Genomic DNA, 72,089 nt, shown 5'->3' with positions numbered 1-72,089 from the left:
ACTTTTGTATGACGATATCGAGCATTAGGATTGTGATACACTATGACCTGACCTAGCTTGATAGACATTTATTGACCAACATATGTTCTCTAGGTTGAGATCTACGGTTATTTGGTAATCCGAGTTTCGATCACATTTTGGTGAACGACTTTATATGCTGCTAAGGTGAGTTTCATATGATCCCTTTTACCCTTTACATTTTTGGGCTGAGAATACATGCAATTTATTTTAAACGCAATAAGACACAAGTACATACTAAATTCTACACTGAGTTAAACCGAAAATCCCTTAGCTTTGGTAACTAGTAGCTGCCAGTACATAGGATATGGACTGGTGGGCGCGAATAGTAGTATATGGATCCATAGGGCTTGACATCCCCGTTCGAGCTAGAGCACTAGCCTTTTAACGGACGTATGCTATTTGAGAAGCGTACACGTTGGTTTGCGTGTATTTTTAAGATGATTATACAAAGGGTACAAATTATATATACGTTAAGTTTATTTACCAGGGTGCTCAATTTCGTAGAATATTTTGATAAATGTTTCTGGATGAAACAACTGAAATCTTGTGATCCACCTTTATATACAGATTATACGAAATATTAAAACTATGAACTCACCAACCTTTGTGTTGACACTTGTTAGCATGTTTATTCTCAGGTTTTCTAGAAGTCTTCCGCTGTTTGCTTAGATGTTAGACAAGCTATGTGCATGGAGTCTTACATGACATATTTTTCAAGGAAAAGTTGCATTCACCAAATCATCACCATGTATCTTATTTTGACTTCATTGTCAACGGAAGTACTGTTGTAAACTATTATTTATGGTGATTGTCTATATGTAGAAATCATCAGATGTCAAAAACCTTTGATTTAAATATTCATTTATGGTGTGCCTTTTCAAAAGAATGCAATGTTTACAAAACGTATCATATAGAGGTCAAATGCCTCGCAATGAAATCAATGAATGACGTGTTCGTCCATATGGATTTGGAGCGATCGTCATATAATGTCTGCATAACTTGTTCCGGCATTATTTGTTCCCTTAGCCATTGATCCGTAGATTTTGCACTTTGTCGCACCATGGCCCTTTCTATTACACTTAGTACACACTGCTGTACAAAGCCCAGTTGGATGGTATCCTTCACATCTCTGGCAGAATTTCTGCCTCTTGTTGTTATTGTTGGGATTGTTGTTGAAACGGTTGTTGTAGTTGTTGCTGGGGTGGTTGTTGTTGTTGCATTTGTTGTTGCGAAAATTGGTGCGATTGTAGTTATGATTGTTGGGTTGATTATTGAAATTGTGACCCTTGTCACTGGTTTCTTCCCATTTCCTCTTGACTTGTTTCGTATTGGCTTCTTCGGCCGCCTGTTCTTTAATCCTTTCCTCAATTTGATTTATAAGTTTATGAGCCATTCGACTTGCCTTTTGTATGGAGGCGGGCTTGTGTGAACTTATATCCTCTTGGATCCTTTCTGGTAACCCTTTTACAAATGCGTCGATTTTCTCTTCTTCATCTTCGAATGCTCCCGGACACAATAGGCACAACTCTGTGAATCGTCGTTCGTACGTGGTAATATCAAACCCTTGTGTTCGTAACCCTCTAAGCTCTACCTTGAGCTTATTGACCTCGTTTCTGGGATGGTACTACTCATTCATTAAGTGTTTGAATGCTGACCACGGTAGTGCGTAAGCAGCATCTTGTCCCACTTGTTCGAGATAGGTATTCCACCATGTTAACACAGTACCTGTGAAGGTATGCGTGGCGTAATTTACCTTATCTTCCTCAGCACATTTGCTTATAGCAAACACAGATTCGACCTTTTCGGTCCATCGTTTCAGTCCGACTGGTCCTTCAGTTCCATCGAATTCTAGAGGTTTACAGGCAGTGAAAGCCTTGTAGGAGCATCCTACACGATTTCCTGTAGAGTTAACTCCACTGCTAGACCCTGAGTTATTGTTGTTTTGCATTACAGCCTGTACTACGGCTATATTTGCTGCAAGGAAAGCACGGAAGTCTTCCTCACTCATGTTCAAGTTTTGACGAGTAATCGGTGCCATTTCCTTCAAAAATAGCCAAAAGAATTAAGTTAATCATATAGAATATTAAGAGTAGTCAATAGTATTCTGTAGCATAATATGAACTCATTTATAAAAGCTTTTTCTTCATATTAGCGTTTTATAAGTTTTAATTCGGGTAACACCTACCCGTTAAGTTCATACTTAGTAGCTAACATACAATTCAACTACTACAATTCTATATGAAAACTGATTATAATAATATTTCATATTCAAACTTTTATACAATATTTTGCAAACTTATAATACCGCTATTTTACATATAGCATGAAATATAGCACATAAAAACTCTGATACAAAACAGTTGCGAAGACAATTCTAGTTAATACGCAAGTCGTTCAACAAAGGTAATAAAGACATGTAATTCATACGTCCAGAAACAAGTCATGCATTCTGGTTTTACTATGACTACTTCCTATCCTTGGTCTTGTGAAACATAACCGTTATGACCGTTGACAAGACAGCATGTTGTAATGTCGTCAAAAGGACGAGGGTTTCGTAATGTCCAACAGCCCCGTAATAATCTAAAAACCTTGTTTCTCATCTCAACTACCGAGTCCATCACTTGTGGGAATGTTTTATTTAAAAGTTGCAACCCAATGTTCTTTTTCTCAATTTGATGAGAAGCGAACATTATTAACCCGTAAGCATAACATGCTTCTTTATGTTGCATGTTAGAAGCTCTTTCTAACTCACAAAATCTTATGTTGGGATATGTTAAGTCAAAATAGGTTCTTAACCCGTAGCGTAAAATTGCATTTGGGTTCCCCGCATTTAACGCTTTAAAGAAAACACGGGGTAACTTACGGTCTCCCCAATGTGATATACCCCACCTATCAAAGGAAAGCCTTTTATAAACTAAGGCATTTCTGGAAAGTCTTTCAAATGTTTGACAAGTTAATTTCGCCATAACTAAATGTGCTGATGAATTCTGACCGACTCTAGACAAGATTTCCTCAATCATATCCTCTGGTAGGTCTTCTAAAATATTCGGTTGTCTACCCTTAACGTCCATTTTGTTTTTATACTGTAAAATAGACAAGGATTAGATTCGTAAAAGATAATTAACAAACAATACAAGCAATTTTTATATAGAACATAAAAGTACAAGCACACTATATTACACAACATGATTACAACTCTTTAATCCTACTCACTCGTTTCTTCTTCTTCAGACTTGGTTCGTTTTGCTAATTTCCTAGGGATATATGATGCTCCCCTAATACGAGCTATCGTTTTCCACAATGGTTTAGAAAAACCTGGTGGTTTAGAGGTTCCCCGGTCATTGTTACATTTTAGGAAATACGGATGTTGCCGATACATATAAAGTTCATCGGGGTTGGAATCGGGTTTCTCTATTTTTATACATTTTCCCTTATTATTTTCTTTCGCTTTATTAAATTGGGTCGAGGTAATTTCTATAACATCATCGGAATCCTCATCGGGATCCGATTCATCGGAGAATTGGTAATCTTCCCAATATTTTGCTTCCTTAGCGGAAACACCATTGACCATTATTAACTTTGGTCCATTGGTTGAGGATTTTCTTTTATTTGACCGTTTTTCTGTGGTTCCTAATACTTCCCCCTTCGGAACCTCTTCTTCTTCCGGTTCCTCTTCTTCTGGTTCCTCTTCTTCCGGTTCTTCTTATTCCGGTTCTTCTTCTTCTTCCGGTTCTTCTTCTTCCGGTTCTTCGGGAATTTGTGAATCTTCCCAATATATATTCGACTCTTCATTATTATTAGGTGAGTCAATGGGATTTGTGCTAGAGGTAGACATCTATCACACAATATCAAACACGTTAAGAGATTAATATATCACATAATATTTACATGTTAATAATATATAGTTTCCAACAAAAATGTTAAGCAATCATTTTTAAAGAAAACACGGTCGAAGTCCAGACTCACTAATGCATCCTAACAAACTCGATAATACACACTAATGCAAATTTTCTGGTTCTCTAAGACCAACGCTCGGATACCAACTGAAATGTCCCATTCATATTGATTATAAACGTTCCATATTAATTGATTTCGTCGCGAGGTTTTGACCTCTATATGAGACGTTTTTCCAAGACTGCATTCGATTTTAAAGCAAACCATAACCTTTAAAATATTACGACGATTATCAAATAATGATAATCTAAAATATAGCATTTTTCACACGACCATTACATAATGGTTTACAATAATATTACACATCAACATAAGTCTTCGAATGCAGTTTTTAAACAATATTATACAAGCATGGACTCCAAATCTTGTCCTTAATTTAGTATGCAACAGCGGAAGCTCTTAATAATCACCTGAGAATAAACATGCTTAAAACGTCAACAAAATTGTTGGTGAGTTATAGGTTTAACCTACATATTATTAAATCATAATAATAGACCACAAGATTTCATTTTTATAACACATCTCTTATCAGGCATTTCGCAAACTGCATAGAGATAAAAATCATTCATATGTTGAACACCTGGTAACCGACGTTAACTTAATGCATAGAATATCCCCAAAACAAAACCTCTCATCTGTATAATAATCTCGAAGTACTAAACCATCCATAGCCTGAATGAGGGTTGTTAAGCCCAATAGATTTATCTTTAGGATTCGCGTCAATTAGGGGCCATTTCCCTAATTCTTAGGCTACCAGACTTGAAGGGCGATATTCGGTTTAATAATCTAACCATAGAATGTAGTTTCGCATACTTGTGTCTATTTTGTAAAACATTTATAAAACTGCATGTATTCTCATCCCAAAAATATTAGATTTTAAAAATGGGACTATAACTCACTTTCACAGATTTTTATTTCATCGGGAAGTAAGACTTGGCCACTGGTCGATTCACGAACCTATAACAAATATGTACATATATATCAAAGTATGTTCAAAATATATTTACAACATTTTTTAATATGTTTTAATGTTTTAAATATTTTCAGTTAGCTGTCCTCGTTAGTAACCTACAACTAGTTGTCCATAGTTAGATGTACAGAAATAAATTAATATATATTATCTTGACCCAATCTACGACCCAGTGTATACACGTCTCAGGATAGATCACAACTCAAAGTATATATATTTTTGGAATCAACCTCAACCCGGTATAGCTAACTCCAACATTACTGCATATAGAGTGTCTATGGTTGTTCCAAATAATATGTATAGATGGGTCGATATGATATGTCAAAACATTTGCATACGTGTCTATGGTATCCCAAGATTACATAATATATTAGAATATGTGATGACCCGGGAATTTCCGACCAAATTTAAACTTAATCTTATTATGAGTTCGATACGATAAGCTAAGTCTGTAATATTTAGTCTCGAAAACTTTGGAACGGATTACATGAATGCAAATACCCTTTGACCATTCTCGACGATTCACGAACATCTGTGTGTCAATAAATATGTAATATATATATATATATATATATATATATATATATATATATATATATATATATATATATATATATACATATATATGTATATAAACATAATAGTACATATTAAGATGAATTAATAAAATGCAATATATTCATTTGAATTGAAAATGAAAAGTAATGTGCAAAGTAATTAAGCTGTTATTTAAATGAATCTATAAATATATGAATTCGACACATACAAGTTGTTATAGTATGATTATTATTCCTAATATTAGTATCAATAACTAGTATTAATATTATAAATATCATTATACTTTATCATTTGCAATTTCACTAAAATTATTATTATGATTTATTATTATTACTTTATCATTAAGTAACATTTGATGTTATTATTATTAACACTATTATTATTATTATTAGTATCTTAATTTTATTAATAATATTATCAATATATTAAAGTTGTTATATAATCATTACTTTTAATATCAATACTTGTATTATTATTAGTATATATAAAAAAAATAAAAAAATAAATAAATATATATATATATAAATATGAAATTTGATATATATAAATATTATTATCAACATTAATATAATTATTATTATTGTAATTTATTATTATTATTACTCATTTATAATTATTATTTATGAACATTATTATATAAAATTATATACTGCATATATATATATATATACAAAATACGAAACTGGGAACCATATTCAGTTAATATTCACTATCAATCTGTGCAATCTGTCTTCTAAATTTATAACCAGGTCAATATCAACAAAATCACAGAATCAATTTCAATTCCAAAGTTTGTTAACCATCCTTTTCTCACTTTATATTTTTTATTATATCTCTCTGCCTGATTAAAAATTATGTCGAGTATTACAAGCTACACAACAAAATAAATCGAATATTATGGCCTTGTCAATCTCCTTTACATTCTATAAAAATCTCGACTGCAGTTCAAGATGTGAGAGAACAGAAAATAATCAAATAATTATATAAGGTACCCTGTTCTTGGTTCAAAAATTCAAAAGCAAGAAAACGAATTGAATTCAAGAATCTGTTAATGCAGTCTTGTTTAGAATCCTTCATTCAAACTCGCTGTTAAATCTCAAGTTCCAACTCTTTCTAACGAACCTCAATTTCGGAGTCAAAGCTTTATCTCAAAAAGTCAACTGGGTTGTTCATGGTAAAATTCGAACTTGTTTTTAGATTTTAAGTTTAATTGAGGATTCATAAAGACTATATTAACGATTTAAAACCATTTTCATGTTATAATTATAACCTTAAACTATCTAAAAGTTAAAAATTGATTTGATGTTCATAGCTTTATTAACTGTGATATTCAAAGGCATGAATTCGTGTAAATTTTAAAAATGTAGAAATACAGTTATGTTAGAAATTATATATTCAAACTATCTGGAAGATTACAAACTTCAATTTATTATATCAAGTTCAAATTTCCGAGTCAAACCTAATTCTTAAAAATTCAAACTTTTTGGTTCTTAAAGGAATTTGAGAGCGTATAGATGTTTCAGATTAAATTAAAGGTCCAGGAAGTTTGTTTGAACAATTTAAAACTTATTTCATTCAGGGATCGTGATCTAAAATGTCCTAAATTTTGAATTTGATTATTTAGTTCATAAACATGTTTAAGGGTCTGTTACAGCATAAATTCTCTTTTATTTGATTTAATTGATTAATGTAATAATTATGGATCGTCTCTATGTGATTTTAAATTTCTAAATACAACAATTAATTAGTGTTTGTGGGGAATTGATCTCTGGTTAATTGCTAAGGTTGAAGAAGAAGGGATTAAGTAAATACGGGTTAAATGATATCAAATGCAGTTTATTAACAGAATAACGAGTATGGTTCAGTGGTTTAAGTGTGTGTTTGGGTTTCGGGAGGTCGGGGGTTCGAATCCCTGGAGCTGCGTCATATTTTTTTAGGGACGATTTCTTCATGAGGTAGTTTCTTATTATTATTATTATTATTATTATTATTATTATCATTATTATTATTGTTATGTTATTATTAGGAATTATTATGATTGATATTATAATTAATAATAGTTATCATTTAATATTAATAACTAAAATTACAATTATGACTACTAATATAAAAACAAGTACTACTAATATAAAAATAAGTACTAATATAACTATAATTGTTATTATTATTGTTATCATTTTAATTATTAGGAAAATCATACAAGTTATTAGTATCATTTTATAAAATGCTAGAATTATTGTTATTAATAAAATAAGTATTATTATTATGATTATTATTATGATTATTATTATTATTATTATTATTATTATTATTATTATTATTATTATTATTATTATTATTATTATTATTATTATTAATATTATTAAAAGTATTAAAAAAAATTAATCATTTGTATTAAAATTATCATTTTTACCTTTGCTATTAAAACTATCATTAGTACTATCATTTAAAGAACCATTAATATTATTAGCTGTATCAGTAATATTAAGAATTATATTTATTATCATTTTCACCATTATTAAAATATTATAATAGTATTATTGTAATTATTATATTTTAACAAACAAACTATGTATATATATTTTATTGCATATGACATATCAAAAACTAATATTTTCATACACAAAATGAATATATAAAACGTATATATATAATGTAACTAATAAATTTGTATATATATTGTTTAATTCCAATTATGTGTTTTAATAAATAAACAAATGTTATAGGTTCGTGAATCCGAGGCCAAACCTATACTTGTTCAATGTCGTTCTATGTATTTTTACTACAAAATACATTAGGTGAGTTTCATTACTCCCTTTTTAAATGCTTTTGCAATATATATTTTTGGGACTGAGAATACATGCGCTGCTTTTATATCTGTTTTACGAAATAGACACAAGTACGTGAAATTACATTCTATGGTTGAATTATCGAAATCGAATATGCCCTTTTTATTAAGTCTGGTAATCTAAGAATTAGGGAACAGACACCCTAATTGACGCAAACTCTAAAGATAGATCTATCGGGCCCAACAAGTCCCATCCAAAGTACCGGATGCTTTAGTACTTCGAAATTTATATCATGTCCGATGGAGGATCCCGGAATGATGGGGATATTCTTATTTGCATATTGTGAATGTCGGTTACCAGGTGTTCAATCCATATGAATGATATTTTGTCTCTATGCATGGGACGTATATTTATGAGAAATGGAAATATGAAATCTTGTGGTCTATTAAAATTTTGAAATGATTATTTATGTTAAACTAATGAACTCACCAACCTTTTGGTTGACACTTGAAAGCATGTTTATTCTCAGGTACGAAAGAAATCTTCCGCTGTGCATTTGATCATTTAAAATATATTACTTGGAGTCATTCATGACATATTTCAAAAGACGTTGCATTCGAGTCGTTGAGTTCATCAAGATTATTATTAAGTCAATTATATTTGGATATATTATGAAATGTTATGCATGTCTGTCAACTGTCGATGTAAATGAAAGTTTGTCTTTTAGAAACGAATGCAATGTTTGTAAAATGTATCATATAGAGGTCAAGTACCTCGCGATGTAATCAACTGTTGTGAATCGGTTATAATCAATATGGACTTCGTCCGGATGGATTAGGACGGGTCCTTTCAGTTGGTATCAGAGCGGTGGTCTTAGCGAACCAGGTCTGCATTAGTGTGTCTAACAGATAAGTCGTTAGGTTGCATTAGTGATTCTGGACTCCGATCGTGTCTGCATGTCAAAATGTTTTGCTTATCATTTTGTGTCGAAAACTATCTGCTTATCATTCTTAGTCTAGACACGTCTTGCTGCATTGATTGCATGAATAGTGTATAGACAAGATTCATATCTTAGCGTATCTGTTACTATAAACCTTACCCGGCGTATCCCGTAAATCCCTCCGTAATCTACGAAACCTTTTGTTCTATATATATGGATATTCTATGTAATTAAGAATACCATTCGTTAGCCAGAAAATCATTTCATATTTAAAAATTCTTTATCCAATCGTACGAAATGGAATTCGTCATTAGTTCAAGTCACTCGGATTCCGAAATGGAATCCCACTCAAGCTCCGAAAGCAGTGTGACCGGAATGGATCAACCAATCAGTCATCATCTATTCTGGATGAATTGGGGATGGGTTCGTAGTCTCCTCAATCATTGGAGACAAGAAGAAGGTGATCCTTTCCACCCGCCACATTGCCCTATTGGCGAAGAACCTGAGGCACTTACCGGTGAACCTGTTCGAAACACCATCTTTTCTCTCATTTCCAGAGTATCTCGCCACGATTATATACTATACCAAATTCTAGATTATATTTATCCTCTAGTCCGAACCGAAAATCACCCCGGTGTAATAGAAGAAATCAACGAGCTTCGCGCACGGGTAGTGGCTTTAGAGAATATGGTGCGAAGGTTACAAACACCAGCAGCAGCACCAGCAGCATAACCAGTACCACCATCAATGTCAACAGTACCAGCACCACCACCAACATCAACATCCGCATCCCACACCTCAATCTATACCCCGAACATCAGCGTCATACGCATCATGGATACCAAGGAGTACCTACAACAACAACATCATCACACGTCTCAATCTCGCAATCTATATCTCAAGTATAATCATCGTTCTACATAAACTATCTTCGTCCTTCATGGTGATTATGTAATCTCTAATATTTTAGAGAATATGTACTCTAGTTCTAGCCATAAATCTGATGAGTTTAATATCACATTGACTCATTAAATCCATAATTACGTCTCAAGAAAATATATATGTATATATGTTTTCATAAAGATTGTAATTTAAAATTTTATTGTACAAACTGTTAATGGTGAAAATATTTTAACGGGTAGGTAATACCCGAGGAATATTTAGATTTCGCATTAATAAGTTACACTGGACATTCTTCGAATATGATTCAACAGTCATTTACTATCCTACTTGCAACCACAGCTATACGAATCCGTTCATCACAGAATAACCATTTTCATTCAATTTCATATTTGGATTTTGACTTACCAGAATCCGTGGCATAATGAAGAAATAATAAACACAATAAAAAATTAATTAGAAACAGACTAATTAACAATATGAAATTTTGTTAAGAAAACACGCTAACAAGATTCTAGCTAACTGTTCCTAGCTAACTGATTACATTTTATTTGTAGCAGTTTATTTATCGCAATTTAATTATCGCAATTTACATTCTCGCAATTTTATTTATCGTCATTTAATTTCTGTTATTTACTTTACGCACTTTATTTATCGTTATTTAATTCCTGTTATTTATTTTACGCACTTTAAATATCGAGGCACGTATACAAGGTTTTGACATATCATATCGACGCATCTATATATATTATTTGGAACCACCATAGACACTCTATATGCAGTAATGATCGAGTTCTCTATACAGGGTTGAGGTTGATTCTATAATAATATATATACTTTGAGTTGTGATCGAGTCTGAGATATGTACACGGGTCACGATACGTATTAATTAATTCAAATAATATATAGTAAACTATATATGAATTATTATTTGTACACTGCTAACTGTGGACTATCAACATTGGACAATTAAAATGAATTAAAATATTGACTATAACATATGAAACTAAATAATTCTTCAAGTTTGCCACTTGATTTCATCTTAAACCTCACTTTGTATCTTGACGATTACAATCTGCGTTCAAACCTTTCATGATTCTTGAAAACACCTCAATTGATAGGATGAATCAACCGCACTTCATCTACGAAAGGAAAGATTTATGCATATAATTATGCACCTGAGAAACTCTCGGCAACTGAGTAAAAGTTTAACACGTAGCCGCGTCAGATCCTTTGGCATTTATTAGCAAAAATAACTTTGCGATCCTTTTCAAAGTAGCCAATTTTGTCACAGCTACAGCAAGTCAACTTCGACTTTTCATTCGAAGTAGCCTTACTATAATCCTAATATACGATTACCCTTTTTATACCGGAGAATTCTTTTATATTCCACCATATTACCAGCAGACGTACCAGCAACCTCGTTGCTTTTTGGCCTAAATCTCTCTGATAAATCATTATATTTATTTATTGAAACCCTATCATATTCTCATCCGCATCTTATAACGAGAACTGCCATAACAATTACCGGGAATCAGCAATCAGTACTTTGAAAACTCACAGCATATCTACATCAACAGATATATATATATATATATATATATATATATATATATATATATATATATATATATATATATATATATATATATATATATATATATGACATTTATCTCTTAGAATTATGATCTCTCATTCTGAAATTCTGAAAAGCACTTAGTCACAAATCAATACTCTGAATGTTGAAAAAGTTGAATGAAGCAGCAGAAACTGTAGATAACCGTAAACGACCATAATCATCGAAAGTTTGATGATAAAGATTAGTATGTTGGAAAAGCTCAGAAAAGTTGGAACTGAAAAGCGGATTGAGCTAACCATAAAGGAAACCAAGGAGAAATACAAGTAACATACCCTAAATTCATAGAACCCAGATAAATCTAGATCCATTGAAATCTTTAGAGAATATCTTGCTCCAAAGTCATGTTAAAATCTTGCGAAAAATCTTTCTCCATCAACCATCGAACTTAGAAATTCCAAAATATCATCATCAATATCTTCGATATTTCTGAGGATATTTTCATAAATATTCTCGTCCGAAATTATATACCTCTTCGTGCTTCCTGTGTATCATTATATTGGAAATATTCAATAGAAAATTTAGCACCGAAAAGCAGATTATGCGAAACTATGAAGAAAGCCGTGGACAAATCACAAAGAATAAGTTTGACTTCAAAGAATCCAAATGATTCAATATCTGCTAAAGTCTTTAGTGAATATCTTGCTCCTTACTCTAAACCCTTGCAGACAGTAGTTTCTATCATCCTCTGATATTAGATATTCAAAGATATTATCTTATCTTTCATTATAAATATCCTCCATATTTCTGAAGATATTTTCATAACTATTCTTATCTGAAATCATTAATCTCTTCATGCTATCAGTGTTACATCATATAGAAACTGTTAGTTTCTATATTCTGTAAACTTTCGAGCTTAAAATATGAATGTTATTGAAATAATGTTGAGAATTGATGCATGAGTTAGTATAATATAATGACACTTGATCAACGTAATTATATTACAGTAAGTCATACTGAGTTCTAATGGGACATGATGGTTCACAGTAGATCATATCACCATCATGTGTCATATTACATAACTCTTTCATTCTAGTTAACTTCTGAACATATCAAGAAAGTATATTCTTGATAGCTCTATTCTCAAAGATTCTGGTGATTTGACGAATCAAATCGTGCTATTAAGTTCTTTCTTGATTATAACATTAAATTCATTCGAAACTCCATACTTACAAATTCTAGACCATTACTCGTTTTACTAGAGATCGAGAGGAGATTAAAAAGACGAAGAGCTCCGAAACATAAAGGAAGATATAAAACTCGACAACAACACTGAAATTACAATAATTAAAAATTAAAACATCACGACAATTAAAAAAAAATTAAAAGATTACAATCAAACTACTCGTCGTCGTCAATGGTCATCTGCAAAGTAGCGTTCACCAGTCATTTCACCATCTGTGAGGTACTCTGGAGACATCGGTATTTCTCTTGATGCCTCAACTGCTGCTTCAACTGATTCATCGAGGTAACGATAACCCAACGTCTCTTCATCTTCAAGAACCGCATACAAAGAAATGCATTTACCGCGATCTTCAATGGTATCTTTTATAAAGTACCATTGATCATCGGTACACAGAAAACTTGCCCTACAACCCGCATCATAATCGTCTTTATAAAAGAATACAGACGTGAATTAACACGGAACTTTTTCCTTCAGAAAGGATAGCAAATCTTGTAAACCAACATCACGAATGTCGATATCTTCAAACGAAATACTATCGCCCCACTCATATTCCTTCATTTGATTACAAAAATCACCTCCGTAATGAACATCGAATGAAACAATCATTGGAGGAAGTGTTAACATTTTGCAGTTTGGGAGTGTTTGATTTTGATTTTGGGAAAGGTGGAAATATAAAAGAAATATATGTTTGAGTGTATAAAATGAAGTATAGGGTTGGTGTTTATATAGTGTAAAAGTGACCGTTGGGATAGCCGTTGGAAATTTTTTTATTTTATTTTACTAACGGCTAAAAATTTGGGCAAGTTTTTGGGCGAAGGTGGACGATGCCCGTTGGGACCTCTTTCATGATAGTTTCATTCGTGCTCTTCGAATAATCGAATTATTTTATCTGTATTATTCGGTAAAGATGAAAACTCTATTTATCAGCTCATATTCGTCAGGAAAACATATTTATTATTAGCCATGACGACCTCACTCAAATTTCGGGACGAAATTTCTTTAACGGGTAGGTACTGTGATGACCCGGGAATTTTTGACCAAATTTAAACTTAATCTTATTATGAGTTTGATAATGCTAAAAACGAACATATATTTCATAGCATTATTCCTCAAGAAAGACAAGCTTTTAGTTGCAATTGTTCTATTTACAAGTGATATTCGTTTAAATAATAAAAGGTGAAGACAAAAGACAGATTCGACGATTTGAAGACGCAAACGACCAAAAAGCTCAAAAGAACAAAAGACAATCAAAAAGGTTCCAATTATTGATAAGAAACGTCTCGAAATCACAAGAGTACAAGATTCAAAACGCAAAGTACAAGATATTAAATTGTACGCGAGGACGTTCGAAAATCCGGAACCGGGACTAGAGTCAACTCTTAACGCTCGACGCAACGGACTAAAAATTACAAGTTAACTATGTATATAAATATAATATAATATATAATTAATTAAATTAATTATATATATATTATATATATATATTTAAAACCGTCGGCAGCAGGAAACTCCAAGGGTGAAAACTGAAAATACCTCTCCGCGACTCGCGGAGTTTTAAGGCTATTTGGCTGCGAGTCGCGGAGCCCCAAAAATCATTCCTGGCTATAAATCAACCCGAATTCTGATCAAAATCAAAATCATTTTTTTTTCTTCTCTTCATACGAAGTAATATATATTTATATTTATAATTTATATTTTAATTTTAATTATAATTCTAATAATAAGGGTATGTTAGCGAATGTTGTAAGGGTGTAAGTCGAAATTCTGTCCGTGTAACGCTACGCTATTTTTAATCATTGTAAGTTATGTTCAACCTTTTTATATTAATGTCTCGTAGCTAAGTTATTATTATGCTTATTTAAAACGAAGTAATCATGATGTTGGGCTAATTACTAAAATTGGGTAATTGGGCTTTGTACCATAATTGGGGTTTGGATAAAAGAACGACACTTGTGGAAACTAGGCTATGGGCTATTAATGGGCTTTATATTTGTTTAACTAAATGAAAGTTTGTTAATGTTAATATAAAGATTTACAATTGGGCGTCCCTATAAATTACCATATACACTCGATCGGACACGATGGGCGGGGTATTTATATGTACGAATAATCGTTCATTTAACCGGACACGGGAATGGATTAATAGCCACTAGAATAATTAAAACAGGGGTGAAATTACATTCAAGGGTAATTGGTGTAATTGTTAACAAAGTAGTAAAACCTTGGTTTACACGCAGTCGATAACCTGGTGTATTCATTAAACAAAGTATTAAAACCTTGTTACAATTCGAATCCCCAATTAGTTGGAATATTTATCTTCGGGTATAATAATAATTTGACAAGGACACTTGCAATTTATATTTATGACTGATGGACTGTTATGGACAAAAACCAGACGGACATATTGAATAATCCAGGACAAAGGACAATTAACCCATGGGCATAAAACTAAAATCAACACGTCAAACATCATGATTACGGAAGTTTAAATAAGCATAATTCTTTTATTTCATATTTAATTTCCTTTATTTTATATTTAATTGCACTTCTAATTATCGCACTTTTATTTATTTCATTTTATCGCACTTTTAATTATCGTACTTTTTAATTATCGCAATTTAATTTTATCGCATTTTTATTATTCGCAATTTCATTATCGTTATTTACTTTACGCTTTAATTTAAAGTCTTGTATTTATTTTATATTTTACATTAGGTTTTAACTGCGACTAAAGTTTTAAAATCGACAAACCGGTCATTAAACGGTAAAAACCCCCCTTTATAATAATAATATTACCTATATATATATTTGTATTTTTATAAAAGTTAACTAATATAGCGTTGAGCTTTGTTTAAAGATTTCCCTGTGGAACGAACCGGACTTACTAAAAACTACACTACTGTACGATTAGGTACACTGCCTATAAGTGTTGTAGCAAGGTTTAAGTATATCCATTCTATAAATAAATAAATATCTTGTGTAAAATTGTATCGTATTTAATAGTATTTCCTGCTAAAAATTAATAGTATTTTATACCCCTCTGCTTTGACATCAAGAATTTTTGGCGCCGCTGCCGGGGAACTATCTTAAAAGCCGGAAGCGCAACGCTAATATATAAAAAAAAAAAAAAAAAGATTTTTATCTACTTTTATTAAAAGTCGTTTTTGTAAAAATTACGTTTTAATTATTCAAAAATATAAAAAGAAAAAACAAAAATATAAGTATTTTTAGGATTTTGTTAAATATTTAAGTTTTATAAGTTTCTTTATTTTTATTTTAGTTTATAAAAATATAAGTTTTAATTTTAATATCTTTTATTTAATTTAAAAAACAGAAAACAAAAAAAAAAAAAAAAATAAAGAAAAACGCGTAAAAAGTGAAACCTGTCAACTGTTTTTCTGAACCCCGCGACTTGCGGGGTTTTCCTCTTTATTTGCCGCGACTCGCGGAGGTCTTCTGACACACGGACAAAACCCTAAAGTTGCATTAATTACGGAGTTTTAATTTATTATTATTATTATTTAACTTAATTATTATTATTATTATTATTAATTTTAGTTTTATTTTTACTTTTTACTTTATATTTATGTATTTTGTTTAATTAGTTTTATTAAATTGTAAAATTAATAGTTTAGTAAAATAAATAATATAAAAATAATATTTTTTATAAAAATTGTACTTTTTACAACTTTTTGTATATTTTTATATTTTGTACCTTTTTAATCGTTGTAGCGTAACTTTTGTATTTTTAGCTCATAATTAATTTTAAACTTAGTTTTTGCTATAGTTATTTTTACTCCTATATTTTTAGGCTTTGCCGTAGAATTCCTTAAGTGCTTTTTCTTTAGACTAAGATTTAGGTGCTTTAGAATTTTGCGACGCCTTTTTACGTTTTAGTTTCTTTTTAAGTTATTTCCATTTGGGATTTAGTTTTTTTTCCTGTAAGCTTTAATATTTTTAGACCTTTTACTATGTATCAATTATCATTCCAATTAGTAATTTCAATTTGCGATTATAATTTTAAGTTAGTTGTAGTAATAAGGTTAAATTAGTTAAGTATTTTTAAGTTTTTATAAGTTTCTTTTATTTTTCCGTCACCTTTTATTTTTCAACCATTTTTTTTTTTTTCTTTTTCGACCTTTTGCGACGAACTCTTTGTCTTTCTTATTTCTCGCCATTCTAGTTTTAGGACTTAGAATTTTATTCTACTTCTTATCTAAATTTCTTAAAATTACGAAAATTTATTTTGAGTGGTTAAATTAATAGACATCAAAATTTTCTGGTTCGTAGTAATAGTTGGATTTGTACGTGGACCGGGTTATTGGAGCCAAACAGTCCTCAATTATATTGAGACCAAACGAATCCTGCCCCTCTGCTGCATCTTTTGGCTATTCGAAACGTGGGCAAAATCAGAAAAGTCTATTGATTGGATAACTTATTATAATTTTTCTTTCCTTTTTAAAACTAATAGGATATTCTGTGAATGCACCGAGCAAGACGTTCATCACCTTTTGTACGTTCACCACCTGTAACTCGATCAAGACATCGTTTAACAAATATAACCGCCGTTGATTTTTCTTTAGAATCGTCATCCAGTCGACCAAGTACTTCAGTTCAAATTTCCGATAATCCAGTTTTTGAAACAAACCTCACAATTGAGAATCCAGAAAATATTCAGGAACGGTTCATAGATCCTGAACCATTAAACTTTCCTCCGGAACCACAAATCATTCAAACAGAGATTGTTGAGGAACGAACTATTAAATCAGAACCATCTAGTGATACCGATTCAACAAATTCAATTATGGAGAATCTGGAACCTTTAAGTATGGAAGACCGAATGAGAGCTAAACGCACTGGCCAAGGTCACGCAATTACTCATCCAGACATTAATGCGCCAGATTATGAAATCAAAGGACAAATTCTACACATGGTGACTAATCAATGCCAATTTAGTGGTGCGCCGAAGGAAGATCCAAATGAACATCTACGTACCTTTAATAGGATCTGCACACTATTTAAAATCCGAGAAGTGGAGGATGAACAGATATATCTCATGTTATTTCCCTGGACTTTAAAGGGAGAAGCCAAAGATTGGTTGGAATCGTTACCTGAAGGGGCGATCGATACATGGGACGTTTTAATTGATAAATTTCTTAAACAATTTTTTCCTGCATCTAAAGCCGTAAGACTTCAAGCAGAAATTGTTACGTTCACACAGAAACCAAATGAAACTCTATATGAGGCGTGGACAAGATATGGAAAGTTATTAAGAGGATGTCCGCAACATGGTTTAGACACTTGTCAAATAGTACAAATATTCTACCAAGGATGCGACATCACTACAAGAAAAGACATAGATATAGCAGCTGGTGGTTCGATTATGAAGAAAACCGAAACTGATGCTTACAAAATTATTGATAACACTGCTTCCCACTCACATGAGTGGCACCAAGAAAAAGATATCATTAGATCATCTAAAGCAGCTAGAGCCGATTCTAGCCATGACTTAGATTCCATTTCCGCAAAGATAGATGCTTTCGAGAGACGAATGGAAAAGATGACTAAAGATATTCATGCTATACGAATTAGTTGTGAGCAGTGTGGAGGACCACATTTGACAAAAAGATTGTCTCAATATTGAATTAACAATGGAACAAAGAGAGAATATTTCATACATAAACCAAAGGCCTGGAAATAATTATCAGAATAATTATCAACCGCCAAGACCGATTTACAATCAAAACCAGAATTATAACCGAAATATTCCATACAACAACCAACAAGGTCCTAGCAATCAACAAGTATCCAATAATACTTACAATCAGCAAAGACCGAATTTTCAAAACAAACCACCACAACAAACCGATGATAAAAAGCCGAATTTAGAAGATATGATGACGAAGCTAGTTGAAACTCAAACGCAGTTTTTCACATCTCAAAAACAAACCAATGAACAAAATGCTCAAGCATTTAGAAATCAACAAGCTTCTATTCAAAATCTGGAACAAGAAGTAAGTAACCTAGCAAGGTTAATAGGTGAAAGAAAACCGGGAAGTCTACCTAGCGATACAAATGCTAACCCCCGGAATGAAACAGCTAAAGCTATTACCACAAGAAGTGGTACAACAATTAAATCACCTGAAATACCTGTAACTTCTGATGAAACTATTCCTACTACACAAGAACCACAACCTGATCAAGATAAGGAAAAAGAACCGGTAGTTGAAAAGGTTAATGAAGATAACACAGTTAAGGATAAACCTTATGTTAAACCATACCAACCACCACTTCCTTACCCGAGTAAAATGAAGAAGGAAAAACTTGAAGCCGAGCAATCCAAATTCTTGGATATGTTTAAACAGATAAATGTAAATCTTCCTTTCATTGATGTAATTTCAGGAATGCCAAGATATGCTAAATTCTTGAAAGATCTAATCACGAATAGAAAGAAAATGGAAGAACTCTCGGCTGTTACTATGAATGCTAATTGTTCAGCAGTGCTGTTGAATAAGATACCAGAAAAACTATCTGATCCAGGAAGTTTCACAATTCCATGTTTTCTGGGTAGTCTTAGTTCAATAGAAGCATTGGCAGACTTAGGTGCTAGTATAAATCTAATGCCGTATTCACTATACGCTAAACTAGACCTTGGAGAATTGAAACCAACCAGAATAAGCATACAACTAGCCGATAGATCAATAAAATATCCTAGAGGGATAATGGAGAACATGCTAGTTAAAGTTGGTACTTTAGTATTTCCAGTAGATTTTGTTGTTTTGGACATGGAAGAAGATTCTCAAGTTCCTCTTATATTAGGAAGACCATTCTTAAACACGGCTAAAGCAATGATAGACGTGTTCGGTAAGAAACTGACCCTAAGTATAGAGGATGAGAGTGTTACCTTTTCAGTTGATAGAGCAATGCAACAACCACAATCTGCAGATGATACATGTTATTATATTCAAACTATAGATGCACATGCAGAATTATTAGAAGAATTTCCAGAATTACAAGGAACAGGAGAATGTTCTTTAGGAGAAGGTAATGAACCAATTGAAGAAGCTGAAATGTTAGCTACACTTATAGCTAATGGATATGAACCAACAACAGAAGAAATTCAAATGCTAAAAGAAGAAGACAGATATCGATATAAATCATCGATAGAAGAACCTCCGAAATTAGAGTTAAAGCCACTTCCAAACCATTTGGAATACGCTTATTTACATGGTGAATCTGAATTACCTGTAATAATATCGTCTTCTCTTACTGAAAATGAGAAATCACAACTCATTTCTGTGTTGAAAGCTCATAAACCAGCTATTGCATGGAAGATTCATGATATTAAAGGAATAAGTCCTTCGTATTGCACACATAAAATCCTTATGGAAGAAGGTCATAAAACGTATGTGCAACGTCAACGAAGACTAAATCCTAATATGCAAGATGTAGTTAAGAAAGAGATTATTAAACTGCTAGATGCAGGTTTGATATATCCAATTTCTGATAGTCCATGGGTAAGCCCAGTTCAATGCGTACCTAAGAAGGGTGGCATGACTGTCATCACAAATGAGAAAAATGAGCTTATTCCTACTAGGACTGTAACAGGATGGCGTGTATGTATTGATTATAGAAAATTAAATGACGCCACCAGAAAAGATCACTTTCCCTTACCTTTCATAGATCAAATGTTGGAAAGATTAGCCGGAAATAGTTACTACTGTTTTCTAGATGGATTTTCCGGATATTTTCAAATTCCAATAGCACCCGAGGATCAAGAAAAAACCACATTCACGTGCCCTTATGGTACTTTTGCTTACAAACGCATGCCATTTGGACTTTGCAACGCCCCTGCAACCTTTCAAAGGTGCATGATGGCAATTTTTCACGACATGATAGAAGAATGCATGGAAGTATTCATGGATGACTTTTCAGTCTTCGGTGATACATTTAAATCATGTCTAGTTAATCTGGAACGAATGCTAATTAGATGCGAAAAATCAAATCTAGTACTTAATTGGGAGAAATGCCATTTCATGGTTAAAGAAGGCATCGTTCTTGGACATAAAATTTCAAAAGAAGGAATTGAAGTGGATAGAGCTAAAGTAGATGTAATTGCTAAACTTCCACATCCCACCAATGTTAGAGGAGTTAGGAGTTTTCTAGGGCATGCCGGTTTTTACCGACGTTTCATAAAAGATTTTTCTAAAATTGCCACTCCTATGAATAAACTCCTAGAAAAGGATGCGCCATTCATCTTTTCAGATGAATGTATCAAATCTTTTAATATTCTTAAAGAAAAACTCACTAATGCACCGATCATGATAACACCAAATTGGAATCTACCATTTGAACTAATGTGCGATGCAAGTGATTTTGCAATGGGAGCCGTTTTAGGACAAAGGATTGAAAAACGATTTCAACCTATATATTATGCTAGTAAGACGTTACAAGGAGCACAAACGAACTATACAACTACTGAAAAAGAACTCCTTGCTATTGTCTTTGCTTTTGACAAATTTCGATCATATCTCGTTCTAGCAAAAACGGTGGTCTATACCGACCATTCTGCTCTTAGATACCTATTTTCAAAACAAGATGCTAAACCAAGATTAATCCGTTGGATCTTACTCTTACAAGAGTTTGATATTGAAATCCGAGATAAAAAAGGAGCAGAAAATCTCGCCGCTGATCATCTTTCTCGTCTTGAAAATCCCGAATTAGAAGTTCTGAATGAATCGGCCATACAAGACAACTTTCCTGATGAATATCTATTGAAGATAGATTATAAAGAAATCCCATGGTTTGCAGACTATGCAAACTACTTAGTTTGTGGATTCCTTGAAAAAGGATTATCGTACCAAAGACGAAAGAAATTCTTCAGTGATATAAAACACTATTTCTGGGAAGATCCACATCTGTTTAAAAGTTGTCCCGATGGAATAATACGCCGATGTGTATTTGGAGATGAAGCTAGTAAAATATTAAACCATTGTCACACAGGACCAACAGGAGGGCATTATGGGCCTCAACTAACAGCAAGAAAAGTTTATGAAGCTGGATTCTATTGGCCTACAATTTACAAAGACGCACACCTTCTTTGCAAATCCTGTGATGCATGTCAAAGGGCCGGAAAAATAAGTCAACGTGATGAAATGCCACAAAATGTCATCCAAGTATGTGAAGTATTTGACATTTGGGGTATTGACTTTATGGGTCCATTTCCAAAATCTCATAATAATTTATATATACTCGTAGTCATTGATTATGTATCTAAATGGGCGGAAGCACAAGCTCTCCCAACTAACGATGCACGAGTTGTAGTCAACTTTTTAAAACGTCTTTTTGCAAGGTTTGGAACACCGAAAGCTTTAATAAGTGATCGGGGTACTCATTTCTGTAATAATCAACTTGAGAAAGTTCTTAAAAGATATGGAGTAACTCATAAAATCTCCACCGCATATCATCCACAAACAAGTGGACAAGTTGAAAATACAAACCGAGCTTTAAAACGTATTCTAGAGAAAACCGTAGGATCAAATCCGAAGGAATGGTCCATTAAATTGGAGGATGCACTCTGGGCTTTTAGAACAGCCTACAAAACTCCAATTGGAACCACACCTTTTAGACTTGTTTATGGAAAAGCATGTCATCTTCCAGTGGAAATTGAACACAAAGCATTTTGGGCTTTGAAGACATGTAATCTTGATGAAGCTGGACGTCTACGATTAAGTCAACTAAACGAATTAGAAGAATTAAGACATGAAGCATACGAAAATTCGTTAATCTATAAAGAAAGAACGAAGAAATGGCATGATAAAAGAATCAGAAGTTCAAAAGAATTTAAAGAAGGAGACAGAGTTCTTCTTTTCAATTCACGATTCAAGCTATTTCCTGGAAAATTGAAATCAAGATGGTCTGGACCATTCATAGTCAAAAGAGTTTTCCCATACGGAACGATAGAATTAATAAATTCAAATGGGATTGAATTTAAAGTTAATGGTCACAGAGTTAAACATTACATACATGGTCCGATGGAAGTCGACAACGAAGTTAATCACAATTTCGACACCACAACTAACTAAGTGTGGGGAGAATCAAGTCTTTAAAGGATAATATGTATTTCTGTTAGAGTTAGATTGTCTGTTTTCGTGTAGTTCTCGAAAATGGAACACGTATGGTCTTTCCCTAGCAGACCCTAAAGAACTAGTCTTCTCCCCCCATTCTGAATTTTTATTTTTTTTTAGGTTTTTACAAAATGAAGACTGCCTGTGAATTAAACCATGGTCTAATGCTACACGCTTTGATCACTAAACGTAATAATGACATACTCCCGAGTGAAATAGTATCAGTAATCAGAGAAAGAATGGACGGAGTTAGAAAAGGATCCAGATGCGAAGATAATAAGTTACAATTTGGTAAAGGAAAATCAAAATCCGCAGCGAAAAGAAGAGCACGACACCTAGAAAAATGTCACAAATGCGGAAAATGGTCACATGGAGGTAAATGTTCAAATAATCAAACTTATTCAAATACCGAATTTGTTACTTTATGCAGAGACGGACCGTTCATATGTTTAGAAGAAAAGACAATGAATGCTCGAGGTTACGCCTATGCAGCCATGGAAGACCAATTAAACCGACTATCTTATGAATATAATAGATCATATAACTAAGAAATCTATTTCACAGGTATGTCTGTACAGTTTTTATTTTTATTTTTATTTTTAACCTTTTGATAATAAACGCTAATTTGTTCGCTAAAAAGTATTAAATTGGTATTAAATAAAATTAGGTTTGGCGACCGAAATTATTGATATCCTTCAAAAATTTATTACATCACTGCGAAATTTAACGTTTATTCTTAAGGTATAAATATCTTTAATCAATCAACCCAAAATATTTCAAAAATTCGTCATGAGTTAAATTAGGTCTTAGAACCGAAATTACTTTACCGAAAAGAGGGGCGCATATTTTTGATAATATTTGATTGATTAAAGTGGGATAAAAAGACAAAAAGATTTTTAATTTATTTTTACCATGTTTTTAATCTTAAATTTTAAATCTTAAATTAATATTATAAACTTTGTAAAAACAATATATTTAAAATTGTAAATATTTGAAAAATTAAATTAAGTTTGGTGTGAATTTATAATATGAATTTTTAAATTAAGTTTGGTGTGAATTTATAATATGAATTTTTAAATTAAGTTTGGTGTGAATTTATAATATGAATTTTTAAATTAAGTTTGGTGTGAATTTTTAATTTTTAAATATAAAATTTTAATTATATGCATTTCAAATTTTGAGTTTGGTGTGAATTTTTAATATTAATTTTGAATTTTATATTTAAGTTGTGTGAATTTAAAAACAAAAATTTACTTTATCTCATTAAGTTAAAAATATGATTTTTAAAAAATTCGTCGTAAGTTGAAGACTAGGTCTTTGAACCGAAATTGCTTTACCCGAGGGAGGGACGAGAAATTTTATTATCAATATTTTTAATCTTGTTGATTTAAAGTATGCCAAAAACATTAAAAAACCCAAAAATCTTAGCTTTTAAAACAATCGCTACAAAAAGACAAATTTTAAAATTTTGTCGAGGGACGGACTAGGACATCGATCCGAAACGACCTCGTCCTAAATAACAAGGGAAACAAAATTTTAAAATTAATTTCTTAATTGTTTTATAAGTTAAAGATTAAAAAAAAAAAAAAAAAAAAAAAAAAAAAAAAAAAATAACTCCGCGACTCGCGGAGTTTTAAGTGAAAACCTCCGCGACTCGCGGAGGGACAAAATTACAGAAAAAAAATATAACCAGCTGCACGATCTGTACACACAAAACACAAAAACACAGAAAAAAAACTGCGAAAAAGAGCTCGAGAAAACCCACGAAAATCATCCCAAAAACTCGATTTTTCACCGTTAATCTTCAAATTTTTCACTACAATCATGTTGAGGAGGATCTTATCTAAGAATTACTCAAGAAAACAGGTACAATTACACCCCAAATCACCTTTAAATCCGAATTTTAGTGTGTTCTTGAGCATATTTTCATAATTTGAATTTTGTTAATTTTTAGTGTAATTAGTGTTAAATTGTTAGTATATTATGCATGTATAACCTAGATTGCTGCTTGTTAACATGATTTGAAACCAAAAACTTCAAAATCTTTAGAATCTAGGGTTTGTGTTCTTGAGCAATTTGGGGCTTTTTGATATAAACAGGTTATGGCCGATTTTTGTCATGAATTATTGCTAAATTGAGTAGTGTAACATGTCTAGGTAGTTAAATGATCCAAACTTTGAGCCTAAACATGATTTTGAGAATTAAAGTGGACTTTTTCAAGTCCAAAATTCATGAACTTGATTTTTGAAAGATAATGCCATTTGAGACTTGTTTATTTGCTAGTAATGATTATTTTGACATGTTATTTGAGTTGAATGCTTATGAACTTGGCGAAAATTTTCGTATATGCTTATTTGAAAAAGTGTAGATTTGATAAAAATGTGAAAATAAGCTTAAGTTTGATGTAAATTGATAATGTCATTGTAATTATTTTGATTGATGATTTTGCTGACACTAATGCATATTTGGATGCACAAAATTTGTGTTTGATGTGTTTTGCAGAATGAAAGGGGTGAATCTTCATCCCAAGCCCGTCATGCTCCTGCTGAGAACTTGGAACAACAGGAGGTAGATAACTACTACAAGCAGGATGTACCTCATCCAGTCATGACCTTTTCAGATATGCACTTGGAACAGTTGCACCCGAACCTGCGATTTGACAGACTTTGGATAGATTATCCAAAATATCAACGGGGTTTGCATACTCTTCACTCTAAGGTTGTTGAGGTACCGAGGGTCATAGAATGGGGACCCTTGGAAGCTGTAGAATTGGCCGGGCCAATTAGGGAATTACTGGTACAGAGGTATGGTAATTCTTATTTTAATGACTGGATATGTTTATTCACCATACGCAGACCTGTATATAAAGTATGGTGTGAAGAGTTGTTATGTAGTATAGAGTTGAATGATCGGGTAGCTAGTTTAACCGATCGTTCTTTTATTAGATTTTTGTTAGGCGGTTCGATGCGCCACATGTCTTTACTAGACATGGCTCAGGCTTTACGTATATATACGCCTGAGGAATTAGCGTCTGCCGATTGTAGAGGATTGATACTAAACGGTAGGAAAATAGATGAAAATTTTGATACACACGGTGTGTGGAGTCAAATGACAAGCCATCACCGTTTCAAAGGGGGAAACTACTCTTATTTGGATATAGATAGAGCCGAATTAAGAGTAATACATAGGTTTTTAGCTAACTCGATTACACAAAGGGGTAAAAACAAAGAAAAGGTAAATGAACAAGATTTGTTTTACCATATGTGTATTCGAGACCCACACAGCGCTGTAAGTATACCATATTGTGTGGGTTATTATTTATCAGCTATGGTTCGAGGGATGCGTCCACATAGCATAATAGGAGGTGGTATTTTTATTACTTTGATTGGTGAATATCTCGGTGTGGATATAAGTCGGGGGGGATTATTAGTAGAAGAGCCGGAACCCCGCGACACTATAGGTTTAAATGTATACCATGGTGCGAAAGTGTTGAAGCGGCGAAATAACGCCGCAGTACGATACAATGGTAGACATCCACAGGTAGAGAGAAACCAGGAACAAGGTAATGTAGGAGGGGGGCAAGAAATGCATAGGTTTATAGCTTCTCAGGAATACGAAAATGCTAGACAGAGAGCATTTGAAGATTGGCAAGTTCATCAGAACCAGATCATAGCGCATTGCCAACATATAGGTAGAAACTATATTCCTACACCGAAGCCCGTCTTCCCTCCTTGGTCGATAGAGATGCAGCCACCATATCCTACGTATGACCCTGCCGAAGCATTCTATAGCACTTATGGTTATGCGTGGAACCCCTATTGGTACCAATATCATCCTTAGTTTACTTATTTTTTTTTATTATTATGTAATTTGTAATTATTGATGTATTTAATATTTTTGTTAATATTGTAATCATTTTTATAATTATCTAACTTTTATTCTTAGATTTTAATAATTTTTGAATGTGGGGTAATAAACCAAACTTCAAAAATATGTATATATGTTTGCAGTTTATCTTATGTAAACAACAGGGTAAAACAACGCATTTTCAAAGACTGGCATTAAGTTCAGCAAAAGCAAGTAATTTTGACGACAATGATGCAAAATATATGTGAAATAACAACAAGACGGAATGAACAAATGACGTGCACCATTTATCATTCAGCAAACAAACGCCAATATATTTGGAAACTTTGGTAAAAATTTAATCATTTTCACACAAATCACCCTCAATAATTTAAATTGTTACTGATTTCTTGCAAATGAGGGCATTGCAAGATCTTAAGTGTGGGAAGGGGTTAAATTCTTTCGGATTTTAAAAATTTTTATATTAAACACTTGGTTACCATTAAAAATACTAGTAAAGCAGTAGTTGTATTAGAATCTAGTGCTCTCTGATAAAAAAGAACAGCCCTAGTCTTATATACTGACTACCCAATTCTAGTAAAATTTTTCAAAATTTTCAATTAAATGAATTAAAATCATGTTTATACATATTTATGAACGATAAAACTAGGTTTTAACACCGAAATTATTGTTACCTCGGAAAGGACATAAATTGAGAAACAAACTAAAATGTTAAAATTCATTTAAAATGGAATAGAGGACGATAAAAAGAAAAATAAAAAGCCAAGTGTGGGAAAATTTACCAAGTTATTTTAAACATATGCCACATATATTTGTAACAAATAACTGAAAATACTTTTGCTTTAAACTAAACTAAACTGTTTTACCCAATGAAAGAAAAGAAGAGATGGATCTACACGATGAATCAATTCCATCATTAAAAGGAAGTAAAGTCTTCCGAAAAAGACACGCGCTTCTTGATTTAGGTCATGAAGTTGTCGTTCAGACCAGCTGTAGGTTGACGAAAAATCTAGAAAAATCATCACTAAAATCAGCAGGAAATCCACGGACCTCAGCATTAAACAGGGTCGTCAAGTGGTCAGATTTATCCTAACCATGAGAAGGATTTATCTCGTACAATGGGGAGGCACCGTGCAAATTAGCTGGATAAGACTAATGAATCAGATCCCCAGAAAGGATAATCTCCTTAAAGATTAAAAATCAGCTTTTAAGACTGATATTACTCAATCCTAGAGATTGACCTTAAAGATTGAGAATTACAAACTCATGGAATTCGATGATATCTAAACTCGAGCTTAAACGAGAAAATATTTTGATCAAAAAAAAAAATACAAACCGATTTGTTTTCTGAAAACCCTATTTTCAATACGTTCATTACCATTGAACGTAAAATCCTAGGAATTCACCTGGAATTCATTAGGTCACCTGAATTAAATCGGGTGTCAACCGTAAGAACGGTGGTTGCATAGCATGGTCAAAGACAGGACTTTGTGCCAAACCAAAAAATTATAAGGGTGAGCTTTACTATTGCTCCTACCAAGAATAGTAATTGCGTCCGACACGTTATAGACCATAATCAAAAGCATGTCACGGGACATTGCCTTAACAGTTGCTTGTTCAACGCTTTCCTTTACAACCGGACGGTAGTTTGCCGAAAGGTAATATACGGAACAAGTAAACTGGACGTGTTGCTTTCCAAATACAAGGTTAGCAAGTGGGTGACACAAAACCGCAAGTTTTGAGCTAAAATTTTCAAATCTGAAACCCACCAAACCCACAAAAATATTTTGCAAACACCGGTAAAGGGTTATTCCGGAAAATTTATCTAGGGTAAAAACTAGATTTAATTTTCAAAAGATCAAATGTTTTCATAAAGATCCAATTTCCTTAATGGATCTAAATTTTTATAGTCATGTGGGACTGTAAACCATATCGTTACTACCATTGTTTATACCGCCGTATAGAAATCACTGATGTACAAAGTGTGAAGAATAAAAAAGTGATTCTAGTATTTCAAGACGATATTGCTTGAGGACAAGCAACGCTCAAGTGTGGGAATATTTGATAATGCTAAAAACGAACATATATTTCATAGCATTATTCCTCAAGAAAGACAAGCTTTTAGTTGCAATTGTTCTATTTACAAGTGATATTCGTTTAAATAATAAAAGGTGAAGACAAAAGACAGATTCGACGATTTGAAGACGCAAACGACCAAAAAGCTCAAAAGAACAAAAGACAATCAAAAAGGTTCCAATTATTGATAAGAAACGTCTCGAAATCACAAGAGTACAAGATTCAAAACGCAAAGTACAAGATATTAAATTGTACGCGAGGACGTTCGAAAATCCGGAACCGGGACTAGAGTCAACTCTTAACGCTCGACGCAACGGACTAAAAATTACAAGTTAACTATGTATATAAATATAATATAATATATAATTAATTAAATTAATTATATATATATTATATATATATATTTAAAACCGTCGGCAGCAGGAAACTCCAAGGGTGAAAACTGAAAATACCTCTCCGCGACTCGCGGAGTTTTAAGGCTATTTGGCTGCGAGTCGCGGAGCCCCAAAAATCATTCCTGGCTATAAATCAACCCGAATTCTGATCAAAATCAAAATCATTTTTTTTTCTTCTCTTCATACGAAGTAATATATATTTATATTTATAATTTATATTTTAATTTTAATTATAATTCTAATAATAAGGGTATGTTAGCGAATGTTGTAAGGGTGTAAGTCGAAATTCTGTCCGTGTAACGCTACGCTATTTTTAATCATTGTAAGTTATGTTCAACCTTTTTATATTAATGTCTCGTAGCTAAGTTATTATTATGCTTATTTAAAACGAAGTAATCATGATGTTGGGCTAATTACTAAAATTGGGTAATTGGGCTTTGTACCATAATTGGGGTTTGGATAAAAGAACGACACTTGTGGAAACTAGGCTATGGGCTATTAATGGGCTTTATATTTGTTTAACTAAATGAAAGTTTGTTAATGTTAATATAAAGATTTACAATTGGGCGTCCCTATAAATTACCATATACACTCGATCGGACACGATGGGCGGGGTATTTATATGTACGAATAATCGTTCATTTAACCGGACACGGGAATGGATTAATAGCCACTAGAATAATTAAAACAGGGGTGAAATTACATTCAAGGGTAATTGGTGTAATTGTTAACAAAGTAGTAAAACCTTGGTTTACACGCAGTCGATAACCTGGTGTATTCATTAAACAAAGTATTAAAACCTTGTTACAATTCGAATCCCCAATTAGTTGGAATATTTATCTTCGGGTATAATAATAATTTGACAAGGACACTTGCAATTTATATTTATGACTGATGGACTGTTATGGACAAAAACCAGACGGACATATTGAATAATCCAGGACAAAGGACAATTAACCCATGGGCATAAAACTAAAATCAACACGTCAAACATCATGATTACGGAAGTTTAAATAAGCATAATTCTTTTATTTCATATTTAATTTCCTTTATTTTATATTTAATTGCACTTCTAATTATCGCACTTTTATTTATTTCATTTTATCGCACTTTTAATTATCGTACTTTTTAATTATCGCAATTTAATTTTATCGCATTTTTATTATTCGCAATTTCATTATCGTTATTTACTTTACGCTTTAATTTAAAGTCTTGTATTTATTTTATATTTTACATTAGGTTTTAACTGCGACTAAAGTTTTAAAATCGACAAACCGGTCATTAAACGGTAAAAACCCCCCTTTATAATAATAATATTACCTATATATATATTTGTATTTTTATAAAAGTTAACTAATATAGCGTTGAGCTTTGTTTAAAGATTTCCCTGTGGAACGAACCGGACTTACTAAAAACTACACTACTGTACGATTAGGTACACTGCCTATAAGTGTTGTAGCAAGGTTTAAGTATATCCATTCTATAAATAAATAAATATCTTGTGTAAAATTGTATCGTATTTAATAGTATTTCCTGCTAAAAATTAATAGTATTTTATACCCCTCTGCTTTGACATCAGAGTTCGATACGATAAGCTAAGTCTGTAATATTTAGTCTCGAAAACTTTGGAACGGATTACATGAATGCAAATACCCTTTGACCATTCTCGACGATTCACTAACATCTGTGTGTCAATAAATATGTAAATATATATATATATATATATATATATATATATATATATATATATATATATATATATATATATATATATATATATATATATACATATATATATATACATATATACATATATACATATATGTATATAAACATAATAGTACATATTAAGATGAATTAATAAAATGCAATATAATCATTTGAATTGAAAATGAAAAGTAATGTGCAAAGTAATTAAGTTGTTATTTAAATGAATCTATAAATATATGAATTCGATACATACAAGTTGTTATAGTATGATTATTATTCCTAATATTAGTATCAATAACTAGTATTAATATTATAAATATCATTATACTTTATCATTTGCAATTTCACTAAAATTATTATTATGATTTATTATTATTACTTTATCATTAAGTAACATTTGAAGTTATTATTATTAACACTATTATTATTATTAGTATCTTAGTTTTATTAATAATATTATTAATATATTAAAGTTGTTATATAATCATTACTTTTAATATCAATACTTGTATTATTATTAGTATATATAAAAAATAAAAAAATAAAAAAATATATATATATAAATATGAAATTTGATATATATAAATATTATTATCAACATTAATATACTTATTTTTATTGTAATTTATTATTATTATTACTCATTTATAATTATTATTTATGAACATTATTATTTATGAACATTATTATATATATATATATATATATATATATATATATATATATATATATATATATATATATATATATATATATATATATATATATACAAAATACGAAACTGGGAACCATATTCAGTTAATATTCACTATCAATATGTGCAATCTGTCTTCGAAATTTATAACCAGGTCAATATCAACAAAATCACAGAATCAATTTCAATTCCAAAGTTTGTTAACCATCCTTTTCTCACTTTATATTTTTTATTATATCTCTCTGCCTGATTAAAAATTATGTCGAGTATTACAAGCTACACAACAAAATAAATCGAATATTATGGCCTTGTCAATCTCCTTTACATTCTATAAAAATCTCGACTGCAGTTCAAGATGTGAGAGAACAGAAAATAATCAAATAATTATATAAGGTACACTGTTCTTGGTTCAAAAATTCAAAAGCAAGAAAACGGATTGAATTCAAGAATCTGTTAATGCAGTCTTGTTTAGAATCCTTCATTCAAACTCGCTGTTAAATCTCAAGTTCCAACTCTTTCTAACGAACCTCAATTTCGGAGTCAAAGCTTTATCTCAAAAAGTCAACTGGGTTGTTCATGGTAAAATTCGAACTTTTTTTTGGATTTTAAGTTTAATTGAGGATTCATAAAGACTATATTAACAATTTAAAATCATTTTCATGTTATAATTATAAACTTAAACTATCTAAAAGTTAAAAATTGATTTGATGTTCATAGCTTTATTAACTGTGATATTCAAAGGCATGAATTCGTGTAAATTTTAAAAATGTAGAAATACAGTTATGTTAGAAATTATATATTCAAACTATCTGGAAGATTACAAACTTCAATTTATTATATCAAGTTCAAATTTCTGAGTCAAACCTAATTCTTAAAAAGTCAAACTTTTTGGTTCTTAAAGGAATTTGAGAGCGTATAGATGTTTCAGATTAAATTAAAGGTCCAGGAAGTTTGTTTGAACAATTTAAAACTTATTTCATTCAGGGATCGTGATCTAAAATGTCCTAAATTTTGAATTTGATTATTTAGTTCATAAACATGTTTAAGGGTCTGTTACAGCATAAATTCTCTTTTATTTGATTTAATTGATTAATGTAATAATTATGGATCGTTTCTGTGTGATTTTAAATTTCTAAATACAACAATTAATTAGTGTTTGTGGGGAATTGATCTCTGGTTAATTGCTAAGGTTGAAGAAGAAGGGATTAAGTAAATACGGGTTAAATGATATCAAATGCAGTTTATTAACAGAATAACGAGTATGGTTCAGTGGTTTAAGTATGTGTTTGGGTTTCGAGAGGTCGGGGGTTCGAATCCCTGGAGCTGCGTCATATTTTTTTAGGGACGATTTCTTCATGAGGTAGTTTATTATTATTATTATTATCATTATTATTATTGTTATGTTATTATTAGGAATTATTATGATTGATATTATAATTAATAATAGTTATCATTTAATATTAATAACTAAAATTACAATTATGACTACTAATATAAAAACAAGTACTACTAATATAAAAATAAGTACTAATATAACTATAATTGTTATTATTATTGTTATCATTTTAATTATTAGGAAAATCATACAAGTTATTAGTATCATTTTATAAAATGCTAGAATTATTGTTATTAATAAAATAAGTATTATTATTATGATTATTATTATTATTATTATTATTATTATTATTATTGTTATTATTATTATTATTATATTATTATTATTATTATTATTATTATTATTATTATTATTAAAAGTATTAAAAAAAATTTATCATTTGTATTAAAATTATCATTTTTACCTTTGCTATTAAAACTATCATTAGTACTATCATTTAAAGAACCATTAATATTATTAGCTGTATCAGTAATATTAAGAATTATATTTATTATCATTTTCACCATTATTAAAATATTATAATAGTATTATTGTAATTATTATATTTTAACAAACAAACTATGTATATATATTTTATTGCATATGACATATCAAAAACTAATATTTTCATACACAAAATGAATATATAAAACGTATATATATAATGTAACTAATAAATTTGTATATATATTGTTTAATTCCAATTATGTGTTTTAATAAATAAACAAATGTTATAGGTTCGTGAATCCGAGGCCAAACCTATACTTGTTCAATGTCGTTCTATGTATTTTTACTACAAAATACATTAGGTGAGTTTCATTACTCCCTTTTTAAATGCTTTTGCAATATATATTTTTGGGACTGAGAATACATGCGCTGCTTTTATAACTGTTTTACGAAATAGACACAAGTACGTGAAATTACATTCTATGGTTGAATTATCGAAATCGAATATGCCCTTTTTATTAAGTCTGGTAATCTAAGAATTAGGGAACAGACACCCTAATTGACGCGAACTCTAAAGATAGATCTATCGGGCCCAACAAGCCCCATCCAAAGTACCGGATGCTTTAGTACTTCGAAATTTATATCATGTCCGATGGAGGATCCCGGAATGATGGGGATATTCTTATATGCATATTGTGAATGTCGGTTACCAGGTGTTCAATCCATATGAATGATATTTTGTCTCTATGCATGGGACGTATATTTATGAGAAATGGAAATATGAAATCTTGTGGTCTATTAAAATTTTGAAATGATTATTTATGTTAAACTAATGAACTCACCAACTTTTTGGTTGACACTTGAAAGCATGTTTATTCTCAGATACGAAAGAAATCTTCCGCTGTGCATTTGATCATTTAAAAGATATTACTTGGAGTCATTCATGACATATTTCAAAAGACGTTGCATTCGAGTCGTTGAGTTCATCAAGATTATTATTAAGTCAATTATATTTGGATATATTATGAAATGTTATGCATGTCTGTCAACTGTCGATGTAAATAAAAGTTTGTCTTTTAAAAACAAATGCAATGTTTGTAAAATGTATCATATAGAGGTCAAGTACCTCGCGATGTAATCAACTGTTGTGAATCGGTTATAATCGATATGGACTTCGTCCGGATGGATTAGGATGGGTCCTTTCAGAATACATGTATAATACAATATAAGTTAGCTAGGATATGATTTGTATAGATTTGTTACCAAATTTTCACGTAGCTACAACAAGTAAAAATATCCAATCTTGTTTTACCCATAACTTCTTCGTTTTAAATCCGTTTTGAGTGAATCCAATTGCTATGGTTTCATATTGAACTTAAGTTTATGAATCTATATAGAAACGTATAAGTTTATAGTCGGAAATACAGGTTACAAGTCATTTTTATAAAGGTAGTCATTTCAGTCGAAAGAACGACGTCTAGATGACCATTTTGGAAAACATACTTCCACTTTGAGTTTAATCATGATTTTTGGATATAGTTTCATGTTCATAAGAAAAATCATTTTCCAGAAGAATAACTTTTAAATCAAAGTTTATCTTAGTTTTTAATTAACTAACCTAAAACAGCCCGCGGTGTTACTACGACGGCGTATATCCAGTTTTACGGTGTTTTTCGTGTTTTCAGGTTTTAAATCATTAAGTTAGCATATCATATAGATATAGAACATGTGTTTAGTTGATTTTAAAAATCAAGTTAGAAGGATTAACTTCTGTTTGCGAACAAGTTTAGAATTAACTAAACTATGTTCTAGTGATTACAAGTTTAAACCTTCGAATAAGATAGCTTTATATGTATGAATCGAATGATGTTATGAACATAATTACTACCTCAAGTTTTTAGGATAAACCTACTGGAAAAGATAAAAATGGATCTAGCTTCAAAGGATCCTTGGATGGCTTGAAAGTTCTTGAAGCAGAATCATGACACGAAAACAAGTTCAAGTAAGATTTTCACTTGAAATAAGATTGTTATAGTTATATAAATTGAATCAAAGTTTGAATATGAGTATTACCTTGTATTAGAAAGATATCTTACTATAAATAAGAAAGATTTCTTGAGGTTGGATGATCACTTTACAAGATTGAAAGTAAGCTAGCAAACTTGGAAGTATTCTTGATTTTATGAAACTAGAACTTATAGAATTTATGAAGAACACTTAGAACTTGAAGATAGAACTTGAGAGAGATCAATTTGATGAAGAAAATTGATGAATGAAAGTGTTTGTAGGTGTTTTTGGTCGTTGGTATATGGATTAGATATAAAGGATGTGTAATTTTGTTTACATGTAAATAAGTCATGAATGATTACTAATATTTTTGTAATTTTATGAGATATTTTATGCTAGTTGCCAAATGATGGTTCCCACATGTGTTAGGTGACTCACATGGGCTGCTAAGAGCTGATCATTGGAGTGTATATACCAATAGTACATACATCTAAAAGCTGTGTATTGTACGAGTACGAATACGGGTGCATACGAGTAGAATTGTTGATGAAACTGAACGAGGATGTAATTGTAAGCATTTTTGTTAAGTAGAAGTATTTTGATAAGTGTCTTGAAGTCTTTCAAAAGTGTATAAATACATATTAAAACACTACATGTATATACATTTTAACTGAGTCGTTAAGTCATCGTTAGTCGTTACATATAAATGTTGTTTTGAAGCCTTTAGGTTAACGATCCTGTTAAGTGTTGCTAACCCATTGTTTATTATATCAAATGAGATGTTAAATTATTACATTATCATGATATTATGATATATTAATATATCTTAATATGATATATATACAATTAAATGTCGTTACAACGATAATCGTTACATATATGTCTCGTTTCGAAATCATTAAGTTAGTAGTCTTGTTTTTACATATGTAGTTCATTGTTAATATACTTAATGATATGTTTACTTATCATAATACCATATTAACTATATATATATATATATATATATATATATATATATATATATATATATATATATATATATATATATATATATCCATATATATGACATCATATAGTTTTTACAAGTTTTAACGTTCGTGAATCACCGGTCAACTTGGGTGGTCAATTGTCTATATAATACCTATTTCAATTAATCAAGTCTTAACAAGTTTGATTGCTCAACATGTTGGAAACACTTAATCATATAAATATCAATTTCATTTAATATATATAAACATGGAAAAGTTCGGGTCACTACACTATAATTATGTGTTTCTTCTCAAGTGGCGTTAGTGATTAGTCAATGGAGGAGATTCTTTGTGGGCCAAGGTGGTTTATGCGCTGCATGGTGAGCAAGTAGGATTCCGCCTGAGATGATGCAGTTTCACAGGTACATGACCGTCTATTGTTGATTTAGTCAACAACCTTAATGTTAAAAGAAAAGTGTATGATGAGCGATTTATAGTTTTTTGAAAGGATAATTGGATTAAAGATGGTCTTCTTATGATAAAGTACAATTGTCTTTTTCATTTAAAGGTCCATCCTAATTATTTGTTAGGTGATCGAAAGGTGAGAGATGGGTGAGTTTGGTGTTGGTCGCGCTATAACATGAGTTCGAAAACTCAAGCTTTGGTTGATTCATTAGCTACTGATGTGTTTGATATTTCTGTCAATGACGAGCGAGACGGTTGAGTATAGGGAGAAGGTTCGAACAATATTTACGTTGTAAGTGAGGTTTCGATCACTCCACCCACATATTGGTGTAAACTCTCCCTTAGAAAGTAAATGTGTTCATGGGGCGGTTCAACTTCGATAGACTTTCGACTAGGCTAAATCTTAGTTCTCACACAATTGAGATTGAGTCAGGTGTTCTTATGGGATTGAAACGTTAGAGCACATGTTTTTCGATTACTAGTATTCATCTGAAATTTGGTCTGGAATTCGAGTTTCGTCTGATAAGGCTAAATACTAGTAGTAAATCTGTAAATCCGGAAGCAACTAAACTATCCCGACAAAAAAACAAAATATCGAAAAAATGCAGATGTTCGCTGAACCGCCGAAAATCAAAGAACAGAACTACAACCTACCTTAGTTACCATAAGGAGTGTCGTAGAGTATAACTCCCCTCGCGTTCCAACAAACAACCACCGTTTTTCTCATAGTCCAACAGTGTAATTCTCACACTCACTCATACACATCTTACACACATCAAAATCGTATAACAAATTTTGGCAGGAGTTGTTATTTCAACCCCATTCTGTTTCTACAAAATGACAGAAATAACCTAGCTAGCATTAACTTGGAGGTATCTTTTTTATATTAAGTATTTATATTTATTTACCCACAATCTAATCTAATCTAATAAAATAAAATTTTGGAATTAAGAGTTGTGGGGTTTATTTGTTTCAACAAAATATGGAAAGGAAACAAGGTGGTTTTTTCTCAACCCTAAAAAACGAGGTTGTTCGTGGTTTATCGCCGGCGAGGTCACGTGCCAAGACTCCATCTAGGTCACGTGCCAAGAGCCCTGTCGTTGTTGTGAGATCCGGTAGCTTAAGCGGTTCCACCCTGGAACCGTTGATTGAAGGACCCGATCCGGCGGCATGTGAACCCGGAGAATCTAGACGGGTCGGGTCGGGTATCGGGAACTGGGTGAAAGGGCATCTGTATAGGGGTCCGTCAATGACCTCATCGACGGCGTATAGACAGCGGTCTGATCTGAGGCTGTTGTTGGGAGTGATGGGCGCGCCATTAGCTCCGGTAAATGCTAATGCCGGTGAACCAATGCCGCATCTCAGTATCAAGAATACACCCATTGTAAGTTGCTTGCTATTCTATCAATATTTGTGTGTGTTTGTGAAAGTTAGGTTTAGTGTTTTTTATTTTTTTTACTAATTATCACTTTAAGTTGATGTTTAATTTTTTTTTATCATCACATTGAATTTATTTTTCGCATTTGTTGTGTTGGGATTAATATTATTTGTATATTTTTTTTTACCAAATGTCGTTGTAAATTGATGTTTTTTCTAATTGTTATCATAACTATGTAATTTTTCAGTGGCATTGTATTTATATTTTTTATCATGTCTTAGGGTTTCTATCATTTTTTATACTTGTTGTCTTTTTTGAAAATATAATTAGATCTAAATAAACGTTGTTGTTCATCATAAACAACCGGGTTAACGGACTCATTGAGTCTGGGATTACCCTAAGTCAATGATGAGGTATCCGATCTGGGCTGCGCAGTAGATTTGCATATGGCTATTGTAGCAGAATTGTTTTTGAATTAGCTGCGTGTGGGGGATGTGGTATGTGATTGGGTGTTACTTTATGTGTGTGCTTCTATAGACTATATATGTAGTGTTCAACTTGTACATTTCAAAATTGTGTGATACTATACTCTGTATAACTTGTTTTGAGCTAGACTTGTCAAAATGTATATTTACATGCTTGTTTCACTTAATTATCAAATGCGTTAAAGTGTTAAATTCATAATTATAAAGATCAAATATACGTTAAAGTTTTATATCACATAAATCCTTGCAGTTGGTCTATTCAATGAGTAATAGGCAAAGACAGAGGAAGCAACCCGCCTGCTGTTTGGGTTGTGTGGGGTTGGGGGGGGGCTTTTTTTCTTTCACTTACTTAGCATGGGTCATCCCATCTTGTTAATTGGTAGTAGCTTAATAAACAAGTATTGATTTTATTTCAAATTTGAATTTCAAACATAAAATTTAGATAGTACTTGCATCTTCAAAAACATAAGTTGACTTTTTATTGGGTATGATTGGAATATTATTTAATTACTTGTGCATCTAGATTCGGAATAATATCGTTAATGCTTTTAAGATTATTGACCTAAACTCATTATTAACTTTTCATATACTGGGTCGGTCAAACAGTATTTCTTTATAAAAATTTGTTACCATTTCGATCAATCGACATCAATGAACATGTCGAAGGCTGCTAATTTGTTTTGTTGGTTAAACTATCTTCTGTTTATTCATTATAGGAAAGTTCATCTGCTCAGTACATACTGCAGCAGTACATGGCTGCCTCTGGTGGTCAAAAGCTTCAAAACTCGATCAAGAATGCTTATGCGATGGGGAAGGTGAAGATGGTTGCATCCGCGTTTGAAACTGCAGGGAGGGTGGTGAAGAACAAGTATGACCCAAAAGATGTTGAGTCAGGTGGGTTTGTTCTTTGGCAGATGAACCCTGATAAGTGGTATGTGGAGCTATCTGTTTCTGGAAGCAAAGTTCAGGCTGGTTGCAATGGGGAGGTTGTTTGGAGGCACACTCCTTGGCTTGGTGCCCACACCGCCAAAGGCCCCGTCAGACCTCTACGTCGTGCTCTTCAGGTAAACAAACCCCCCTTGTTGTCTCTTACAAACAAACCAACATTCTCAATTTTTTGTCGGTAAATGACAATCAATAATTTCATATTTGCTTGGTAAAGAAATAAAATAAAATGGCATATTGTATGATGTCTATTTTATTTCCAATTAAAGTTTGTTGATGATTGATTGATGATGCGTGCATGCATGCAGGGTCTGGATCCTAGAACGACTGCAAGTATGTTTGTTAATGCAAAATGCATTGGTGAGAAAAAGCTGAATGGTGAAGATTGCTTTATTCTTAAACTAAGTGCTGATAATCATACTTTAAAGGCCAGGAGTGAAGGTCCAGCTGAGATCATAAGGCATGTGTTGTTTGGGTATTTTAGTCAAAAAACTGGTCTCATTGTTCACATGGAGGATTCACATCTGACCCGTATTCAAACCCATGGTGGTGATGCAGTTTACTGGGAAACCACTATAAAGTCATCCTTGGACGATTATCGTCCTGTGGACGGGATTATGATCGCTCACTCAGGTCGATCAGTTGTTACCCTTTTTAGGTTCGGTGAGGTGGCAATGAGTCATACCAAGACAAGAATGGAAGAAGCGTGGACCATTGAAGAGGTTGCATTTAATGTGCCAGGTTTGTCAACCGACTGTTTTATCCCTCCTGCTGATTTAAGATGCGCATCTGTCACTGAAGCATGTGATCAACTCCCGCGTGGTAGAGCAGCAGCAACCATTGCTGCTCGTCTTGCAAAAGTTGCAGCTTTGGAGGAAGTGTACGAGGGCGATTTAAGTAAAGTGGTTTGGAAGGAAGTTTAATCAATAAACAAGATTACTTAACTAGTATTGAGTTTAAGGAGGGGAAAAACTGTTTATATAGGGTCAAAATGGGTAGTTTAACTAACACCTTACTAGTTACATAGTAGGAGTTAGGTTCAAATTAAAGTGGAAGTTTAATTTTAGTCTGGCTTCCTTATTTGGATGGTATGATGAAGGGTTTGAATTAGTAACAACTGATCTACTAAAAATATATATACACCGGGACAGCGTATCGAAGATTTGCAGGCTTAGTTTTAATTAATAGTCTCTGTTTTCTTTTCTTCCTTCTAAAGGATCGGAGTATGTTTTTAGATTTTCATGTTTTTATCGGTGTTTAGAGATAGATGTTTGAAAATGTTTATTTTTTCACCTACTTAATGTGCAGTGGTAGGTGTTTGAACTTTGAATGAATGGTGACAAAGAACAAGTTGTGAAGAAGAATATTTTATGAAATCATTTACTTTAATTATTGGCGTTGAAGTTAACATATGCTATCATTTTCATATGCTTGCTTGCTTGCTGTTGTTTTTCTTAATTTTTTCTTCTCATCTTGTTTGATCTGTAAAAGATTCTTCACCATGTGTTTTCTGATATGCTAGCTTTTCCTGTTATGGATTTTACTTTCGTTTTCTAAAAAGGCTTGCTTGCACTTGGTAATATAGATGGGCAAAAAAACCGGATCCAGATCCGATCCGGTGACCCGATCCGGAACCGGATCCAAGCAAAAACCGGATCCGGATCCGAGATCCGATCCGGTTCCACCCGGATCCAGTTTTTCAAGAAAACCGGATTTTTTCCGGATATAAACCGGATTTTATCCGATCCGGTTTGGATCCGGATCCGGATCCGATCCGGTTTTTCAAAAAACTAGCCGTTTTTTTTTTTTTTTTTTTGCAGTTTCAGCCTTTTTTTGCAGTTTTTTTAGTTTTTTTTTTTTACCATTTTAACCCCACAAAGTCCATTATAAATACATGGTAATGCCTTGGTTGAAAATGCACCAACAAACATTCTCATATTTATTTCTAAATCACTAAATATTCTCTAATCTCTAGTCTAATTATCCCATAATGGATAATTCACAAGCTTCCGTTTCCGGTTCCGCTTCCGTTGGAACATCTTCACAAGGCTACACTACGGCCGATATTGATTACAAAAAAGAAACAAAGCGAAAAAGAAACAAGGCTACACTTCGAATATTGTTATTTATATTATCTATTGTGTTAAGCAGTTGAGCATTATAACTTTTCTTTATACCGATTATATTATTGTTGTCAAACGTTAAAAAAATAGAACCGGTAAAAATATAATTCGCAAAATCGAATCCTAGTCCAAGAAAAATCCGAAAAAATCCGATCGAGATCCGAAAAAGAACCGGTTCCGGAAAAAAATCCGAAAAAAATCCGACGCCGAGAACCGGAACCGGTTCCGAAAAATCCGGACAAAAAAATCCGGTTTTTTTTTGTCCGAATCCGGTTTTTTATCCGGTTTGTGCATCTATACTTGGTAACACATAATTGTTATAAATGATGATCTTATCTTGCAAGTTGTATCCACAAACCTTTTTTTTTTTTTTTTTTGTCTATTAATTTGTTTAGAGTCCCTTTCTAACGCGCCCAACATAGCTCATCGGTGCCACCAACACGTCACCAGCACGCCATTAACGCGGCGTGTTGGTGGGTTTAGCTTCCGGTGTGTTGGAACCAGGCACGGAGAAAATGAAGGCGTGCCTGGGTGATTTCGTCTACGTGTAATGTTTTGGTTGGTCGGTAACTTGCAAATAGTTTATTTGCAACGGATATATATTTTGTTTGAGTATATATATAAACATCTAAATACTGATTCGAACATATACACTCCAACATATACATTCAAACATATACATTCCAACATTTTTTTTAAGGCAAACTCACACACACTTTACACGAATATTTACAATAATCCACGAAATATGTCCACAACGGGACTTGAACCCTCAACCTTTTGGTTAAAAGGGCCACCACGATACCGCCAGGCCAATGGCCCTTTGGTTCCAACATATACATTCACGTCTCAATATCAAACACGATACTTTCATAACATGAATTCGAACAAAGTTTTCATTGATGTGCATTACAGGGGTAGAGCTGAGTATGACTGGAAGTCATACGTTGACGGGCAAAAAAAATCTTTTGAAGATGTCGACGTTTCTGACTTTGATTGGTCAAAGTTGAAAAAGTTCCCCGAAAAAGAAACACCATACGTATTTATGGAAATTGTATATTTTGACGAAGAGAAGCAAATGTTGATGTTTCTGTTTACGGATGAGCAATGGGATGCGCAAAAAGAGCGAGCCAAGTACGCCATTGTCGAATTGAGTTGTATCTTGTAAACATGGGCCCATCAAATTATAATCAGGCCCCCTCCGATTCGAGTAGCCTTGAGTCAGGTTACGTGAGTCATGAATAGTTTGACGGAAAGAATGAAACACTGTTTTATGTACTCGTTTTTAAATTAATGTGGTTTTCATTTTTAGGAATTAAATTGTAATTTTAAATAAAGTGATTTAGGACTTTTTTTAATTAAATGTAACCATATTATTAATTTTAATTTTAGTTTATTTTATTAAATTAATTTGTTTTTATAATTACAAAATAATAATATAACTAAATAAATAAAATTAAAATAAAAAAAATGAGAAAGAAATAAAAAATATCTCATCCATGCCCAACAACACGCCACCTATTATTTATCATTTTACCAGCACGCTCATCAAACATCTCACCCCTACCCAGCAACATTCCAACACGCTCATCAGGGTTAAAAATGGTCTTAGACTATAAATAACGGCGCGTGTTGGGAGTGTGTGTTGGCCAACACGTCACCTAGCACACCACTACAAGAGTACAAGGCGTGTTGATGTGTGTGTTGGTCCAAGTGTGTGCACCAAGCACGTAGAAGCATCGCATCATGCAACTATTTCCCCCCTTTTTTTAATTAGTTTTTATCCTCTTTTTCACCGAACTGCCAATCAGATTTTAACACATCACCCAACACGCCACTCAACACTACACCCAATTATTTATCAGTTTACAAGCACGCCCATCAAGCAACCCACCTCCAACAACACGACAAAACGCCTTGTTAAAAATGGTCTTAACAATCAAACTAGTTCCTTGCTACTTTTCTAGTATATTCTTAATTTGCCGCCGTTCAAAAGTAAAATAAATCAATGATATTGCATGGCTTCTTTTTACTAAAGCATAAAGCATAATCTTTGTTGGATTGTGATTTTGTGGAGCATGCTCTATAGCTTTACGCGATTCTAGTATTATAATTCGATGGATACTAAAAAAAAATTTCACTACTAATTATATTTAAATGATACTTTTGTGTTAGTTTACCTTAAAAAATACTACATATTCGAAAAATATATGAAATCCGAGTAGTTAAATTTAATGGTGTGCTACACAATATAAAAGAAAAACTATAAGTTTAGAAAATATATAAGATCCTATAGTTAAATTTAGTGGTGTCTGTATAATTTAAAGAAGGTAGTTTCTTTTAAAAAAGTTTAAACTAGTGATATCTTGTGACTCCACGAGTTTACACCTAGAGTCGCCATTGGCTTTTCTTTTATGATATATGATATACTTCTTTTATGGTAAAATAACGATACAATCTATCCCACGTAGTGGTATATTGCTGTTCATGGGGTTTGAACTCTAGTTATATATACATGCGTACAATATATAGTATATACTGTATTCGTTAGTATTACCTGTATATTCTAAAAGTGGTAAGGATGTCACTCTTGCTTAGTTGCATCTGTCTTAATGGTCATTTCATATTATTAAATCTCTTTAAATTCTATAATCTACTAAGTGTTATTTTTTCCTCATTCCACCCATCCACTTACTTTCTTTCTCATTCCACGGTTTACTAGCCTACTGATTCCGATTGTTTCATCTAATACATATGTTGTCTCTGATGAGGTTTGAGCCTATAAATTGTGTTAGTAACAAACCTTTTATATACAATCTGTTGTTGATTGCTAGTTGCTAATTTATCATCATGAATAGTTCATTGCGATGAAAGTTACAGTGGAAGGGAAAAATGGTGGTGATAATAGAAAAATCTTATAGTGTATAACCAAGGTTGCAGAAATCGGTTCTCGGGGAGTTCTCGGCAGGGTCTCTAAAACGAGAACTCGGAGAACTCGGGGAGTTATCGGTGGTTGACTTTCGTTGACTTTTGAGATTTTATCGAGTTTTTCCGAGATTTGACCGATTTTACCGAGATTTGACCGATTTTTCCGAGATTTGACCGATTTTTTGGAGATTTGACCGATTTTTGGTCGCTGACCGATTTTTTGACCGATTTCAAAACGAGTTCTCGCCAGAAATGAAATTCCGAGTTCTCGCCGAGTTCTCCCGATTTTTGCAACCATGTATAACACATGGATGAAATATATAAAGATGTATATGTATATGTATAGTGCACTACACTTGGTTTGTGAATCTAAATTCTAAGTTTGATGAGCATTGATGGCATCTGGTAGTAATGTTTGAAATGTATGCATGTATGTGAAAATGGCATATTAAGTAGGCAAGTGTACCTTTTTCTCTATGGTCACTTTTCCCGTTGAAGGCTTTCCGTTTTCCTTCTCGCCACTGGCACCACGCTGGTGGTCGAGAAATCTTCTCCTCTCTGGGGTTTGTCATCCTTTTCTTCCCTCCGTTCCTTCCTCTTATCTGTTTCGGAAGCTCTTTCAAGTTCCAGCCTGCCTTCAGAGGCCGCCGTCGTTTATTCAGGAAACGATTCTGGTGTTTCACCGGATCTGACTGTTGGTGTGTTTGTTTGACTTTTTTTTTTTTTTTTTTTTTTTTTTCGGGTGGTATTTTCTGTTTCTTCTACGCACTGGCGAAACTATGTGGATACGTAAGAGGGCTGTGGCCCTCCCAAAGTTTATGGTAATAGTGCAATTTCTTTGTATTTTAAGGGTAAACTCTTGTATTGTTTAAAGTAATCAGTACTCCGTAATATATAGAATCTTCTATGGCCATCCTATAGAAAATTTGACAGACACTTCTAAGCCCTCTATCACTTCCTAAATTTTTTTATTGGTTATACAAGGGCAAAAACTTTTACGTCCACTAAACATTGTTTAGGAACTTTAAATGATACATAACTAACAGTATAATTTACTCCGTGTTAGATTATTTATTTGCTTCTATTTTATTACACTCATGTAACTACAAAACAAAGCTACTTTGTTGGCTAACATAAAACATATACGGAGTACATATTAAAAGGTTAGATCTTTATATTCATATAAAGATATATTAAACTTCTGATTTTTACTAGTGCAAAGACCCGTGAATTCACGGGTTTTTAAAGAATTTTTTTTATAATGATACGTTATATAATCAACATTTAGATAAACTAACATAATTTATAAAGTTATATGAGATAGAAAACCACAATGTTTAAACAAATATTTAAAAGAACAACAATTAAAAACACGAATCCGAAAAACATAGTCTTAAGTTACAAAACGTTAACAAACAAAATGAAAACCATCTTAGCAATTCATTACTTCCAAAAATCATCGCATCTTCTTTGTAGTAGCAATCTCATTACTTGTCAAGTTCACCTCTTTGAAACTTATACGAAGTATTCAGAAACATATAAATGTGTGCATGTGGGAGGCTTCTTTTTTCATAAACATACGAAATTTTCAGAAACATACAAATGTTATGCCACACCTCTTCTTTGGTTATCAAATTAAGAGAATACATATTTTGATTGAGTTTTTTTGACCCCCTCATTGTAAGTGTTTAAGCTCAGTCACTGATCAAACAATAATAATAAGCTACTATATGAATTAACAGCCATTAGGTAAGCATTGACGCTAATTAAAGGCCAGTGAAATCACGAGTTTGTTATATGACACCACAATGATAACAATACTCAATACCATAAATGTAAGGGATAGGAAGTTTATTACATAAAAAAAAGTAATAATAAAGTAATGATTATATAAAACACTTGTTGAAACTTTATATAACATGACAGCCTATTTCGTTTCTTATGAAAGTTCCATAAACTATCTTTCTTTCTTACGAAAGTTTCCACAACCTTCTATAGTACAAAGAAACCTACATTGTTCTTTCTCTAACACCAAATAGAAATATCTAGTCTAGATATAAATCACAAAAACAATAATTTTAACATCACAAACTACCAATAGAACAAATATGTACAATTAATGCAAAAAAGACCTCCATAATCTTTTAGCCGACATTCTTGATTGTTGCAGTGATACTGTACAACACAAAATATGAAATTAAAACATGTGATTGGTAACTAATACCATTAAAATTAATATGCCTATCTATTGCAGGAATTAGTTTTATACCTACACTGAACATACACATATATTACATAACATTGACACTAACTAAACCACTACGAACATAGAATAGTTTTAAAACTTACTTTATAACGACGATCAACTCGAATCGTAACTCTTTCCTTTCTTTGCTACACATCCAGTTATGGTGCGGTGCTACAAGTTATATCAGATGTCTCATTGCAATCTGTTGATATAAGATACACAAATCTCAGATTCTCAGACAACTCGGACGTGACATTTCTCATAAACCCGCCCAGCAGTCAACACCCTTCAAATAAGCATCATCTTTCAAATCCATCACACGAACACAAACTATCAAAGATAAAAAATAAACGATGATAATCAATAGTTAGTTGATAAGTGATCATTGTATGTGCCTTTGGACAAAAAAAAAAAAAAAAATAGCACCAAAATGTGTGGGTTTTGATGCAGGTTCAAATTGGTGTCATTGATGTCACACCATCTTCCTTGATTTACCTCTCTTCCAAATAGGTTACTCCTAAGTTTTTTTAAGATGGTTTTTGAGTAATGCAATATGTTCCAAATATAATAGCACCTATTAATTTCCTTGTGTAAACCTACATCAAACACATCATGTCAGTGTAGATTACCATGCCAAATAAGATAATACAACTGCACCTTTTTTGACCCGTTTACCCAAACCCACTGCCTATTTCGTCACCTACGATTAACACATAACACATGATTGCCATTAGCAATATGGCAAAAGACCTGCCCATTTTGCAACCTTGAAGATCATCATCATCATTATATCATTCATTATAGAGAATAATTGAAAAGTAATATGTATAAAAATATAACTTACATGTTTTAGGCTTCGTGAATAGGTAGCAATTTATAATCATATTAAAATAAATTACTATAATAAAAAACAGTTTGATAATCCAGATTGCCATTCAAACCAATATAGACCCATTACTTCACTATAAAATTTCAGTATGCAAAGGTATCTACAACTATGAGTTAATAATTGCTCACGTGTCAGTAACTCATTAAAGAACACATGTTTAACATTTTTCATACCTATCCACATAAAATCTTCAGTTGATGCCAATATGATTTTCGTCATCTAATGTTTGTAAGGTGACTCCCCTGTGACCAATAAACAAAACAATCAGTGTTAACATTATATAAGCCTATTCTTAATATACTCTTTTGAAAATCATAAAAATAAACTTACATTACACTTTTATTAATAAAGCAATGATTTTTTTTTTTTTTCTTCTTGTTATCACTTCTTCATGGTAACTTTGCACCAATGGTTGATCATCTACAAAACAAAACAAAATAGTTATTAGCATGACCAAATAATATATATATATATATATATATATATATATATATATATATATATATATATATATATATATATATATATATATATATATATATATATATATATATATCAAGCAAAAGTAATTTAATCAATTTTCAAACTTTACAATCCCTACCAAATCAAAATCCAGACATCTAAAAAGACATAGTTTTGGATCCTATTTTCATATTACACCACACAAATTCAAACAATTATCTAAATTCAATTCAATTTAAACATAAAAAGAAACCTTTAATTTAAATAGTTACCAACAACTTTAGGAAGATCTTTTCACTCCAATGACCAAATCAATTACACTCGATAAAGATTCGTCATCCAATCGACTGTAGTTCCTTTTTAGGCGTGCAAAACATAATCTGCTTGTTGTAATTTAACCTTAAAATAACCAAATCAAATGAAGAAAATAGGGATTAAAATAAAGAAATATATAATCCATGATCATATATTTGAAGAAAAGAAATCCTAACCTGAAAGGATGAAGAAGGTGGTGCTGAGGATTCGTCTTTAATAATGATTGGGTTTAAAGAAGCGCCTGTCATTTTGTAGAGACCCGTCCTAATCCATCCGGACGAAGTTCATATCGATTATAAACGATTCACAACAGTTGATTACATCACGAGGTACTTGACCTCTATATGATACATTTTACAAACATTGCATTCGTTTTTGAAAAGACAATCTTTCATTACATCGAAAGTTGACAACATGCATACCACTTCGTAATATATCTTACTATAATTGACTTAATAATAATCTTGATGAACTCAACGACTCGAATGCAACGTCTTTGGAAATATGTCATGAATGACTCCAAGTAATATCTCTAAGATGAGCAAATGCACAGCGGAAGATTTCTTTCGTGCCTGAGAATAAATATGCTTTAAAGTGTCAACCAAAAGGTTGGTGAGTTCATTAGTTTAACATAAATAATTATTTCATAATTTTAATAGACCACAAGATTTCATATTTTCAATTCTCATCAACATACATCCCATGCATAGAGACAAAAATATCATTCATATGGATTGAACACTGGTAACCGACATTCACAATATGCATATAAGAATATCCCCATCATTCCGGGATCCTTCTTCGGACATGATATAAATTTCGAAGTACTAAAGCATCCGGTACTTTGGATGGGGCTTGTTGGGCCCGATAGATCTATCTTTAGGATTCGCGTCAATTAGGGTGTCTGTTCCCTAATTCTTAGATTACCAGACTTAATAAAAAAGGGAATATTCGATTTCGATAATTCAACCATATAATGTAGTTTCAATTACTTGTGTCTATTTTGTAAAACAGTTATAAAAACAGCGCATGTATTCTCAGTCCCAAAAATATATATTGCAAAAGCATTTAAAAAGGGATTAATGAAACTCACGCATATAAATATTGTAAAATAGTTAATAAAGCATTTGCATGTATTCTCAGCCCAAAAATATATATAAAAAGGGAATAATGAAACTCACCTAATGTATTTTGTAGTAAAAATACATAGAACGACATTGAACAAGTATAGGGTTGGCCTCGGATTCACGAACCTATATCATTTGTATATTTATTAATATACATGTAATCGTAATCGAGCAAGTATATATATATATATATATATATATATATATATATATATATATATATATGGTTTAGCTAATATCATTTTAAAAAAAATATTGATATGTAAAATTAATATTATTGCAGTGTATCTTTATATAAAATATTTGCTTGTAATAATACTAAAAATGATAAGAGTGATAGTCATAATATTGATAGTAGTATTATTAATAATAATATTAATTTTAATAATAATAACCTTATTAAAGATATTAACTTTAATAAATATGTTAATTTTTGTAATAACAATAGTTTTGATAAAAGTAATAAATTCTCTAAATAATCTATTGATAGTAATAATAACAACAATGACAATATTAACAATAATAGCAATAATAAAAATAATAAAAATAATAATAATAATAATAATAATAATAATAATAATAATAATAATAATAATAATAATAATAATAATAATAAGAATTTTAAAAGGAAGACTACCTTTAAAGCCTTAAATAAAAAGAATGCACCAAGTGAGGATCGAACTCGAAACCTCTCGTTAAATCAATACACTCCTAACCATCAATCCACTTCCGGTTTTCTGATTAATGTTACGACCCAGATATATATAAAGGTGGTGGTAGTGATGGTTTAGTTTCTCACAGAAAACAGAAATAGAAAGTGGGTTTGTGGTGGGTTGTGTTCATTTGTTGGGTAGATCAAACAAAGAAAGAAAGAAAGAAAACAATGCAAGTGGTGATGGTTTCAAGTGTGAAGATTGAATATGTAACATATATATATATATATATACAGATACTAGATAGATAGATATTTTAGGATTAGGATAGTATATATAATAATATATTATATATTCTATAAGAATTCAACAATCGTGCATATGCAATAGTAAGCTAATAGTAACCTTTAAAAGGAGCAGCCATGAATTTGTATGTACTCTACCTACATAATTACACGGATTGCTATATCGTGTTCATTGCTAAACAGTTAGCGTATAAAAGTGTTCCTAAAAATTCCAAATTTTTAGATTAAATAAAATTAATTATTTCACTCATTAACTGTTTGAAACGTGATCAAAAAGGTTCGATAATTATTTATTTTCTGTTCCAATTAATGTGTACGGAGTACTAATATTTAAACTTAAAATGTAAAAATATTTTTAACAAATCTAAAATCTTCGTAATCAATTTACAGTCCAACTTTTATTTCAACCCTTCATGAATATGTACAATATCTATATTAAAATTAACAAAACATCAACCGAGTGTTACAGAAGTTTACTAATTAAGCTCGAAATCATTCATTTTCCATTTACTCTCTCTATATATAATCAGTTTTAAATAACCAGTCTTATCACATAAATATATATTATATATTTTTAAACAAATATATTTAATAATATTTTATATATTTACAAGTAGTATACATATATATATATATATATATATATATATATATATATATATATATATATATATATATATATACAAATAGTTGTTCGTGAATAGTCGGGAATGGTCGAAGGTCAAATAAATATAGTTCAAAATTTTAAGACCCGACATTACAGACTTTGCTTATCGTGTCGAAAGTAATTAAAGATCAAGTTTAAATTTGGTTGGAAATTCCCGGGTCGTCACAGTACCTACCCGTTAAAGAAATTTCGTCCCGAAATTTGAGTGAGATGGTCATGGCTAACAATAAAAATGTTTTCATGAAGAATATGAGTTGATAAATAGAGTTTTATCATCATTGAGTAATATGGATAAAATGATTCGATTAATCGAAGAGTATGAATGAAGCTATCATAAAAGATCGAGATGAAGAAATGGAGATTTTTCCATAACTTTTGACGTAGTAGCGATTGAATTCCGGAATTTAAGAGATTTAAAGAAAATCTTCGAAATCTAAAAGATTTGATTCTCCAGAGAGTAAGGAAATTAAGATCTCTATAATTAAATACAGTGATCTGCCTCGATTACTCTGTCTGATATTTCTATTATAAATTAAACTCTTCCGTTCCATTATTCTCACCATTCCTATACTTTCCTTCTTGTTTCATACATCCAAAAGATTCTGAAAATGCTTAATCCAGTTCTGATCCTTGTCCTCATCCTGACTATTGCAACAATTATTCTCCTTTTCCAACTTCCACCGGAGGAATCTGTTTTCTTTTACTTCGACCTTGGGGTTATAGTATTTTTAATTCTCCCGTGTCTTTATGTTGCGATCAACATTGATATACACGGTCTGTAATTTCCTTGTTGTTATTGTGTTTTATATCTCCCCTTATATTTCAATGTCCTTATTTCTGTTTCCTATAATCATTGTTATCCACATTTAATACTCCCTCCTATTTGCTGCGATTTATACTCCACTTTCTATTTCGAAGCTTTATCCCTTCGTTTCTTCTTCTTGCGATTGGGCATCTCTTGTAATGGTCCAGAATTTGCGGATATAAGTTTCAGAATGAACATTGTTAATGTTCTAAGAAGAGAATGGTAATGGCACGATCTTGATTTGTTAAATTACCAGAATACCCTGGAAAAGACCGAATCATCAAGGAATATTTTCTTGATATTTTAGAGGTTAAAATAGAATACAAGAGTCGTGTAACATGGCACATGATGACGTTAGAGTCTGTGAATCATCACGTTTCATTAGAAACTCAGCATGACTTACTGTAATATAATCACGTTGATCAAGTGTCATTATATTATACTAACTGATGCATCAGTTCCCAACATTACTTCAATAACATTCATATTTTAAGCTCAAAAGTTTACAGAATATAGAAACTAACAGTTTCTATATGATGTAACACTGATAGCACGAAGAGATAATTAATATCGGATGAGAATATTTAAGAAAATATCTTCAGAAATATCGAGGATATTTATGATGATATTTTGGAATTTCTAAGTTCGATGGTTGATGAAGAAAGATTTTCTGCAAGATTTTTTAACATGAGTACGGAGCAAGAGAGAATTACCTGGATTCTTTGAATATAGGGTATGGTCCTTGTATTTGTCCTTAGTCACCTTCGTGGTTAGTTCAATCCGTTTTCCAGTTCTAACTTTTCTGAGTTTTTCCAACATACTATTCTTTATCATCAAACTTCCAGCGATTAAGGTCGTTTACGGTTGCCTACAGTTTCTGCTGCTTCATTCAGCTTTTTCAAAGTTCAATGTATTAATTCATAGGCTGGGTGCTTTTCAAAATTTCAGAATTGAAGATCGTAATTCTATGATATAATTGTTATATGTATACATATAACTATTAATGTAAAAATGCTACTAGATTCGAAATACTGATTGCTGATTCTCGGTAATTGGTATGACAATTCTCGTTACAAGATGTGGATGAGTATATGAATAGGGTTTCAATGAATATAATGATTTTTTGAAAATTCCAAATTGATTGAAGTTGCTGGTAAGTTTTACTACTAATGTGGTGGAATATAAATGGTTCCCCGGTAACGATGCCGACGGGCAAACTTATATATCGAGGTTATAATAAGGCTAATTTGAATGGAAGTCAGAGTTGATTTGTTGAAGCTGTGACAAAATCGGCTAATTTGAAAAAGAGTTGTAATGTTATTTTCGGTAGTAACAATGCCAAAGGAGCTAGCACAGGTATGTGTTAAACGTTTATTCAGATTCTGAGTATTTACAGGTGTATAACTATATGCATCAATCTTTTCTTTCGTAGATGAAGTGCAGTTGGTTCGTACTCTTGATTGAAGTGTTTTCAAGAATCAGGAAAGGTTTGAACGCAGATTGTAATCGTCATGATACAAATGAGGTTTAAGATGAAATCAAGTGGCAACTTGAAGAATTGTTTAGTTTCATATGTTATAATCAATATTTTAATTCATTTTAATTGTCCAATGTTGGCAGTCCACAGTCGATAGTCCACAGTTAACAGTCCAATAATTCATACAGAGTTTAATATATAATATTCGAATTAATTAATTCATATCGTGACCCGTGTACATGTCTCAGACTCGATCACAACTCAAAGTATATATATTATTTGAGAATCAACCTCAACCCTGTATAGAGAACTCGATCATTACTGCATATAGAGTGTCTATGGTGATTCCAAATAATATATATAGATGGGTCGATATGATATGTCAAAACCTTGTATACGTGTCCCGATATTTAAAGTGCGTAAAAATAAATAACAGAAATTTAAATGACGATAAATAAAGTGTGTAAAGTAAATAACAGAAATTAAATGACGATAAATAAAATTGCGAGAATGTAAATTGCGATAATTAAATTGCGATAAATAAAATGTAATCTGTTAGCTAGAAACAATTAGCTAGGAACAGTTAGCGTAGATTCTTAACAAAATTTCTCATAGTTAATTTGTTTGTTTTTAACAAATTTTATTTTGTCAAATGTTTTCTTCATTATGCCACTTGTTGGATTCTGATAAATCAAAATCCAAATATAAAATTGGATGAATATGGTTATTCTGTGGTGAACGAATTTGTATATCGGTGGATGTAAGTAGGATAGTATATGACTGTTGAAACAGATTCGAAGAACGTACAATGTAACTTATTAATGTGAAATTTAAATATTCCTCGGGTATTACCTACCCGTTAAAATATTTTCACCATTAACAGTTTGTACAAGAGAATTTTTAATTACAATCTTTATGAAAACATATATATATACATTTATATTTTCTTCAGATGTATTCATGGATTTAATGAGTTAATATGATATTAAACTCATTTGCTTTTCGGTTGGAACTAGAATAAATAATCTCTAAAACTTTAGAGATTACATATTCGCCATGTCGAACGAAGATAAATGAGGTAGAACGATACGTAGAACGAAGATCATACTCAAAGTACAGATGATGATATTGAAGCATGGATTGTTGATGGTACTGGTACTATTATTGATGGTACTGTTGGTGCCGGTGATGTTGCTGAGGCTGGTACATTTTGCATCATATTCTCCGAATTGATTATTCGAGCGCGAAGTTCGTTGACTTATTACTCCAGGATGATTGTCAGTCGGAACGAGCGGATGAATAAGGTTCAGAATTGTGGATAGAATATAATCTTATCGAGTTACCCTGGAAATGAGACTGAAAATGGTGTCTCGAACAGGTTCGCCGGTAAACGCTTCAGGTTCATTGTCAAGAGGTGAATTCGGTTGGTGGAAAGGATTACCTTCTGCGCGTTTCCATTAATTAAGTCGACTACGAACCCATCAGATGAATTGATAATGGCTGATTGGTTGATTCATGCCGATGACGCTGTTTTCGGAGCTTAGGTGAACATCTATGTCGGAATAGCTGTCGGAATAACTATCGGAATAGCTATTGGAATCTGAGGGACTCGAACTAGTTGCAGGATTCATCTCGTACAATCAGATGAAGGATTTCAATAAGAAATAGATTATAGGATGTAGATTAGTACCCTGCAATACATAATTTACATATGCATATATAATACTAAAATCCCATAAGTTACGGAGGAATCTACGGAAGTTGTCAGGCAAAGTTACAGTAACAGATACGCTAAGATATGAAGTAGCAGATATGCTAAGATATGAATTTTGTCTATACACTATTCATGCAGTCAATGCAGTAAAACGTGTCTAGACTAAGAATGATAAGCAAGTGATTCTCTAAGAATGATAAGCAGGTAATATCTTAAGGATGAAAAACTGATGATTTCTGACAAAAACGATAAGCAAAATTTTGACATGCAGACACGGTCGAAGTCCAGACTCACTAATGCATCCTAACGACTTATCAGCTAGACACACTAATGCAGACCCGGTTCGCTAAGACCACCGCTCTGATACCAACTGTAGAGACCCGTCCTAATCCATCCGGACGAAGTCCATATCGATTATAAACGATTCACAACAGTTGATTACATCACGAGGTACTTGACCTCTATATGATACATTTTACAAACATTGCATTCGTTTTTGAAAAGACAATCTTTCATTACATCGAAAGTTGACAACATGCATACCACTTCGTAATATATCTTACTGTAATTGACTTAATAATAATCTTGATGAACTCAACGACTCGAATGCAACGTCTTTGGAAATATGTCATGAATGACTCCAAGTAATATCTCTAAGATGAGCAAATGCACAGCGAAAGATTTCTTTCGTGCCTGAGAATAAACATGCTTTAAAGTGTCAACCAAAAGGTTGGTGAGTTCATTAGTTTAACATAAATAATTATTTCATAATTTTAATAGACCACAAGATTTCATATTTTCAATTCTCATCAACATACATAAAAAGGGATTAATGAAACTCACGCATATAAATATTGTAAAATAGTTAATAAAGCATTTGCATGTATTCTCAGCCCAAAAATATATATAAAAAGGGAATAATGAAACTCACCTAATGTATTTTGTAGTAAAAATACATAGAACGACATTGAACAAGTATAGGGTTGGCCTCGGATTCACGAACCTATATCATTTGTATATTTATTAATATACATGTAATCGTAATCGAGCAAGTATATATATATATATATATATATATATATATATATATATATATATATATATATATATATATATATATATATATATGGTTTAGCTAATATCATTTTAAAAAAAATATTGATATGTAAAATTAATATTATTGCAGTGTATCTTTATATAAAATATTTGCTTGTAATAATACTAAAAATGATAAGAGTGATAGTCATAATATTGATAGTAGTATTATTAATAATAATATTAATTTTAATAATAATAACCTTATTAAAGATATTAACTTTAATAAATATGTTAATTTTTGTAATAACAATAGTTTTGATAAAAGTAATAAATTCTCTAAATAATCTTTTGATAGTAATAATAACAACAATGACAATATTAACAATAATAGCAATAATAAAAATAATAATAATAATAATAATAATAATAATAATAATAATAATAATAATAATAATAATAATAATAATAATAAGAATTTTAAAAGGAAGACTACCTTTAAAGCCTTAAATAAAAAGAATGCATCAAGTGAGGATCGAACTCGAAACCTCTCGTTAAATCAATACACTCCTAACCATCAATCCACTTCCGGTTTTCTGATTAATGTTACGACCCAGATATATATAAAGGTGGTGGTAGTGATGGTTTAGTTTCTCACAGAAAACAGAAATAGAAAGTGGGTTTGTGGTGGGTTGTGTTCATGTGTTGGGTAGATCAAACAAAGAAAGAAAGAAAGAAAACAATGCAAGTGGTGATGGTTTCAAGTGTGAAGATTGAATATGTAACATATATATATATATATACAGATACTAGATAGATAGATATTTTAGGATTAGGATAGTATATATAATAATATATTATATATTCTATAAGAATTCAACAATCGTGCATATGCAATAGTAAGCTAATAGTAACCTTTAAAAGGAGCAGCCATGAATCTGTATGTACTCTACCTACATAATTACACGGATTGCTATATCGTGTTCATTGCTAAACAGTTAGCGTATAAAAGTGTTCCTAAAAATTCCAAATTTTTAGATTAAATAAAATTAATTATTTCACTCATTAACTGTTTGAAACGTGATCAAAAAGGTTCGATAATTATTTATTTTCTGTTCCAATTAATGTGTACGGAGTACTAATATTTAAACTTAAAATGTAAAAATATTTTTAACAAATCTAAAATCTTCGTAATCAATTTACAGTCCAACTTTTATTTCAACCCTTCATGAATATGTACAATATCTATATTAAAATTAACAAAACATCAACCGAGTGTTACAGAAGTTTACTAATTAAGCTCGAAATCATTCATTTTCCATTTACTCTCTCTCTATATATAATCAGTTTTAAATAACCAGTCTTATCACATAAATATATATTATATATTTTTAAACAAATATATTTAATATTATTTTATATATTTACAAGTAGTATATATATATATATATATATATATATATATATATATATATATATATATATATATATATATATATATATATATATACAAATAGTTGTTCGTGAATCGTCGGGAATGGTTGAAGGTCAAATAAATATAGTTCAAAATTTTAAGACCCGACATTACAGACTTTGCTTATCGTGTCGAAAGTAATTAAAGATCAAGTTTAAATTTGGTTGGAAATTTCCGGGTCGTCACACATTTTAGGGTTCCAAGCTGTTTAGAGATGGAAGAAGATAGCAGAGAAAAAAATAGTGAAGAGGTCAGATGAATTGACGAACTGATATTGTAATTGTAATTTGAATTGTTGTTTCTTGGAATTGAAAGATTTGGGGTTTTTGAGATTTGAAATCACGCGTGTGGCGTATCTGTTAAAGTTACTATGTATCAATCTTCCTTTTTTCATTTAATTAATTAAAAAAAGAATTTATTTATTTATTTAAACTATTAAGATTTACGGAGTATTTTTTAAGATTTATTTAGTGTAAAAATTAGGGATAAATGATGTCATCAAATGGTGCTTAGGAAGTGACATGTGTCCCTAATTATTTTTTAAGATATGGTTTTAATTAAGAAGTGATGTCATGTAATTGCCATTTTCATAGCATGTAATAGATTCGCCCTCCCAAGCTATATTTTCAAGTTCCGCCACTGCTTCTACGTCTTTTATTTTTCGCGTCTGTTGGCAACGAACTTCTTTCTATGGTACCATGGCCCCAAGACATTTCATCGTGTTTTGATCTTGCGCTTGCGATCGTGGTGTACATGTTTGTTGGTTGGTTTGGATGTGCTTTATTAGTTTTTGTTCTTTTTTCTTACTTTTTTCCCTTCAGACAGCCCTCTTTCTTTGTTACCGGCGAGTTGTGGTGGTTTGAGCGTGTTTCCCGGTTGATAGGGAACCCTATAGCTTTTTCAGCCGGCAACTATGGTTTTAAAAAGTACTCCGTGTAAAATAACAGCGAGACTAAATGGCTTTAAGTCAAATAAAGGGTCTAACCCTGTGGTGGCCATTTGTTGTGTTTGACTGCGGCCACAGTTCTGCTACCATCAGTCTGTCGAAGGATCGGCCGGCTTTACCACCCTCTTGGTGGTAGTTTCCCGTTGCTTTAGCGGGGGTGGAGGTTCTTGGCTGGCAACGATGGTGGTTTCACCATCATGTTGGTGGTGGCCATCTTTTGTAATTTGGTTACAATGGCGTTTCTAGTGCTGAAGATCTCCCAGAGGATCTGGTTGTTTTGCCACCATGTTAGTGTAGGATGCCGGCGGGGTGGCAATTTTTGGTATTTTCTTCGTTGTCGGTTTAATTTGCTTGACGCAGTTGTTTTGTTACGTCGGACTCTTTTTGCGGCTGTGTCTTAAAGATTGTTTCAGGCGTTGTGTCTCCCTGTTGGAGATCTGGTTTCAGTTAAGGATGTTTGGCTAGTTTTTTGCAGTTAGATTTCTCTTTTATAGCGGTGTGTAAAGATATTGTGACGACCAGTGTTCTTTTTTCAGTGGATACATCTGTTTTCGGTGTTGTCACTACGACCCGTTCAATTTTGTCGGAAATGGTTTTGGTCTAGCCGGTGCTACGGGTTTAGTTGTAGTGTTGGTCGTTTAGTTGTAGTGTTGGTCGTTTAGTTTGCTAGTCTTGTTAACTTTTGTCCACCCTCTAAGTGATAAGATTATGTTATGTTTAGCTTGATTGTTTGTTCATGCTTATTGTGTTTCCAATCGTGTTCGAGTTCATATCTCACGGTTCAGAATATAAATCCCTTCTTTTTCTAAAATCCCAAAATTATTATTGTTTACATTCCGGAATTTTGAATATAAAGCCCTTCTTTTTCTAAAATCCCAAAATTATTATTGTTTACATTCAGGAATTTTTTATAAAATAAATGAAATGATGAGAAATGAAGGAGATTCCTTTGAATTTAAAAGTAAAAAATTGAAAGAAAAATAATTCATTTCACTTCATTTTTTCTTTTCTTGTCAAAACTCACCGACGCCAATTTTTTCAAATTTTTTTTTTTTTTTTTTTTTCAAGCTTCCCTTCATTTCTCTTAAATATAAATAATACAAGTAAGTATTCTTATCCTAAAACACAGCCCTAGAATTCAAACCAAGCAAACAATCAATCACACGCCATGGCTATGCTGCCTTTGGGGCTTTTCTCCACCTTCTCTGCCATCGGAACTACGCGGTTAGCGAAATCTCCGTCATCAGCATCTTCTTTGACGTTTGTTAAACCGACGTCGTTTCGATTGTCTGAAGCTAAACTGGCCACAATAGTAACCTACGCCACCGCTTCGGAACCTACGACGACTGAAACTAAGAAGAGAGCGCCGAGAGGCTTCTCAAAACCGCGTCCGGTTTCCCCGGAAATGAAGGAATTTCTTGGTGGTAGAACCGAAATTCCTCGTACTGAAGTTCTTAAAGTTATTTGGGCTCATATTAAAAAAAAAAACCTTCAGGTAACGCTGATATATCTATCTATATAATTATCTAATTTCAGAACTTTAGTCTCTATATACTAGAGATACAGTAGTAGTAGTAGTATGTATCAAAGTCTAGTTTGCTTATACACATGAATTATTGTTAGCTTATACTTGAAATTTAAAGTATGTGTATATTCTAATCGGTCCGTTTGAAACCCTAGCTTGCTGATACACAGCTGAGTTGTGGTTAAGTGTTGACTTAATTTTAGAGTTTTTAGTTTTTAAACAGTTTCTTTATGAGACCATGGCTTCCTTACCCACATCTATCTATAATAAATGTTTATTCTTGATTTAACCTCAGTGTGTTAGGTTTTAAATAGTTTCTATGGAACACTAGCTTGCTTATACTGATTGATGATTGTTGTTTTATTTTTCCTTACAATTGAAAGCGTTAAGTTTTAGTTTGAAATGTACAGTACAGTACACTACAGTTCAGTTGATGAATTTTTTTAATGTTCAATCTGGAACTTATGCGTGAAAAGCTAATTTTACCCGATTTGTTTTGTTATTGCTCAAGTTAATTACATTCAAATCGTAATACTCTCAAATCTCAATTACTAGTTTTTAAGTTGTTCATATGAAGCTGTTGCTTGCTATTAAATTTTTTACTCGGTATTTACAATTGTAATGTGACTACTAAAGATTCAAGTATTTGCTCCTGAATTGGGCTTAATTTTGTGTTGACATGCATGCTAGTTTGAAATCACTTCACTTATTATTATGTATTATTGTGTGAATGTTGTATATGTGTTCAATCAGGATCCAGTAAACAAGAGAGTAATTGTATGTGATGACAAGTTGAAGAAGATATTTGGGCAGAGGGATCAAGTTGGTTTTCTAGAGATTGCTGGCCTTATTAGTCCCCACTTCAAGAAACTGGAGACTTAGCATGAAGTCACTCACTGGTCATTAAGTCGATCTGGTGCTAGCTATGTAAATGGAGATCTATTTTGGTTGATGATAATTTCTAGTATTTCTTAGAAAGTAAGAAAGAATAGTAGTACCCCTTGCTCCCAACTTATTTTTGTAGTTTTTGGCTCTTATTAGGTTCGAGATGCCAAGTTTTAGAACCTTGTTTCCTTGGCATTTTTGGTTTCTTCCATCTTTCTACTTTAAAATGTTCTTCAATGACGATGTTATATGATGTTTCTTAGATTTTTATATGCACTAGTTCTATATATATCTTCTTGTTTGTATCTTGCTTCATACTTTCCGTGCATGTAGTATCAACTTATGGCGATTTGGTATACTGTTCTGCTGCATGTAACATCTGAATGAGTATCCATTTGTGCCTTTGTGGCAGTGTGGTAAAAACAGCCTTGGTTGGGACATGGGATTGTGGGCATAAAAAATGGTCAAACTCAGTCGACACTAAAAATCGGGATTAAAAGGTCAAGCACTGGGTTAAAAGGGATTAATCATTCAAAGTCAACGATTACTGTCCAACTCGGCCGAGCACTTACTACGATGTCCTAGCCGATTACTCCTCGTCTAGTGCTTTTTACGACATTGTTTTGTGGTTTGTTCTTGCTTAACGAAAAACTCGAGACATCATCATTCTGGAACAAAATCCCGAAACGGATTTCACCATATTCTGATTCTCTCATCAGTACCACCTTTCACTGGCAGCAATTGTGTTGTGGTTATTTACCTTTCCCCTATACTATCACATTTTGAAGCTTTATGAACAGTATAGTGTTACCAGTAATATTTTTACCCCATACTATTAGATTTTGAAGCTTTATTAAATGTAGCACGGCGTTCATTATCAATACGCAAACGAGCAGAATTTCATTATTAGCAATGAACATATGTTCGTGGAAGACCTTAAAGTAAAATAAGGTTCCGTTCTGGTTTCATCTCTAGTATCATCTGATTTAGTCATTTAGTGGTTAATCTATGTTTTGGCTGACATGAGGTTCGTTTTGATGAAGCATATAACATTATCTGTCAAAACGAAATGCATTTCAAAATACATAACGATTCTAAATTCAACATCTCTTCAAATAGTAAGTAAAAGTTTTGGATTTCTTGATTTCATTCACGATTATGCTATATTTTTCTAATAAGATACTGAGTAAAATGTAAATGTTAAATTCTTCATATTTTCGGAGTACTAAACAAACCCAACACAATCCACACTTTGTAACCTCATTCTTTTGTTAGGCACTCATTTTGAACAACCAGTGTTCAGTATGCTGACCTTACTATCTGATAGACTTGATGATCTTATTGCTCATGCTCGTTTCAACATTCACAACCAGAAGTTAAACCTGAAGAGTAAGTTGTTAGAGTTTTGCAAGCAGGTGTGAGAGTTGTTCATCGGAGACGTTCACATCAACACATGTACCCAGTGACACGGCAAGTCTGGCAGCTAATTGATGTTTACACTGTGAAATAATTAGTACGTAGTAATAAAGATAAAGACAATGACAAGAAAATTAAATAAAGCCTATATATATATAATTTTTTTTTGAACAGCGATTGGGATCACCCGAGGGGGACTAAACCACCCGTTGCGATCATCTCCCGTTTCGACTTTGCCGATGCAGCGATAATAACCCCGCCCCCATCGCTGCCCGGGAGGAAACCTTGAAACCGATCCAAGGGCATGGCCAAGTAAAACCCCCCTCCACTTATTGTATTATATATATATATGCATGAAATGAATGATTGTAAGAAGGAAGGGTGTGTGTCTTACACAAAGCTGGTCTCCTCTGTTAACAATATCGTAGAAAAAGGAATAGCATGCACAATAGTGTTCCGGGAAACACAGGTATTCTTCCTTCTTTCTTGACTCTCCAGTAACCTACCATTAAGTAATTAATTATTAGATTAGATAGAAATTCAATTCAATTTTCGCATATATCACCAGCTAGCTACCTAGGTTTTGCTAACAATAATTAACTAATTAAACAACATAAACGTCATGTTTTGCCTCAGCTCATAAACCTGACCATGTGAAACAAGGCAACAGCATTTGCACAAACAAGGCCTGCGGAAAATGAATGAATGCTAAAAGAAATATACTAATGTTTGTTATATTGGGTTAATGCGTAGGGTCAGTCCACAAGACAAGAGATGGGAGCTAAGTTGGCCTTGTGGGATAAACTGTTGGAGTTCAAAAATCAGCAAAAGGAACATATCATTTATTTATTTTGCAGATTTCAATCAAGTTAGGGAAGAAGGAGATAGGTACGGGTCGATTTTCATTCCAAATGAGGTTGTTTCTTTCAATCAGTTTATTTGTGATGGGGTTACTATGGTTAGTTTTTTTTTTTTTTTTTTTTTTTTTTTTTTTTTTTTTTTTTTTTTTTTTATGGCTAGTTTTATGCCAGCTATTTCCATTCAGGATGAAGACTGGGTGGGTGAGTTTAGAGAGTCCTATCACGGAGCTTGAGGTTCAAAGGGGGGTTACGATTTTACATTATAGTTTCTAAAGGAGTTTGGGGAGATGTTTAGGCATTTTTTACGTGTCTTTATTCAAATGCCCGGGTGTTCTTAAGGATATGGAAAGTATGTGTGCCCGATTCATTTGGGGAGGGGATTCGCCCAATAGAAGGATGGTATGGGTCAAACTGGACCAAACATTGGGAGTCTCAAAGCTTTTTAATTTAGCTTTGTTACAAAATAGATATGGAGGTTTTGCAATGAGACTGGTTCTTTGTGGGGCGAGCATTAGATTTTTGCAAGATGTTTGGATCGGTGATACTAATTTTGCTTCCAAATTCAGCAGGTTATATCATTTGGAGGCTGTCAAAGACTGGTTCGTCAAGAAGAGGCTTCAAGATGGCGAATTGAATAGGAATTGGGTCAGGCCAATCCGATCGATCGAATTGGCATAATGATGCTTTTAAAATTCTGATATCAGAATTCAGCAGGTCTGTTTGGGTAGCAGCATGGATTCTTGTAGATGCGTTTAGGGTGTCGATGATGGCTTCGCGGTCAAAGCCACAACAACATTTTCCCGTCAATGGCAACGAATTTTTCTTGGAATGCATGTGTTCCTCGGAAAGTAAATATCTTTTTATGAAGGAATAATTTTTTCTGCTAGAGGATTGGAGATCAAGTCTATCGCTTGTCCGACTTGTGGTTTCAACGTTGAATCAGCGGATCACACCAGTTGTGGACCAGGATAAAGATTTGAACGGATTGCATTCTTCCTTCGTTTTCGTCATGGTCGGGCCGGTATTATTGAATTCAAGATTGACAGGCTACTAAGTCCCAACAAATTCGGCTTACGCTATTGTGGATGCTTGCTTATGGAGCATATGGAGGTTGAGGAACGAGTCCATTTTCAATGTTAATCCTATTAAGAGTTAATTATTTGATCGTATGTAACTTTACTTTTCATTGGATTAGATATAGAGGCAAAATTGACATTACGCCAGAGAGCCGGTAACCTCGTTCGCCTAAGATCGAAATCATCTGTGATTAAGACTATTATCAAACTCTAGCTATATGCTTAACACATGCATTTTGAAAGGTCTTAGACCAGAGTCTATACTCTAGGTGATGACTGAAGAAGCTAGAGAGATTAATAATTACTGTAGGTAATTAATCCGATGTCATTGGGTTCTGTTATTTAGGCTTGCTAGAGAAAGTTCTTTATAAAAGTTTGATGTTCCCAAAAATAATACTCCGTAATAATAATAAATAATGAAGAATTGAGAGAGATAGCAACCTGGAAGATGGAGCGGCCACTGGGTTGTCCAGATATCTTTTTAACCCCCTGTTCATCAACTATCCTGGTGCCTCTCTCCAAGTTTTTACCGAACAATGTACGCAAACTGTGTATATATTATATTATATACTACTATTTATATTATCAGACATGAGAGAAACGAGTACAAAAGTCTTTTTTTTTTTTTTTTAAAAAAAAAAAAAAATGAAAGATTAGTAGATTAAGTAGTGTTAGTATTACTTACATGGAGAGCTGATCATCGGTTACTGAATTCATTCATTCATTCATTCATATTCATATGCCATTAATCAACAACATGAAAAAACCAAAACTAGTAGTGTTACTATACAATTATTATACATATATACATGTAATGTATAATAACTCTTTCAATTCAATCTATCATCAAGGTGAAGGAAAAACACCATCGACCCAACCCCTAACATACCAGCCAACACGAACAGTTACTGTTAACCCCCAAATCCACTCCCAAACAAAACTCAAAATTTTCTACAAGAATCTAACACAAAAGTTAAAAATATCAAACCCGTTACTAGTACAAAATCAACAATTGGGTTGTTATGAATTATGTGACATGGAATCACCCCGACCTTATTTGAAAATTAGTTTTTTTTTTTTTTTTTTTTTTTTTGAAAAACCCGAAAATTAGGGTTTGATAATTAGCGTACCTGAACGAGTTGATTGAATTTCATTCCATATAGTCTCTGCTACTAATAAACTATTGGAACTCATTGTGTCTTCTTTCTTCACAGGCCACAGCTACCGGGAGTACGTATTTTACAAACAATAATTACAGTAATATATTTTTTTTATTTTTTAGTATCTTTTTTATTAGAATAAAATAAAATATAAAAAGAAATATGAAAAGAGAAGACAAAAGTTACACTCCCCAAGGTTTAGAGGAAATTTCACGAATTCTCCTTAGGTTTTCTTTTACCCGAATACCTCCAATGTTTGAATTTGTTACGTGATTCTTACTTGTACTTAACGGATGTTAGTCAGGCTCTGTTAAATGACCTCATGGGTAACGCACATGAGGGTAAAAAAAACCTGCCCATTATGACTTATTACTTAACCCACCCACCCACTTCGCCACGTCTAGTTACTTGCGAGTATGACAAACCCAAGTAGTAGCCTAGTGGTGTAGGCGAGACTTGGGAATCTCTAGTGAAGACCCAAATTCAATCCTCATGTACTATACTTTGAAGCACTTTTGCAAAAGACGCTGTCTCGAGCCGTTGCGACGTCCATTGCGGCGGTTTGGTGACTAGCCCGCAGGGCCGGATAATGGGGCGTGCAAGGCGTGCCGCCGCACAGGGCCTAATATATTTAGAGGCCCAAAAATTTTAGCCCAATATTACACATCTAATTTCATTTGTTAATTAAAAGTGTAAAAATTTTAAAAATAGAAAACATAATCAACGTCGAATACAAAAAGATCTACTTTTGCTTATTGAACTCATTATTATATATGAAAAATTTTGTATATAAAGGGCCCAATTTTGTTTATCGAACATGGCCCATAAAATTGACAGGACGGCCCTGCTAGCCCGTCCCGTCTCGAAGAAAACCATCTAATATGACAGTCAACGGTCAAAATTCGGGTAAACTTTAAAAAAAATTGGGTCAAAGTCGGTCAAAATTCAGAAAAGCTAGAAAGTCGGTAAAATCGGTCAAATTTGTCATATTTTAGTTTGATTTGTTTGTATTAAATTAACGAAGATAACGATTATGGGTACAATTTAATCAATTAGAGTTTTTGACTTTAAAATATGTATACATATATACATTTATATACTTATATATAATTAAAAGTCAACTTTGATCAACGTCTGAAACGACCCGTCCTAATCCATCTGGACGAAGTCATCAACATTTGGTCCCATTGCAATGATCGACTCCAAGTAATGTCCTTAAAATGAGCAAATGCACAGCGGAAGGTTTCTTTCATACCTGAAAATAAACATGCTTAAAAGTGTCAACCAAAAGGTTGGTGAGTTCATAGGTTTATCGTAACAATCATTTCAATATATTAATAGACCACAAGATTTTATATACATAAACGTTTTAATAAAAAATATTCTAAGTGGTTGAGCACTTGGTAACCATACTTAACATTTAATCAACGTCGCATATTCCCTTTATTATGAAATCTCACTACACTGTACCAAGTGTAGTCACTGAAACGAAGTACTGTGCAACCGTTGAATACTGGTCGTCCAGTCCGGTTGGGGTTGTCAGGCCCGATAGATCTATCAACAGGATTCGCGTTTACAATACCGCATGTAAATGGTAGTTACCAAGCTACAGGGAAGTATGACAGTGGTACAACTCAACGTAGAATATATTTTAAGTACTTATGTCTATTTCGTAAAGCATTCATAAAATCAGCGCATGTACTCTCAGCCCAAAAATATATATTGCAAAAGCAATTAAAAAGGGAGCAAATGAAACTCACCATACTGTATTTTGTAGTAAAAATACATATGACTATATTGAACAACTGAACAATGCAGGGTTGTCCTCAGATTCACGAACCTATATCATTTATTTACATTAACATATATAATGGTAAACAAATAATTCCACCTATTAGTTCTATAATATTTATATTTAGTGTTATAGTTTATATAGAATTTGTACTAATTCCAATATATATTTTATTTATGTATAATATCTTAGATTATATATTATATATATTTATTTTGTATATATATAATAAAAATGTTAATATGTTTACTATATAATTATAAGTAATATTATAGTATATGTATTAAGTATACTTTTATGTACAAAATCTTTATGTGTTATAATATAATAATAATAGTAATAATGATAATGATGATTTTAATAAAAAAAAATGGTAGTCTTAATAATAATAATAGTTTTTTTTTAAAAAATATGTTAAATAATAATGATAATGAAAATAATAGTTTTTATAATAACGCTTAATACCTAATAATAATAATAATAATAATAATAATAATAATAATATAATAATATTAATAATAATAATAATAATAATATTAATAATAATAATAATAATAATAATAATAATAATAATAATACTTATTTTAACAATAATAATAATAATAATAATAATAATAATGATCAAAATATTAATACTAGTAGTAAAATACTACCTTTAAAAGGAAAAGCTTCAAAAGTATAAAAACTGCCTCTGCTTGGTCTCGAACCCGTGACCTCTCATTAACCCATAACACACTCAACCATCCCGCATGATTAACTAGTTCATCTTCATCAACCACTTATCATTCCATTATCATTATCATGATCAAATACCATCATCATTCTTATATCATAATCATTTCTATTATCATTATATCATAGTCATTATCCTCTATCCTCGTTATTTATCTTCATTGTGCGTATATCATAACTATCATCATCTTATCATTACTTAATCAATATATAATTCTAATTACACCTTATATATGTACGGGCCAAAGATTTAATCCACCACCAGTCCAAATGATCAAAAAGCCCAATACTAATCTAATAGTCCAACAGAAATGTCTAAGCCCAAACAATAAACAAAGGGATACGGCCCAAAATAGGAATTGAATGATTTCAGTTTGCACGTAACAGAATTAAAGCCGTCACTTTTATCTCCATCGTGATTTTATATCTTTAATAAAAATCAAGTGGGTGATCTGTATGTCATGTGTCGGCCAAACGAAAAAGAGAAAAAAAAAAGAAAAAGTATCAGGAACAATAACAACGATAGATGGGTGTTTGGCTCGTTTATGGTGACGGTTTTTACAGCAGGAAAGCTACTGCTGTTTGAATAGCTTTAAATACCGATCACAATAACTGCAATAGTAGTCAAATGAAGACAGAAAGATTGCAGCTACAGTCGCAGCTATTCAGCGACAAGAAAAATAATTTTAAAAGAATGTGGCGGTTCAGGTGGGTTTAATGGATTCACGATGGTGAGGGTTTATTGTGGTGTTCTGGTGTCGTTTGATGGCAAAACAGAAACAACGAAACAGTTGGCAACAAGTAGCGGTTGTAAATGGGTTTTTGAAGGAGTGAAAGAAGGTTGAAGGAGATCAAAAGGGGTGTACGGTGGTGCTACATAGTGGTCGAGGCAGGAAATAATGGTGTTGGGTTTTAAAGTGAAATAGAAACTGTAACAGTGGAAATAAAGATAGCTCTTCATCAACGTCACCTTACATCATCTTCGATTCATATTATAAGTTATTGAAGGTTGAACAAAAGATATGAAGAAAAGTCGCTACTGAATTGCTTCGACAAGAGTTAGTGGGTGGGTCTCGAACATAATTAAATATATAAATAGCAGAAGAGTTTGGGTCGTTGATAGTCCCACTCGATTAGAAATTTTTGTCCACTAAACTTTGTCTTTGTATCATTTATATATAGTAACATACATCATTTTGATAAACTGTTGAACTGTGAACATTTCCATCCCATTTTATCGGTTACTTTGTTCGAATAAGAGATTCCCACGATGCTGGTTGTGATAAAGGGTGATTTTATGTAGGTTTGCTCGTTCACAGTTAAGAGGTTTGGGTGTCATTTGGTAGCCGAAATATACAGCAACAGACTGTTGCGAATGACGGATTAAAACAACGAACAATAGCAATAACTCCTTCGTAGTATTGGTAGGAATCGAGCAGGTGATGGTTAGAAAAAGGAAGGCAAGGTTGTAGTACCAAGGAGAAAGCATGTGTGTTGGTGATTGTGGAGTATTTAAAACAAACAAGAGGACTTCGGGTTTTTGATGGTTGCTATCTAAAAGTGAAAAGGAGTTAGCGGTGTTTGAAGTGATTAAGGTAAAGTGATATTTGCAGGTTGTAGGTGATGATTCTTAATGAAGAAAAAGGTAGTTTAGTGGTGATGTTGGTCGACTTATAACAGGCGAGTGTGAGGGTGATCGGTGGTATTACCATGGTGACTAGTTGCAGTTCACGGTGGTGGAAAGTGGTGATTCCTGGACAAGAAGAGGAGAGGAAGAGATGGAGAAATGGTGATGATTGATTTTTCTTCTTCTATGTTTCTCAAACATATGTATATAAATTTAGATTAATTATATGGCAAAAATCGATTGACTTCCTATTCCATAAAGCAAGATGATGGTTTGTTTTATGCAGAAATTTACTCAACACTGGTTCACGGGCAAAACAGAAAAAAAAAACAGAATCAATAATGATATCTCTTTGTGATACATATCTCATTACGTAAATATTTACTTTTATATTTTATATTTAATTTAAATAATAAATAAATATCAATAATAATAATACTTTTATCATTGTTAATAACAATACTAATAATACAAATAGCAAGGATAATGATAATAATAAAAATACTGAATTTAATGATTATTACTGATAATGGTAATAATAACTATACCTGGCAACTGAGACCTAAACACTCAAATTTGGGTCAAATGGGTCAAGCTTTCGGGTCAATTGGGTCTTAGAAAAAATTTAGGCCTAACGATGTAAATCAAAACTTAAAAAAATATTCAAATTAATTTCTCACCAACCTTTTGAGTCCTGCACAAAAAGTGAATGAACGGGTCTAATGGGTATCAATACTCAAAGATCAATAAATAGAAATGGGTCTAATGGGTTTTGTGAATGGGTCAACTGGGTCAAGCATAAAAAGTTTCATCCGTAAAAAATTTATAAAGCATTCATGTTTATATCATTTATTATGTATATTAATGTTTCTTATGTATATTTAATAAATAATAATAACTAAAATAATGTAATAAATGTAAAAAAAGTGATGTAACCCGTTTGACCCATTTGACCCAATTGACCTGTGACCCGTTTCGACCTGTTACCCAAACCAACCCAACCTGACCCATTTTGACCCGTTTAAAAAATTAACCTGTTTGACCTATGACCCATTTCAACCCAAAACCATTTTGACCCGTTACCCAAACCGACCCAACCTGACCCGTTTGCCAGGCATAATAATAACTATAAAGATGATACATGATAATAAATGGTATTATTTTTATAATAACAAAAATGATGATAGTTATACTAACAATAATAATAACTATCAATATTTACATTACAACTAGATTATAATTTCTTTTTTTTTTATATAATAGTATTTATAACTATATCAATAATAATGTTAATAATATTAATAATACTAATATTGATATTAATATTAATAATAATGGAAGTAGTAACAGTAATATTAGTGTTGATACAATAGCTATATTTTAACTTGTAATCATATATTATTTCAAATAATATTTCAAATTATTATATATATTTATACATTTAAATTTATATGTACCTATTTACAATTGGTTGTTCGTGAATCGTCGAGAACAGTCGAAGGTCATTTGAATTCATGTAAACAGTTCAAAAATTTTGAGACTCAACATTACAGACTTTGCTTATTGTGTTGGAAACATATAAAGATTAAGTTTAAATTTGGTCAGAAATTTTCGGGTCGTCACAACGTCCGTCTCGACCTCGGTCTCAACCTTTTTAGTCACCGAGTCAAAGTCGGAACGGACTAATCACCAAACGCCGCACCGACCGCAGCGGACGACGTTGGGAACAATGCTAAAACCTCACCAAAATAGTGAACAAAATAGTTGAAGGACCATTAGTGTAAATAACCCAACAATTACTGTATTGGTGTGTGTAACTTTCTAAACAGTAAAGACATGACCACCAGTCACCAATCATTCACAACTAAAGCACGACTTTTCCCATCTCCAGTTGACTCCCAATAAAAAACACATTACTGCATTTTCTCCTCTCAAATTCTTGTTAAAACCCCACT

The 72,089-nt window shown here is 32.1% G+C and overlaps 4 protein-coding genes and 1 long non-coding RNA gene across 6 annotated transcripts in view; 3 read left to right on the top strand and 2 right to left on the bottom strand.

Moving 5' to 3' along the window:
* Positions 1–37,914: 37,914 nt before the first annotated feature.
* Positions 37,915–41,264, top strand: LOC139853218 (uncharacterized). Its single transcript, XM_071842595.1, has 3 exons — positions 37,915–38,469; positions 39,665–40,012; positions 40,202–41,264. Exons 1-3 carry the CDS (start codon positions 38,068–38,070, stop codon positions 40,814–40,816), a joined length of 1,365 nt encoding a protein of 454 aa, XP_071698696.1. The 5' UTR covers positions 37,915–38,067; the 3' UTR covers positions 40,817–41,264.
* Positions 41,265–46,875: 5,611 nt separating this feature from the next.
* LOC139853166 (uncharacterized) lies at positions 46,876–49,109 on the bottom strand. Its single transcript, XR_011761296.1, has 5 exons — positions 49,035–49,109; positions 48,816–48,942; positions 48,412–48,501; positions 47,294–48,323; positions 46,876–47,119 (listed from the first exon to the last, which is right to left on the bottom strand). It is a non-coding gene; the product is annotated as an uncharacterized lncRNA (long non-coding RNA).
* Positions 49,110–60,155: 11,046 nt separating this feature from the next.
* On the top strand, positions 60,156–61,758 carry LOC139852920 (uncharacterized). The gene is made up of 2 exons (XM_071842261.1): positions 60,156–60,556; positions 61,340–61,758. The coding sequence occupies exons 1-2, from the start codon at positions 60,230–60,232 to the stop codon at positions 61,466–61,468; spliced, it is 456 nt and encodes a 151-aa protein (XP_071698362.1). The 5' UTR covers positions 60,156–60,229; the 3' UTR covers positions 61,469–61,758.
* Positions 61,759–62,366: 608 nt separating this feature from the next.
* LOC139853390 (uncharacterized) lies at positions 62,367–66,097 on the bottom strand. Of its 2 annotated transcripts, none has more exons than XM_071842783.1 (5): positions 65,954–66,097; positions 65,509–65,530; positions 65,265–65,370; positions 63,282–63,389; positions 62,367–62,954 (listed from the first exon to the last, which is right to left on the bottom strand). In XM_071842783.1, the coding sequence occupies exons 1-5, from the start codon at positions 66,015–66,017 to the stop codon at positions 62,913–62,915; spliced, it is 342 nt and encodes a 113-aa protein (XP_071698884.1). In that variant the 5' UTR covers positions 66,018–66,097; the 3' UTR covers positions 62,367–62,912. The 2 variants fall into 2 exon arrangements, with proteins under 2 accessions (XP_071698884.1, XP_071698883.1); XM_071842782.1 differs by having other exon boundaries at positions 62,384–62,970; positions 65,954–66,095.
* A 5,961-nt stretch (positions 66,098–72,058) lies between these two features.
* LOC139853131 (leucine-rich repeat protein 2-like) overlaps positions 72,059–72,089 on the top strand; it is a 2,140-nt gene continuing 2,109 nt past the window's right edge. The window contains exon 1 of the mRNA XM_071842508.1: positions 72,059–72,089. This exon is cut by the window's right edge and continues 126 nt beyond it. The gene's annotated coding sequence lies outside the window, so the exon portion shown is untranslated.

The sequence above is a fragment of the Rutidosis leptorrhynchoides genome, chromosome 6 (assembly GCF_046630445.1).
Source record: "Rutidosis leptorrhynchoides isolate AG116_Rl617_1_P2 chromosome 6, CSIRO_AGI_Rlap_v1, whole genome shotgun sequence".
NCBI classification, from domain to species: domain Eukaryota; kingdom Viridiplantae; phylum Streptophyta; class Magnoliopsida; order Asterales; family Asteraceae; genus Rutidosis; species Rutidosis leptorrhynchoides.
The sequence above is the reverse complement of the archived record's forward strand: the minus strand, read 5'-3'. Positions and strand labels throughout refer to the sequence as shown.

What these genes read in the sequence shown, in the direction of transcription:
- LOC139852920 (XM_071842261.1), top strand. Translation starts at nt 60,230, where the DNA reads ATGGCTATGCTGCCTTTGGGGCTTTTCTCCACCTTCTCTGCCATCGGA. An exon ending in TTAAAAAAAAAAACCTTCAG is followed by an intron (nt 60,557 to 61,339) that starts GTAACGCTGATA and finishes GTGTTCAATCAG; the next exon opens with GATCCAGTAAACAAGAGAGT.
- LOC139853390 (XM_071842782.1), bottom strand. Translation starts at nt 66,017, where the DNA reads ATGAGTTCCAATAGTTTATTAGTAGCAGAGACTATATGGAATGAAATT. An exon ending in ACCGATGATCAGCTCTCCAT is followed by an intron (nt 65,371 to 65,508) that starts GTAAGTAATACT and finishes ATATATACACAG; the next exon opens with TTTGCGTACATTGTTCGGTA. An exon ending in ACAGAGGAGACCAGCTTTGT is followed by an intron (nt 62,971 to 63,281) that starts GTAAGACACACA and finishes ATTATTTCACAG; the next exon opens with TGTAAACATCAATTAGCTGC.
- LOC139853218 (XM_071842595.1), top strand. Translation starts at nt 38,068, where the DNA reads ATGGAAAGGAAACAAGGTGGTTTTTTCTCAACCCTAAAAAACGAGGTT. An exon ending in GTATCAAGAATACACCCATT is followed by an intron (nt 38,470 to 39,664) that starts GTAAGTTGCTTG and finishes TATTCATTATAG; the next exon opens with GAAAGTTCATCTGCTCAGTA. An exon ending in CTCTACGTCGTGCTCTTCAG is followed by an intron (nt 40,013 to 40,201) that starts GTAAACAAACCC and finishes GCATGCATGCAG; the next exon opens with GGTCTGGATCCTAGAACGAC.